This window comes from Lithobates pipiens, unplaced genomic scaffold (assembly GCF_037356315.1).
Source record: "Lithobates pipiens isolate NorthernLeopardFrog02 unplaced genomic scaffold, aLitPip1_a1.2 Scaffold_13, whole genome shotgun sequence".
In the NCBI taxonomy this organism is placed as follows: domain Eukaryota; kingdom Metazoa; phylum Chordata; class Amphibia; order Anura; family Ranidae; genus Lithobates; species Lithobates pipiens.
Genome location: NW_027507718.1, coordinates 98,117,744 through 98,189,832, shown reverse-complemented (window position 1 = coordinate 98,189,832; position 72,089 = coordinate 98,117,744). Strand labels below are relative to the sequence as shown.

Here is a 72,089-nt window from a genome sequence, read left to right as displayed (position 1 = left end):
CAGCTTTGCGTTCACAGGCAGATGAGTGGCTAACACCGCTCAATTTGACAGTTGGTAAAGTGGTGTGTGACAACGGTGCCAATCTGCTTAGCGCATTGAAACAGGGCAAAATCACGCACGTGCCGTGCATGGCACACGTCTTAAACTTGGTCGTGCAGCGATTCCTTGTCAAATACCCTGGGGTCCAGGACATCTTGCGGCAGGCAAGGAAAATCTCGGCCCATTTCAGAAGATCTTACACGGCCATGGCTCGCCTTGCTGACATTCAGCGGCGACACCATCTGCCGGTCAGACGTCTTATTTGCGATTGCCCGACGCGATGGAACTCAACCTTCTATATGCTTGATAGGCTGCTCCAGCAGAAACGTGCAGTTAACGTCTACCTGTATGAACTCTGCGAAAGAAACGGTTCTGGGGAGCTGGGTTTTTTTTCACCGCGCCAGTGGCTGCTCATGCGCGACACATGCAGACTTCTGCGGCCATTTGAGGAGATCACCAAACTGGTCAGTCGCAGCCATGGCGCCATCAGTGACATGGTACCTTATGCCTTCTTTCTGGAGCGTGCATTGCGTCGTGTCATTGATCAGGCTGTGGAGGAGCAGGAGCGGGAAGATGAGGAAGTCGCAATGCTGGATGAATTCCCAGGGGGGGCTACTCTATCTGAGACAAGTCAACAACAGGAGTCTGATGAGGAGTCAGAGGAGGATGGTGCCGGGGCGGATGAGCAGGAGCAAGAAGAGCATGCTTTAAACCTTTCTGGGATCCCTGTTGTGCGAGGATGGGGAGAGGAGAATGAAGAGGACGACATTATCCTGGATGATGAGCAGGAGCCAGGCCACCACACCGCTTCCACTTTAGTGCAAATGGGGGCCTTCATGCTCCAGTGTTTTAATAGGGACCCCCGTATAAAAAGCATGAGGGTCAAGGACCAGTACTGGGTGGCAACGTACTTAGACCCCCGGTACAAACACAAAATGGCGGAAATGTTACCGCCGTCGCAGAGGGCTGTCAGAATGCAGCACTTCCAGGCCTTGCTTCGAGAAATGCTGCATTCTGCTTTTGCGTGCGCTGGCAGAGGAGCAATTCCCACTCCCAGAGAAGGATTTGCGGGTACCAATCCAACAGCGCCTGCAAGAAGAGGCCGGTTTGAAGATGTGTTGGTGACTTCGGATATGAGGTCATTCTTTCAGCCGACCCATCGACAGGTGTCATCCGGATCCAGCATCAGGGAACGCCTAGACCGTCAGGTGTCCGACTACATTGGGTTAACGGCCGATGTGGACGCTCTGAGGAGTGATGAACCCCTAGACTACTGGGTGGGCAGGCTTGACCTCTGGCCAGAGCTTGCCCAATTTGCAATCGAACTGTTGGCTTGCCCCTCATCCAGTGTCCTGTCCGAAAGGACGTTCAGCGCAGCAGGGGGGATTGTGACCGATAAGCGTACTCGCCTAGCTCACCACAGTGTTAACTACCTCACATTTCTAAAAATGAATGAGGCATGGATCTCGGAGGAATTCAACACATGTGATCAGTAGACCATGTATATGTCTATAAACAATTTTTGGAATCAAGCACACAGACCTTCTTAATTCATTTGGCTCACTTCCCTGACCCAAAAAAGCACACCGTACTATATGCCCCTACCCTCCTCTTTGAAGAGGTTGAGCGGTGTCATATTTCTACTGGGGCTGCTTATTATGAGGGGTTCCCACCATCCCTGTGCTGTGCTGACTTCCTCCTGGGTGTTCTTATTATGAGGGGCTCCCACCATCCCTGTGCTGTGCTGACTTCCTCCTGGGGGTTCTTATTATGAGGGGATCACACCATCCCTGTGCTGTGCTGACTTCCTCCTGGGGCTGCTTACGGTGCTGCTGTCAGCGCTGTATGTCACGGAGCTGCTGTCAGCGCTGTATGTCACGGAGCTGCTGTCAGCGCTGTATGTCACGGAGCTGCTGTCAGCGCTGTATGTCACGGAGCTGCTGTCAGCGCTGTATGTCACGGAGCTGCTGTCAGCGCTGTATGTCACGGAGCTGCTGTCAGCGCTGTATGTCACGGAGCTGCTGTCAGCGCTGTATGTCACGGAGCTGCTGTCAGCGCTGTATGTCACGGAGCTGCTGTCAGCGCTGTATGTCACGGAGCTGCTGTCAGCGCTGTATGTCACGGAGCTGCTGTCAGCGCTGTATGTCACGGAGCTGCTGTCAGCGCTGTATGTCACGGAGCTGCTGTCAGCGCTGTATGTCACGGAGCTGCTGTCAGCGCTGTATGTCACGGTGCTGCTGTCAGCGCTGTATGTCACGGAGCTGCTGTCAGCGCTGTATGTCACGGAGCTGCTGTCAGCGCTGTATGTCACGGTGCTGCTGTCAGCGCTGTATGTCACGGAGCTGCTGTCAGCGCTGTATGTCACGGAGCTGCTGTCAGCGCTGTATGTCACGGAGCTGCTGTCAGCGCTGTATGTCACGGAGCTGCTGTCAGCGCTGTATGTCACGGAGCTGCTGTCAGCGCTGTATGTCACGGAGCTGCTGTCAGCGCTGTATGTCACGGAGCTGCTGTCAGCGCTGTATGTCACGGTGCTGCTGTCAGCGCTGTATGTCACGGAGCTGCTGTCAGCGCTGTATGTCACGGAGCTGCTGTCAGTGCTGTATGTCACGGAGCTGCTGTCAGCGCTGTATGTCACGGAGCTGCTGTCAGCGCTGTATGTCACGGTGCTGCTGTCAGCGCTGTATGTCACGGAGCTGCTGTCAGCGCTGTATGTCACGGAGCTGCTGTCAGTGCTGTATGTCACGGAGCTGCTGTCAGCGCTGTATGTCACGGAGCTGCTGTCAGCGCTGTATGTCACGGAGCTGCTGTCAGCGCTGTATGTCACGGTGCTGCTGTCAGCGCTGTATGTCACGGAGCTGCTGTCAGCGCTGTATGTCACGGAGCTGCTGTCAGCGCTGTATGTCACGGAGCTGCTGTCAGCGCTGTATGTCACGGAGCTGCTGTCAGCGCTGTATGTCACGGAGCTGCTGTCAGCGCTGTATGTCACGGTGCTGATGTCAGTGCTCTGTATTACGGTGCTGCTGTCAGTGCTCTGTATCTCCTGCACCCTCTTGTTTGCCTACCCTGGTCCCTGACCTTCCCTCTCCTCCATTGCCTTCATTAGCTCCATAGTCCTGAATTGTCAGAACAATTTCCCAAATAAAAAAAAAATGCTTGTAGTTATCGATCCCAAATTCACCTCATACATGTATTATGCTATTGTCCAGGTGGTGGGACTACGTGCTACCCCCTAATAATTACCCCGTGGCCGCAAATTCGACCTAAAGGTTTGCGAAATTCGCCTCCCATTGAAGTCAATGGAGCCCGCGGCGAACGGTCGTTTTCGCGAACGTTTGTGTCCGTTCGCGTTTCGCGTTCGCGAAACGTCCCGTCGGAAGTTCGTCCATCACTACCCACTAGCCTGTAAACAAATTGTTGTGCTGTTTCTCTTTCTTGCTGGGTAGCATTGCTAAGGTCCTGAAATAACTCATTACCACTTCGTTCTCTCATATGTGACTTCAAAAACCTTTTCAATTCAGCAACAGTAAGATCATCTTTGTCAGTCAACATATCTTTAAAATTACCAGGTTTGATTATTCTCAACACTGTGCGTATAATTTCAGATTCAGGGAATTTTTCTGTTAGACCCTCGTCAATTTGTCTGCACACGCTACTGTAACTCATGTCCGAACCATGATCTGAAATTACACCACCATGCATTTTAAATTCTCTACGTGGCAATAAAGCAACAACATCAGTTAATCTCACCACCTCCGATACCTGTTCAGTCCTTGCAGTCCCACTACTTTTTTTTTTTTCAGCGGTTGCAATGTCCACAGTTGGTGTACTTTCCTTGTTAATTTTTAGTTCATTGATCTTGTCTTGGATAATGAGTAGGTAAGACATACCTTGATCTTCCAACTTTTCCAGCTGATCACTTCTCAAGTAGCCTTTAATAAATTCAACAAGTTCCATTTTGTTGGTACCAGTCACTGATGGAACGTCCACGTCTCTTTCATCTTCCAGCATAATAGCGAGGCTATGCAGCTGTTCTTCATTAAGCAGATGAATTTGTTTCTGGATATCCCACATCAGCGCACGACGAGGAGACGCCATCTCTGTTGCAATCTGAAGACTTGCACTCACAAGGCAGACGACACTCACGACTCTCCTTGTAGCTCTGTAGCAGGCTCACGCTTGTCTCGCACTTCCTTCTCACTGGTAACACAACGAATCCCGGCACACGAGCCCCCAAAATGTTACCGGCCTCAAAATGTGAATTCAGAGAGCCGATGATTGTAGACGCGATGAGATAAGGTGATCAGCTTGGCGTGGACTGCAAAGAATCACACAAACAGCATGAGATATGACCACTGACTTTATGGCTGGAAGTAGTTTAATTTTTACATAACAATACATCTTTTACATTTTTATAGTCACATGTTTATAACCATTAACAATATATATAATACAGATTTTAACTAAAGTATTCTAAAACGTAGTTACAACAATGAACATTACTAAATTTAATAACGTATATATCCCTGTTATTTAGTGTTATAGATAATTATCTTTATCTCTCTGGTACACTTTAAGTGTGCAATAATCATACTAGCAATGCATTGCTTTAATACAAATATTTTCATGGTAGTACTCTTTTTTAACCACTAGATGGTGCACATTGCATGTCTGTATGATGCAATACATAAGCTTTACATACAATAGGTTTTTTTCTATATTAAATAACAGAAAACATGTGCTTCTATAAATCTATGCCATTTCCAATAAATCAGGTTTAAATATACCTATTTAGAAAGGTTTAGTGTTTATCATAGACATTTGTTCTGACTAATGCAGTATTTTCATGTTTTTATGCAGTTTTCACTTGTTTCTGACACATGCTGTTCTAAACTTCTAATTACAGCAAAACTATAGCATAAAATCTGCTGAGACTTTTTCTGCATCTACTCAAGATGTTTAGGAATCTTTCTATCACAGGTTAATACAGATTAGGAACAATTTAGAGTACATACCTGCAAAGAATCACACAAACAGCATGAGATATGACCACTGACTTTATGGCTGGAAGTAGTTTAATTTCCAGTCACATGGTGTGTGGCCTTATATAGACTCTGTTTGTGTACCTTCTCTGCCATCTACTGGTTATTAATAGAATAGAAGGGACATGTTTAGAAATATAAAAAAAAATGAATATGTACTTTGCTTTGGGGTGTCTGTTTTGTGACCATATAAACCCCAGTCCGTCACATTAATTGTGCCAATGAAACCTACACCAAAATCAACACCCACAACACTAGGCAGCCTAGAAGTCCTGCAGTGATTACACATCCCAAAAACACTTAATCGGTGACATTGGCATCAGGGGTTTCTGTCAGAAACCATGAAACAGACTGAGACAGAAGTACAATCAAATCACACTTGTTTATTAATAAAAATGAAAAGGTAAATAGAAAAAGCGTAGTCAAGCATAGCCAGAGTCCAGTAGTCAGATCTGGTAGTTAGCCAGTCCAAAGTTCATTAACCAGATCAGGAAATCAGCCAGGCCAGAAGTCAGGGATCTAAGGAGAGCAACTGCAAGCAGGATAAGAAGCCAGGAGGGATGTCAGCAAGCCAGTCTTGAAATAAACAGCAGGAGATGGTTCCTTGTGATGTGACCAACGCAAAGGCAAAAGTGAGCTGGAAGGCTTTAAATAGGCAGGTCAGACGAGCATCATCGAGAACAGCTGGTAACTGTGGAAAGAGAAGAGAACTGGCAATTAGCCGTCAGTTGACCGGCCAGCCCAGAGGAGGAAGGGCTAAGCCAGCCCTGACAGTACCCCCCCCCCCATGACCCCTCTCCCTCGGAGGGCCACCGGGCTTGAGGGGAAACCGTCTATGGAACTTGCGGAAGAGGACAGGGGCATGGACGTCAGAGGATGAATCCCAGGAGCGTTCCTCCGGACCGTACCCCTTCCAATGCACCAGGTACTGTATGCGCCCACGGAACCTACAGGAGTCAACAATGGATTGCCTCATTGACTCATATGCCTCATGGTTCTCAACCTGAATAGGGTGAGGACGTGGCACCGAGGTGGTAAATCGGTTACAGACCAACAGTTTCAATAAACATGAAACACATTGAGATGCGCATACTAGGAGGAAGGTCCAACGCGTAAGCTACTGGGTTAATCCTGCGAAGGATACGGAAAGGCCCAATAAACCAAGGTGCAAACTTCAGTGAGGGAACACGAAGCTGGAGGTTGCAAGATGACAGCCAGACCCTGTCTCCAACCTGGTAGGAAGGCGCAGCCAGGCGTCTGCGGGTCAGCATGGAGTCTGTATCTATCATTAGCATGATGCAAAGCCTCCTGGACTTGTACCCAAGTGGAACAAAGACCACGGAGATGCTCCTCTAACGCATGAATACTCTGCAGAACAAACAAGTCAGGCAACATGGAAGGTTGGAAATCATAATTCGCCATAAATAGAGACAATCGGGAGGCAGAATTCAAGGCACTGTTGAGAGCAAACTCCGCCCAAGGTAATAGGTCAGACCAGTTGTTATGATGGTCAGAAATATAGCAACGTAGGAATTGCTCCAAGGATTGATTGGCTCGTTCTGCGGCCCCATTAGACTGCGGGTGATACACAGAAGAGAACGCAAGCTGGATTCTCAACTTTGCACAAAAGGCTTACCATAACCGGGAGACAAACTGACTGCTCCTATCCGAGACAATCACCTTGGGTAGCACACGTAAGCGTTCTCCCAAGCAAAAATGGAAGTCAGTTCCTTAGAGGTGGGCAACTTCTTAAAGAGGAGGGTCGTTTAAAAAAAAAAAAAAGTCAGCAGCTGCAAACACTGCAGCTGCTGACTTAATAAGCACACTTACCTGTCCAGGGCGCCCGCGATGTCGGCAGCCCGAGGCCGACCCGTCCCTCAGCTCTCGGGTCCCGGCGCCGCCATTCCTTCTAAGGGAAACAGGCAGTGGAGCCTTACGGCTTCACTGCCCGTTTCCTACTGCGCATGCGCGAGTCGCGCAGCGCTTTGTGAATGGGACGCACTGTGTTCTGGAACACACAGTTCCCAGAACACAGCGCGACCCATTACCCAGAAGACAACGCGACAAGGAGAGAAGACCATAAGATCTCCGCGGAGGAGGAAGAGGAAGATTAGGATTATGTGCCTAGCAACAGGCATTTCTGGTAAGTAAAAAAAAAAATTTTTTTTTTTTTTTTAGATTTTTTGTAATTTTTAATATTTTTTTTTTCAGGGTGGCCCTCCACTTTAAGTGGAATACAAAGACACATCTTTGAGAACCGGTCAACCACCATAAGGATAACAGTGTTGTCTTGGGAGTTGGGCAATTCCACAATGAAATCCATAGACAGGTGAGTCCAGGGCCTCTCTCCATTGGGTATGGATTGTAGGAGGCCCACTGGAAGGTGTCGTGGAGTCTTACTCTGAGCACATACGGGACAGGCAGCTACGAAGGCTGTAACATCAGCCCATAGACTAGGCCACCAGAATTGTTGGGAGATGGCCCAAATGAGTTGATTCTTCCCAGGATGGCCAGCTGCCTTGGAAGAATTGTATGTCTGGAGAACTGCAGTACGGAGACTCTCTGGGACAAAGCAGCGGTCACAAGGTTTATCAGGAGGAGCATGGGCCTGAGCAGCAATAATTTTGACTGGTGCGAACCGTAGCCAAGATACGATCAGGAGGAATCATAGGAACCGGAACTGACTCCGACTTGGAAGTGGAGGAAAATTGTCGTGACAAGGCATCAGCCCTTACATTCTTAGTACTGGGTAAGAATGAGACAATGTAATTAAAGCTCGACAAGAAAAGAGCCCATCGCGCCCTTCTGGGAGAGAGACGCTTAGCCTCAGACAAGAATGTAAGATTCTTATGGTCAGTAAGAATAAGAATGGGCACAGTGGTACCCTCAAGGAGATGTCTCCATTCTTTCAGGGCTAGATGATCGCCAACAGCTCTCTGTCACCAATCTCATAATTGCACTCAGCAGGTGACAATTTCTTGGAAAAGTAGCCACACGAATGCATAGCGCTCTCAGAGTTAGGGCGTTGAGACAGAAGGGCGCCAACTCCAGTCTCAGAAGCATCAACTTCTAGGATAAAAGGCAACATAGGATCAGGATGTGCCAACACAGGATCAGAAACAATGGCAGCCTTGAGAGTTTCAAAGGCCTTAATGGACACCGGAGACCAACTCTGTGGGTTACTGTCCTTTCTGGTCATATCAGTCAGAGGCTTGACCAGTGACGAGAAGTTACGATAAACTTTTGATAGTAGTTGGCAAAGCCCAGGAAACGCTGCAGAGGACGTAAACCCATGGGTCGAGGCCACTGTAGGACTGCCGACAGTTTCTCTGGGTCCATCGAAAAACCAGCAGTGGAAATGACATAGCCCAGGAATGTAACCTGTTCACGATGGAACTCGCACTTCTCCAGTTCACAATAGAGATTGTTCTCTCTTCGTTTCTGAAGTACACGACAGACATCTGTGTAGTGGCTCTCCAGGGACTTGGAAAATATGAGGATATCATCGAGATAAACCACCACACACAATTGCAACAAATCTCGGAGGACATCGTTAATAAATTCCTGGAAAACTGCCGGGGCGTTACAAAGGCCAAAAGGCATTACCAGGTATTCATAATGGCCTGTTCTGGTATTAAATGCAGTTTTCCACTTGTCGCCCTCCTTAACCACTTCAGCCCCGGACCAATTTTCAGCTTAAGGACCAGAGGTCTTTTTACAATTTCGCACTGCACTGCTTTAACTGGTAATTTGCGCGGTCATGCAATGTTGTGCCCAAACGAAATTTGCGTCCCTTTCTTCCGACAAATAGAGCTTTCTTTTGATGGTATTTGATTGCCTCTGCGATTTTTTTTTTTTTGCGATAAAAATGGAAAAAGTCCGAAAATTTTGAGAAAAAAAGATATTTTCTACTTTTTGTTATAAGAAAAATCGAATAAACTCAATTTTAGTCATACATTTAGGGCAAAATTTATTCAGCCACATGTCTTTAGTAAAAAAAATGTCAATAAGCGTATATTTATTGGTTTGCGCAAAAGTTATAGTGTCTACAAACTAGAGTACATTTTCTGGAATTTACACAGCTTTTAATTTACGACTGCCTATCTCATTTCTTGAGGTGCTAAAATGACAGGGCAGTACAAACCCCCCCCCCCAAATGACCCCATTTTGGAAAGTAGACACCCCAAGGAAATTGCTGAGGGGCATGTTGAGCCCATTGAATATTTTTTTTTTTGTCCCAAGTGATTGAATAATGACACAAAAAAAAAGTTTACAAAAAGTTGTCACTAAATGATATATTGCTCACACATGCCATAGTTATATGTGGAATTGCACCCCAAAATATATTCTGCTGCTTCTCCTGAGTACGAGGATACCACATATGTGGGACTTTTTGGGAGTCTAGCTGCGTACGGCACCCCGAAATCACTGCCTTAAACCTTTATTGAGTAATAAATGGTGGGTTCCCTGATGCTATAAAAAACAAACTAACCAGAGTCACCCGTAACACTTATATGGTGATCACTGGTGAAAGGGTTAACTAGGGGCAATCAGGAGGTTCAAATTTTTATTAGGTAGTATATGGGGGTCCCTGGCGCTATATAAAAACCTGACGGGGAACCTAAATAACTAACTGGCTAACCAGCGTCACCAGTGACACTTATACTGTGATCGCTGGTGAAAGGGTTAACTAGGGGCAATCAGGGGGTTAAAACCATTATTGGGTAGTATATGGGGGTACCTAGCGCTATAAAAACCTGGCGGTAACCTAAAAAAAAACTAGCTACCTAGCGCCACTAGCGACACTAATGCAGCGATCAGAAAAATGATCGCTTAGTGACACTGGCAAAAGGGGGTAAAAGGGTTAACTAGGGGAAATCAGGGGGTTAAAACCATTATTGGGTAGTATATCGGGGTACCTAGTGCTATAAAAACCTGGCGGTGAACCTAAAAAAATAACTAGCTACCTAGCGACACTAATGCAGCGATCAGAAAAACGATCGCTTAGTGACACTGGCAAAAGGGGGTGAAAGGGTTAACTATGGGGAATCAGGGGGTTAAAACCATTATTGGGTAGTATATCGGGGTAGCTAGTGCTATAAAAACCTGGCGGTGAACCTAGAAAAATAACTAGCTACCTAGCGCCACTAGCGACACTAATGCAGCGATCAGAAAAATGATCGCTTAGTGACACTGGCAAAAGGGGGTGAAAGGGTTAACTAGGGGCAATCAGGGGGTTAAAACCATTATTGGGTAGTATATCGGGGTACCTAGCGCTATAAAAACCTGGCAGTGAACCTAAAAAAATAACTAGCTACCTAGCGACACTAGCGACACTAATGCAGCGATCAGAAAAATGATCGCTTAGTGACACTGGCAAAAGGGGGTGAAAGGGTTAACTCTAGGGGCAATCAGGGGGTTAAACCTTTATTGGGGGGTGGTAGGGGGCTACCCTGGACCTAACACTAACTGCCCTGACAGTTTTTACTGTTACAACTGACAGTAAATAAATGATCACTGCAATCAGTGACACTGTGACTGGGGGGGGGGGGGGAATCGGGGGGTGATCGGGGGGGTGATAGGGGGGGTTTGTGTGCCTATGTGTGCCTACATGTTAGTGTAGTGTTGGTGCACACTTACTTTCACTTCTCCTCATAGTCCGGTCAAAAAGACCGCCCCGAGGAGAATGACATCACTTCCTCCCTGCCTGTGTTTACTATACACAGTGGGAGAAAGCTTCTCATTGGCCATCCCCTCATCCCGGATCGCTCCTGCAGCGAAACGGACCGCCGCATCCAACGGGAGGGGGTCCGATCGGACCCCCCACCCGCTGGAAGGCGAGCACGTACATGTACGTGCTTGTGCCTGTCGGTGCCATTGCACCGACGTACATTGCCATGCGGCGGTCCTTAAGTGGTTAATGCGCACGAGATTGTATGCCCTTCTCAGGTCAAGCTTTGTGAAAACCGTTGCTCCCTTGAGGCGGTCAAATAACTCTGTAATCAATGGAATCGGGTAGGCATTCTTAATTGTGACACGATTGAGACCCCTACAATCTATATAAGGTCTCAGTTTCCCGCTCTTCTTTTTCACAAAGAAGAAACCAGCACCAGCAGAAGACGAGGACTTGCGGATGAAACCTCGAGAAAGTGCGTCAGCAACATACTCCTCCATGGCCTTATCCTCCAAGACCGACAAAGGGTAAACCCGGCCACGAGGAGGTATGGCACCAGGTTGAAGGTCAATTGCACAATCATGCTCAAAAGGAGACATGCCTGTCAGGTATGTCTGCTTATATAGGGAGTATTCCTCAGGGAGAGTCAATAAGCCATGGGGAGGAGGTGCTGAAACCCTGGAACAAGCGGGATAACGTCACGCGTCAGAGCGTCACCGGTGCAAAGAATTCCCCAACAGCCTCATATGACACGACGGGGTGGGTAAGAACCCCCCCCCCCCCCCCGCAAAAAGGCCATGTGGAGGATGGAAGCAGGAAGTGTAAACCCCCAGTGCCGTCCATCGGCCACAAGCGGGTGGAGCCTACCCCGCCATGGTATATCTACTCTTTTGCAACCGTGGATGTTACTATCTTGGGAAAACTATAAATTAATTCTGGAAACGCACATATCAACATATATTAAACTGTTAGTAAACCCCCCTATCATTTTCAGCCAAGGAAGCTGCCATCTTTGCCTCTGTTTAATCTAAACTGCCATATGATCAGTTATGACACCAGCCATTGGATGCCCGGGAATGAAACTGTTTCATGGATGGATTTACTTCCGCTTTAAGTATACGCAAATGTGATCCCAATGTACCCATTGGTCGACACATGGCCCTATCCCTAAGGTACATTTTCTGGCCTTGGACCGCCTACATCCTAGCCACAGAGGTGGTGACCCTGTCCTGAGCTGCCCTGATTGGCAGCGTCGTTGAAGTCAGGGTTTCAGAACCTCCTCCCCAGGGTTTATTGGCTCTTCCTGAGGAATACTCCCTATATAAGTAGACACACCTGACATTCATGTCTCTTATTGAGCTTTGCTGCCATGATGTGGTTAGCTGCATTGGTGTGTTAAAAGGTAATGTACTCTATGGTGGCGTGATAAGATACCTGATTCCCCTATCTTTTTTCTGTGCAACATTCATCCTGTCTGCTGATATTTAAGCTTAGGAAGTATGTGTTCATACACTCTTCCAATTGCTTTTTTTGTTTTAGATATTGATAACTTTTTGGCTGGTGTAGCCTACAAGGCGTTTCTTGTGGATGTTTGTAGCTTGCGCCTCCTGGGATGCAAGCCCACCCATCTGCTGCTCTGCAGACTGCTTCAGTCACTTTGGGAGTCCCCATTGATTTTATTCCTTGTGTTTCCTTTTTTGCTTATTGTACTCTGGATCATCATCTGAGTATTAAGCCTCATACACACGATCGGATTTTCCGCAGACAAAACCTCTGACTTTTGTCCAAAGGGTGTTGGCCTGGAACTTGTCTTGTACACAAATGGCAAGGAATTGGTGGACAACAAACATGAACGTAGTGATGTAGTACGGTACGTGTTTTTTCAGCTCTTTAGCGCCACTCTTTAGGCTCCTTCTGCTAATTTTGTGTTAGTAGAAGTTTGGTGAGTGTTGATTCGCGCTTTTCAGTTTGTTTCGGAACAGCTGTTTATCAACCAGCCATGTTACTGAATTGTAGGAGATGACGTGTTATTTATTATTGGCCTTGGAGTTATTGCTTTGACCCAAGTCCAGTCCAGGAACAGGAGGAGGAGGATTTCTTGGACCAAAAATTGGTTGCTTTATTAATCGTGACCAATTATGTCATATGCCTTTGCTGCAGGAGCTCCAGGAGAATAATCCAGATGATTTTCAGAATTATCTCCGGATGACACACCCCTGCTTTCACCAACTCTTGACATTGTTGACCCTCTATATTAAGAAGCAGGACACATGATTGAGGCTTTTATTTTCTTTCTTGGTTGAATAATGATTTGATTTGGTATATTTTCTATATTTTTGAATGCATAGAATGCACTTTTTGGTTAAAGGTGTGCTCCACTAAAAAATGAAACTTCCGCTTTAAGGGAAGGTGACCCCCTGACATTTTTTTTGGTGGGGGAATGGGAACCCTCCTTTTAGAGGGGCATCGCGGTGCCGGAAGTAAGTTCACCTCTCCCCCTCCCTCTCGGCAATCAACTGGGACACCTCACAGCTGATTACCTGGCCAGTCACAGTGCGCGGCTTGGCTCGCGCAATCGCAGTTTGTGCCCAGCTGTGAAACCACAGCTGGGCGCCCACAGTGATAATGCCAGTGCCGCAGAGAGGAGGGGGAGATGAGCGGGGCTTCATTCCCCCGCATTGCTGGACCGTGGGATGAGTAAAGCCACGTACACACGTAGCCGTCTGTCCGACGTACTTAGTCTGGCGGACTTCCCGCCAGACTGTCCGTCGGACTTTCCGAACGGGCTACTTGCCCACACACTACACTTTTTCAGCGGACTAATACGGCGTACTAAGTCCGCCGTACTATCCGCCCTACTTTTGAAATGAACGGACTCGCCCACACACGCGGAGGAAAGTCCGCTCATTTCAAGCGCGTCTCCAGGTAGGGGGGGGGTCCCGCGAAGGATACGTTGCTGGCCCCGCCGCCTGGTATGGACTTAAAGGGGAACCCCAACGCCGAAAAAAATCGGAGTGGGGGTCCCCCCAGGTCCACATCAGACCCTTGTCCGAGCACGCTACCCGGCTGGCCAGGAAAGGGGGGGCGAGCGAGCGCCCCCTCCCTCCTGAGCCGTACCAGGAGCCCGGCTTTCTTCCTCGCCGCCGCCCTTCTTCCGACTTCGGGGGTCTTGTCCCCCTCTTCGGTTCAGTCTCCTCCGGGACTGTGACATCGTAAGGGGGCGGGGTAACCATGTGACATCAACCCATGTGACATCAACCGAAGACCCCGCCCCTTGTCCCTATATAAGTCGCCGCGTGCCCGGTCCCCGTCATTGTGAGCGGAGGACTCGGCGAGGCAACATCTGAAGAAGAAGAAGAGAAGGACAGAAGAACGGAAGGCGGCGGCGGCAGCGGCAGAAGACCGGGCCACCGCCTGTAAAAGAGCTAGAAAAAGGCGCGGTGGCCCGGCAGAAGAACCGAAGAGGGGGACAAGACCCCCGAAGTCGGAAGAAGGGCGGCGGCGAGGAAGAAAGCCGGGCTCCTCCGCTAGTAAAAGAGCTACAAGAAGATAGCGGAGGAGTCCGGCGAGAAGACCCCCGAAGATGGAAGACCCCCGGAGCTGTGCAATAAACTATTTTAACCCTTGTGTGTTGTGTTTTTTTTGTACTTTATTTTACAGGTGAATGTGTAGGGGTACATTGTACCCCATACTCATTCACATAGGGTGGAGGGCCGGTATCCGGGGGCCCCCTTATTAAAGGGGGCTCCCGGATTCCGATAAACCGCCCGCAGACCCCGACAACCAACGGCCAGGGTTGTCGGGAAGAGGCCCTTGTCCTCATCAACATGGGGACAAGGTGCTTTGGGGTGGGGGGGGCCGCGCGGCCCCCCCTTCCCCAAGGCACCCCCCATGTTGAGGGCACGCGGCCTGGTACGGCTCAGGAGGGGGGTGCTCGCTCGCCCCCCCTTTCCTGGCCGGCCAGGTAGCGTGCTCGGACAAGGGTCTGATGTGGACCTGGGGGGACCCCCACGCCGATTTTTTTTGGGCGTTGGGGTTCCCCTTTAAGTCCATACCAGGCGGCGGGGCCAGCGACGTATCCTTAGCGGGCCCCGCCTACCTGGAGACCCGCTCGAAATGAGCGGACTTTTCTCCGGGCGGGAAAAGTCTGTTCATTTCAAAAGTACGGCGGACTGGCACACACGCGGCCGGATTGTCCGCCGAAATGCGAGTCCGGCGGGAAGATTGGAGTGTAAAACTACTTTCCGCCGTACTTTCGGGTCAAAAAAGTATGCCGGAGGCTACACACGGGGGGATTGTCCGGCAGACTTCAGTTTGCCGGACTTTTCCACCCGCTTGTTTGATCGTGTGTACGCGGCATAAGTGTCTGATTATTAAAAGTCAGCAGCTGTAATATTTGTAGCTGCTGACTTTTTTTTACTTTTTGTTATTCGGAAGTCCGCTGTAAGTTCTATTGGCAGATAGCATGTCTAATTTTTTTTTTTTTTTTTTTATTAAAACACAATAAAAAAATTGTGGAGAATAATACTTGGCTATGTGTTTTATTTCAAATGACATTTTGGGAGAAGGCAGTTAAATTTAAAAAAATACAATGTAAAATTAACAAGGGACACCAACATAGTTGTATCTTTGATCTTAAAAACGATGGGATAATGGTGTTGTGGTAACTTGCACCAAAAAAAAAAAACAAGCAAAATAATATTATTCTTGATATCACTGGAAAAAAAAAAGCCTTTGAAAATTTGTTTGCAATAACTCCATCACCAGCAAAGCAGCTTCATTATTATCCCATTAACCACTTCCCGATTGGCTCACGACGATGTACGTCAGCAGAATGGCACGGACAGGCATATGGGCATACAGGTACATCCCTTTAAGAATGCCGCCGTGCCATTGTGTGTGCACCGCCGGCAGCGCGCGCATTGGTCGGGACCCCCATAAGTCCGGTCACGGGTCCCGCGGACTCGATCGCCGTGGGGATACCTGCGATCGTCTCACGGGGAGGCTGAATGGGGAGATGCGGAAGTAAACAGCATCTCCCCGTTCTGCCTAGCAACAAGTGACACTGATCTCTGCTCCCTGTGATTGGAGCAGAGATCAGTGTTCACTAACACACAGCCACGCCCCCCCACAGTTAGTAACACTCCCCTAGGACACACTTAACCCCTACACTGCCACCTCCTGGTTAACCCCTTCACTGCCAGTGTCATTTACACTGTCTGATAATGAAGGGGTGAAATCTTCCATACTGTGCTATAGATGGAAGAGATTCTTTGACTATTAGGCGTTGCGGCGATTGTGCAAGTTTTATACTACCCGAGTAGGTGATCAGACTGCTTTTTGCACCGAAGTCTGTGAACAACAAATTTGGGGAATCTCCTCCAAAACGACATGCTCTGAGCATGATGACTACACTCATTTTTGGACATATGAAACCATCTCAAAAGACGCTTCTGGTACAAGATCAGCTATAAGGTAGTTTGACATTATTGGTTTACGGGATCGTTATTATTATAGTTTTCCATACATAATTTCCTTTTCCAAGGCTGTCCTCTCTTTTTAAGGACAACAATGGGAATTTATTGGGAGGGTAAATATATATAAAACTCTCCATAGCTACAATGTGTTACAACAAAATATTTGTAACATTTATTTAAATATAGGCATGTAGAACTTTCATGCATCTATTCCACTCTCATATCTCCTCCCCTACAGCTAACCTATCACTGCGGTCCCGGTTTCCATCCAGAGAAGTGACCCCCTTCGGGCCCATATCTGTGTCCTGGGGTGAAGAACGTATAGGTGGTGCGTGTCTCCTCCCCTCCCCTTTTTCCTTTACTCCCTCCCCTTCTTTTTTTTTTTTTTTTTCTTTCCTCTTCCTCCTTTCTTTCATTGAAGAAATGTTTTTTTTTTACCAAAAATATGTAGAAGAATACGTATCAGCCTAAACTGAGGGAAAAATGTTTTTTTATATATTTTTGGGGGATATTTATTATAGCAAAAAGTAAAACTGAGGGAAAAATGTTTTTTTATATATTTTTGGGGGATATTTATTATAGCAAAAAGTTAAAAATAATGCGTTTTTTTCAAAATTGTCACTTTTTTGTTTATAGTGCAAAAAATAAAAACCGCAGGGGTGATCAAATACCACCAAAAGAAAGCTCTATTTGTGGGGAAAAAAGGACATCAATTTTGTTTGGAGCAACGTCGTACGACCGCGCAATTGTCAGTTAAAGCGACGCAGTGCCGAAACACAAAAAGTGCTCTGGTCTTAAGCCAGCAAAATTGTCCGGTCTGAAAGTGGTTAAAGAAGAAGAGAATGTGCGCTGCATTTCTAGATTTCATAATTTGCTGTGTCACGAATGTTAATTCTCCATTATGAATGCTAGTCTACAAGACCGACTGCTTCTGGCTCGTCCTTACTTCCGACCATGTTTGTTTGTACTTTGGACTTTTGTCTGACGGACTTGTGTACACACACTCGCAAAATCCGACAACAGACATTTGTCCGCAGAAAATTTTAAAGCCTGCCATCCAACATTTGTCAGCGGAAAATCCGACAACAATTGTCCGATGGAGCGTACATACAGTCAAATTTTCTGCCAGCAGCCTGTCATCACACAATTCCCATAGGAAAATCAGATCGTGTGTACAAGGCTTTAGAATGGTCACATATATTATATACCAAATGCATACTCTTATATTGCTTGCTATGTTCACATAGTGCTTTACGGTGTGATTATAATGCGACTATGTTTACATTTCAGACAATGAGAATTAAAATCACCCAGACATAATCTTCCTTGATGAAGGAATACACATTGTTCATGCCGAAACATGTTAGGCTATGTGCAAGAAATCCCTATTGACTGACCACAGTTCGTCTCTGGCAGCACAGGGCATACTTTTTTGGGGTTTGACAAATATGTTTTGATGTACTGGCCTTTTTTCTAATTTTGTACTTTGTGTTTTACATTATTTCCCATAGTAAGCCTATGTCTATATATAAACAAGTTTTTATGTTATGTATTAAAAAAAAGTGGCATTATATTACCTTCTACTATAAAATTATCTTTATGACCATCTCTGCCTAAAAAGTCCAAGGGGGCTGCTCCAATCCTGCACTTCAGTGTAGGTGTACAAACCTTTTGTATATTTAGGATGTTGGCAGTCCAAACACGAATACATTCCATTTCCTCTTTCCTCACTAAACACGGGAAATGATGCCCTGCCTGAGGGCTGACCACATCCACCTTTGCCTGTGGACACATACGCTGCTGGTCCCCTTACAGTCCAAAAGACAAAAAACAATTATCCTGCGTTTGGTTGCTAGCTCTACAGGTGTGCGATGCAGTCAGCCCTTTAGTATGGAATGTCAAAGATCTTGCGGCCCTCCTCAGAACAATGGATGTCCTTTGAACTGAAACATAAAAAGAAGGGAGGACGCACCGACCTTGTGCATTACCAAAAATAATTTTAATAAAGTTAAACAGCAATGTTTATACTCAAATAGATACGTGGTGTACAAGCATAACAATGGAACAGCAACGTTGAGCAGTAAATCATAGGTTGACAGCTAGCTAACGCATTTCAAAGGAAGGACCCTCTTCCTCAGAGCCAAAGCGATTCATCACTTTGGCTCTGAGGAAGAGGGTCCTGCCTCGAAATGCATTAACCACACTGCAACATCTCCGGTTCTAGCTGTCGACCTATGATTTACTGCTCAACATTACTGTTGCGCCTCTATTGACACTCACAGCACAGCTTAGCCCTGCCCCCTGCTCCCTCCTTACAGGATTTGATTGACAGAAGCAGGAGCCAATGGCTCCCTCTGCTTTCCCCATGTCCAGTGAACAGAGAGAGAAGCACTGCTGCTCTAGGGCATGGTGCCGGAGCGAGATCGGGCTCAGGTAAGTATTCAGTGGGGGATGCTGCATGTATCCCCTGTGTTGCTATGGCCATTTGTATAGTGACTTCATTGCAATAATATGGCATTAGATACATTATTTAGGAGCGTTTACAGTGGCTCTTTCCCTTCATTGATATGTAAATAAACCAGTTGTATAGGTTTTGGAGCTGAGCAGAGGAAGTTGGTAGGCAGGAAGTTTGTGGGAGGAGCTTGGGGAGCCTTTGAAAGAAGCAGGTGTTCGGACAACAGATGTGTTTGGAAGGACAATAGAGTAACACATGGCTGCCAGAATCTTAAGAACTTTGGAGAACTTTTGAGTTGGACTCTGAGAAAAGAACCATGAAGGACATTACATCTTAAACCCTAATTTGAGTAACGGTGTAGTTTACTTATTGCTTATATTTTTAGGCATATTTTTGTAAGCTATGCGTTGCGTTGTATTGTGTATTCTACAGTTGTATGTGCAGCTTTCCTGTTTAGTAAAACATTGATACACTACAGAAGTCAAAGCTTTGTTGGTTTTTCCGCAAGAACCTTAATATAATAGCAGCAAAGCAGAACATCCCCTGCTGCTTTTAAGACTGAAAACTGAGCTATCAAAGACTGCTGATCGCTTGGTTCTCAGCCTACAGTGAGCAGAGAGCTGGTGACTGTCAGTCACTGCTCTCAGCTTTGCCCCTACAGCACTCACTGGAGCGCTGGGGTGTGGAGGGGTGGGAGCAGATGGCTCAGGCTCTCAGCGGCTTGCTAAGAGGCTAAACCAGCTCCTGGTACAGGCATCTGAGTATATCCCAACTATAAAGTCAGGATCAATCCAGAGCCTTGAGTGGCTGAATGACTTCAGCCAACAACGTCCTTTAGCGCTCTGTCGGCTGAAAACAGGTCCCAGGAGTGCAGAGTAAAGTGCACTCCTGTGAACCCCAGTAGGAGTACAGCCAAAATAGCTTTATCTATACTTCTCTTTTATGTTAAAAAAAAACTTTTGCCTTTACAACCACTTTAAAATAACCTATTATAACTGTAGCGATACCCCCGAAGGAGCTGCTTACATTTGTTCAGTCTGTTACTCTGCCTCTCAACCCCAAAGAACTGTCTCGGCCCCTCTGGCATACCTAGCAAACAGTATACCGGTACTTGCAAACACAGTTAAACAGACACAAATGTAGTGAACAGGAAGTTTGTGTACTGGGAGACTTTCTACAAAAAAGCAAACAGTGATCTGGTAACTCAATAGTCAAGAATGGCAAACTGTGGTCTTTAATAGTGTTAATCAAACCTAAAATGCAGACTTCAAAATAATCTGACTTAAGAGTAGTCACTGGAATCACTAAATTACTGATACTGAAGGATTAACAGAAAGGGTCCTCGCAATGAGGATAGCTAGGATCTTCGGCTAGCCTGACTTTGGTGCACTTGGTGTACTGTTGAGCAGGATAAAAAAAGGGTACTTGAAAGTATCCTGGTAGGCAAAAATGAGATGTAGGATGCTAGCAGGATCCGGATAGGCAAAGTGGAATTTAATGTCTGTTCCTACAAATGTGGGCACTGGAGAGGCAATCCATTGCAGCTCTCCTTGCAGTTCAGTACAGTCTCTCCCATTGGCTGTTTTAACTGCGCCTTTAATTGTGTTCCTTCTTCCAGGCCAATAGGGGCCAATAGGGGCACAAGAGAGACTGCTGAATGCACAGCTCTGTGTGTGGCGGCTCATATTATATTTTCACCCCAGATGTTTTGGAACTACATTTCCCATGATACCCATGCATTCTGAAGTGTAGGTGAGCATCATGGGAAATGTAGTTTCAAAACATCTGGGGTGCCAAGGTTCGCCATCATTGCTCTAGGGCGTTAGAATTTTTTTTTTATAATGTTTGGAAGTAATCTTCTAGAAAAAAAAAAAACTGTTTTTAACTTGTAAACAACACATCTAAAAAAGAGGCCTGGTCCTTAAGTGGTTAAGCTGCCCCCTAGAGGACATCCTTCCTCCTTGGAGTTGTCAATTGTCAGGGCAGGTGCATGCTTCGGCCAATCATCATACAGCAATGCACTGCGATCTTGCAGTGCATTACTGGGCGTTCCACGGTGCTCAAATTTCCGCCCCATAATATTTGCTGTTCTGCAAATGGGTGAACAGCCGATGTTCAAACATCGAGCTCATCCCTATTGCATTTTAAATCTGTGATGACTAATAGAGTGGCACTTGCCAATGTGTTTGCCATTAAATACTGGGTGGTACTGTAGAAGATATGAGTGCTTGCACTACTGAGCAAGATGACCAAGAGCATGAGGATCAGTGTGCTGGAGAAGAGGCATCTAAATAAACACAGCCTTCTACTTCTCCAGGTTAGTGCAAGCACAGATACCGTAAGATTATAACAGTGTGTTTTGTTTTCTCCTGACCCCTGTACTCTGTATAACTTACCCCTGTCTTCTGCAACCTGTGCTTAACATACTCCTGACCCCTGCACTCTGTGCACTATTTACTCCTGATTCTGCACTCTATGCTATATATACTTCTGATGTCTGCATTACTTACTCCTGACCTCTGCACTCTGTTATGCATTCTTGACCCCTGCACTCTGTGTGTTACTTACTCTTGACCCCTGTACTCTTAAGTGATATGCACTAAAGTTTAGCACTGGGAAACACTTTTTGGAAGATAAAAAATGCATTTTATATACAACTATATAGATCAGACCAAAATGAGGGACAAATGATGGGGCAAGAGGGACAGAGGGAAATTGCTCCAAATCAGGGACAGTCCCTCGAAATCAGGGACAGTTGGGAGCTATGACACATGCACAGCAACAAACATTTTAAAGTTATAAGGGTCGGCCAGCTGACCATGCTGGACTTTTGGGAGATAAGGTCACAGGTCACAGGGTTACAGTCATACCTGGGAACTTAGAGAAAATACCAGAATTTTGCTGGGTCATTGCCGGAATTCTGATTCCAGGGATGTAAACAATGCAGAGTAGGATGCGTGATGTTATTTCTCATGCATATTGCACTCTGTATTCACTGGCTGGCTGGTGGGGGGGAAGAGAGGTTGAGAAAGAAGCGTGAGTTGTGTGGGATCAAAGTGAACTGGGGCGGGGGGGGGGCAGCTGCCCTTAGAATAGCAGGAAGTGTGTATGCTGCTTTCTTGCCAGCAGAAACAGGGACACAGGGAACTGTAGAGGCCAATGGGACAGCCAACTATGTCACCAGATGGGTAAGTGTTTGTTTGCATATGCAGTATATACGTATGTATGTGTATACAGTATGTATTTATGTGTATGCAGTGTGTATGTACTGTATGTGTATGCATTGTTTATGTGTATGTATGTGTATGCAATGTGTATATATGTGTATGTATTACATATGTATTGCATATGCAGTGTGTATGTATGTGTATGATTTGTTTGAAGGTGTATGCAGTGTGTTTGTGTGTGTGCATTCAAATTTTCAGAACGGAAGGCCTAAGGAAGTTTTGCTGTTTTTTTTTGGGTATCCTATACCCCTAACCCACTCTCCATGAGGTATTGAGCAAATAATTTTTTTCAAACTAAAGAGACTAAAGCCTGATGGGTGGGTCAGTGTGTTCTTAAGTGCAGCTACATAGAATGTCAGCTTAAGAGCTTTTTAAAATCCATCAGCTCCTTTGGGAGTGAGTGCTACATCTATTTCTCTTTTTTACAGTCAGTATTTTTTTTACCAAGTTAAAAGCTTTTTTGGCTATACACTACTTCTAATGTGGGTCACAGCGGCACACTCCTTATGCTCTCCTGTAACCGGTCAGCTAATAGTGAGCAATAGCCCGATATAAGTTGACATCACAGAGCCACTCCAGGCTCTGGATTGATCCCAACCATATTGTCAGGATCCACCCAGCTGCCTGATTGACAGCTGGCTTTGGCTCTAAGCTTGTGGCTAGCTGCACCCGCTCCTGCCTGGCGTTGGAGGGGCAGAGGGGAGAGCGGTGACTGACAGTCATTAGTCTCTGCTCTGTGCTGACTGAGAACTGAGTGATCAGTGGTCATGTGAATGCTCAGTTCTTGGTCTTAGAGCCATTATGGGACAGCTCCAGCATCAGACTGATGCTGCAGCATGGAGGTAAGTGTAGAGGTTTGCTTTTTTATAGAGCCCAGACATCTTCTTCAAGTCTCTATTCACCCAGTGTACTTATATTTAAGGTTTAGAAATGATTTGCATGTTATCATTTAATATGAATAAAATTATTATTTCTAATATTGTACAATTTCAGATCAAGTGCGGCAAAGCATTATCAACAATTTCTATCTCAAACCCATTCTGGTTGGCTACCTTCTGGCTTCAAAACTGACCCAGAAAATACATACCGTACATTATTTCATATGCCTATCTGGCCACCAGGCATTGTCCTGGTTTGGATGATTAAGGTGCGAGCACCTCTCCCCTCTTTACATTTTATGTTTACTTACCTGAATATGTATATACAACAATCCCTTTGTGCAACATATGAGGGTTTTTGCCTAGCCACATTCCGCCATACAGCTGGATGCCCTTGTAATGTTATCTCTTACACGGTGCCAGGAACCCAGAGCTGTCTCCGCTATTAAAACTATGACTTTAATGCCACGTAGACACGATCAGAATTCTCGTCGGAAAAAGCTCTGATGGTTTTCCCGACGGAATTCCAACGGAATTCGGTTCAAGCTGTCTTGCCTACACACGGTCACATCAAATTGCGATCATTTATAACGCGGTGACGTACAACACATACGACGTCACTAGAAAAAGGAAGTTCAATAGCCAGTAGCCAATAGCTTCTGTCTCGTAGTTGAATCTGAGCATGCGTGATTTTTGGCGTGTCGGAATTGCATACACACGATCGGAATTACCGATAGAAAGTTTTTCCGTCGGGAAAATTGAGAACATGCTATCAATTTTTGGCTGGCGGAAATTCGGACAGCTAAATTCCGATGGAGCATACACGCGGTCGCATTTTCCGATGAAAAGCTCTCATCGGTCTTTTTCTGGCCGGAATTCCGATTGTGTGTACGCGGCATAACTGTTGTGAGATGCCAAGCCTTTAATATGCAAATCTCTTTGATTTGTATCTGATCATCATACAGTTTAACCATTTAACTGTTTGCTCTATTTGTTGGCTTGAACATAAATAAAATCTTTTGTAAAAGAAAAGGAAATCTCAAATTTTGGGTTCACATCAGACCCCTAACAGAGAGGAAATCTTCCAATGGGGATACTAGGGCCGGTGACACACAGGACAGAAAGTGAAAAGATATCTCCCCAATGTAAGATAAATAAAACTGATGGGGATTATAATCCTCCCTTACTCCATCCAAAATGAAAAAAATAATAAATTGCCTTTGGTTATACTTTAAAATTGCTATAAACAAAGCTGTGTTCTGTCTATTGTAATCCCCCAAAAATATCACTTTACATGTAACAACAGTGATCTTCAACCAAATTAGACTTTGTGTTTGAGCTAATCGGGCATATTTTAATTAGGAGTAGCTCATGTTGAAATGAAATCCTGTAATATTGTGAAGGCAGCTGCTCTAATACCAGCTGTGGAACTTGCTATCTATTTCTTGGCATCCATTCAGTTCTCTAATTATAATAATTAATTTGACAAGATCTTACTCCAGTGACTTTATAATGAGCTACTCTGAACAGGGAGTCCTCCAAGGTTCCCAATATTACTGCTTTCCATCCACAGATGGAGGGTTGTCTCAATAAATTTCCAAATGTGAAAAAGGAATATAGTCAGGAAGAGGTAAAGGTTCTTTGAAGACACTTGTGCCCACACTAGTATACAAATAAACACATGGTGCTTTACTAGGACAAGCCACATGGAGAGTGTCAATGTGCTGAAAACGATGCCTACACTTTTGTTTTTCAAACCCTATACATGAAAATTTTGAAGGCGCTTATTTTTTTGTATGTATATTTTTATCAGTTATCATCAATCTATTTTGTACAGGTATGTTGTGATTGTCTTTTGGTTGAATTTTTTGGCTAATCTGAAACAAATGAACACATATATGGCTAACCTTATAATTGTATGTATGGTCAATTCATGAAGCTGAATTCTAGGTGTGGTTTTTACTGCATAGTTGTATTGTACATTGATCCGGCTTGAAACAGTGTAATTCTGCGTATTCCATACTTGAGGGATCCCTGTAAAAGTGGAGAATCACTGTAGTAGTCAGAGCTACTAGAGTGATCACTGCTGTCTTCCAGTCCTGTGCTGAGAGGATGTCCCACTACACACTAACTGTAGGAGGCACTCTATCTTTGCCACCATTCACAGAACACCTTGTTCAATCAGAGAACACATTGTATTCATTGAAAAAATGGTGGCCAAGCGAGCAACCCATTGTGGTGTGCAGAAAGACAGCCAAGTGGCACAGTACCTTAAAGACTGCATTGATGGCTGTAGCATACCTGCCAACCTTTTGAGACTGGAATGAGGGACACCCATTAGCAAAAGTATGTAGGCATAGGACACACGCCCTGCCATACCCCCTTAAAAAGAGAATTATATATATATATATATATATATATATATAAAAGGATATATTAGAAGTGCTTTTTTCCCCCTTACTATTCCTTTATACTGGCTTCTGAAAATTACAAATACTGTCATTTAGAAATTGGATGAAAGGCTTAGCATTGTGAAACACTTTTTGAAAGGTATATAGTGTATTTTATATACAACTTTATAGGTCAGACCAAAATAAGGGACAATTGAGGAGGAAAGAGGGACAGAGGGACTTTGTTCTGAATCAGGGTCAGTCCCTCGAAATCAGGGACAGTTGGGAGCTATGGCTGTAGTAGCACTGACTGCTACAGTGACTCTCCACTTTCACAGTGGTCCCACAGGTTAAGAATATGTATACATAGATATGGAGCAATGTGACTATGCAATAAAAAAAAAACATATCTGGAGTTCAGCTAGGCTTACATACAATTAGCCAAATCTGGACAGGCTTTGGAATTTATCTTACTGTGGCACGCTCCTTTCTTCCCTTAAAGTTATACTAAACCCACAACTGTAAAATCATATATATATATTATATGGTTTTTGTAAATCTGAAGGAAAAAAAAAAATCAGCAGAAAATCTGATGGTGTGTATGGGGCTTTAGACATCAAAATTTTCATTTAGATTTTTTTGTTTATAGCACAAAAAATAAAAACCGCAGAGGTGATCACAAACCACCAAAAGGAAGCTCTATTTGTGGAGAAAAAAAAGGACATGCATTTTGTTTGGTCACAGCGTCTTTATACGTTGGTACTTTGACGTTGAATAACATTGTTTTGGCAGCAGATAGCTGCCATAACCCTGGTATTTTTAAAAACTCTGCAAAAAATATTAATCTAAACCACTAATTTGCAAAAATGTTACTAAACCACTAAATAAAATGGCTGTGAAAAAAATGCTTAAAACAATGTGATCATTACCAAAGTGAAAATATGCGCATATATAATAACAATGATTATACTGAAGAAATAGTGGACATCAGTGAACCACCATACATAATAATAATAATTAACAATGTAAAGTCCCAATAACGTGTCTCTACAAAGAATGAATTCTGTCTAATTCTGCCGATCCGGAAAGTGGAAAACAAATAGTAATCGTGATATAGCAACGATTAGCAACAAGTCGGAAAAAAGGCTTGCGACTCCCTCCACCATGCACGTAGAACTACACCAGTAGTGAAGATACAAGTCCAAACTGCTTACCAGATCCGTTTTGACCACTTTAATTAAAAAGTAAGTCAAACAACGCTTGTACAGGATAATACCTGCTCATATGGATACCAATGCAGATGATGGTAGATGGTGTGTCTCTCTTCACAGACTCAAGCGGCAAATGTGAAAAAAAAAAAAAATTCACAGCCATTTTATTTAGTGGTTTAGTAACATTTTTGCAAATTAGTGGTTTAGATTAATATTTTTTGCAGAGCGCCCTTAATCATTGTTATCACTCTATAGGTGTTTGTTTCACTTTTCTAGGGAGCTGCTCTTTGTGTATATTTCTTATTTGTTTTAGTTCACATGGCGTGGAATTTGAGCAGTTGAATTGCAACTGCCTTGTTCACATTTTTAAAAACTGTAGGCGGTCAGCTTTCAGATAAAATTGGTCTCTGCAGCGGATTCGCCGCAAAATGACTCTTATCAGCGGTGGGAGAGGTGCCCACCCCATCCCGCCGCGTCCCAGTCATCTCCGCCACTTACCGGAGCCATTGGTAGCAGCGGAGACGATCCAATGCTGTCCCCTCAAAGGCTGGAAGTCGAGTGAGGGAATGATGGCCCCCCACTCCACTCCATACCATTGGATGACGGAAGCAATGTCAAACCTCACTTATGCCCAATGGTCTGAAATGGGATTTTTTTTTTATTATTGAGAAAAAATAAATACATTTTTTGGAGGAGCAGTTGTTCGGGAAGAAGTTGGAGATGGAGTGCTAGGCTGTCGGTGGCCTTGGAGGGAGTCTGGGGGGTGACCTTGGGCCTGGGCTCGGGTGCAGCCGGGACCCTGCTAGAACACACAGAGGTGTCCTGGCCAAGATGAAAGCGGGAGAGAGCACTGGCAGGCAATTCTTCAAGGAGGAACAACAGGTCGCAGCCAGGAGGGCTGGTGAGTGAAACACAGTTGAGAGCACTGGGGAGACATGCCTGAGAGGACTGATAGAGAGCGGTCTGATATGGGTGTAGAACCAGAAGAGAGGACTGGGGAGGCACTCCTGAGAAGACTGAGAGATTGAAGTCTGACATGGGTGCAGAACCAGGTGAGAGAACTGTGGAAACATGGGCAGTGGAAAGAGGCAGCTGCAGCCAGGAGTATTAGCAGGTCCTGAAGATGTGGTACTGGGCTCAGTAGCCACGAGGACAGCTAGCACTAAAGAACTACCTTATTTTTGTTGCTACACTAAAAGGGGCCCGTGGTCCCTGCCTGAAAAGGGCATCTACCTTGGGTCTGGTTGAGCCAGTGTCAGGCTTACCAAATCAGCGCTAGCTGGAGAGCAGAAGAGAGGAAGCGATGTACAGGAGGAGTATGGAGTGAGACTCAGAAGAAGGGAAGTGCTGTACAGGAGGAGTATGGAGTGAGACTCAGAAAAGAGGAAGTGCTGTAGAGGAGGAGTATGGAGTGAGACTCAGAAGAGAGGAAGTGCTGTACAGGAGGAGTATGGAGTGAGACTCAGAAGAGAGGAAGTGCTGTACAGGAGGAGTATGGAGTGAGACTCAGAAAAGAGGAAGTGCTGTAGAGGAGGAGTATGGAGTGAGACTCAGAAGAGAGGAAGTGCTGTACACGAGGAGTATGGAGTGAGACTCAGAAAAATGGAAGTGATGTACAGGAGGAGAAATGGAGTGATGTTTATAACGGATGTATATATAGTCCCAAATGTCAATGTTCTGATCACTTGGGCATCCCAGAAGTCCCCTATCCAAGTTTAATACCCCTCAATAAAATAAACAAACAAAAACAAAGTGCAAGGACTGCTTTATTGTCTCTGATGAGTGTAAAAGTGTGTGCCTGGCTAGGCAGGGTGACAGGTGGACTACTATACTCAGCAGCCCCCATGAGGGTACCGCTACAGTTGCATTTGGAACCCTTGGAACCCTTACCCAGTAAGTATATGAAGGATGTTACACATCCCTTCACAGCACCATTGGTTGGTCAATCATGTGGTGGTGGCTGGGAAGGATTCAATATGGAGCTCACCGCTGGAGTTGGTGGTGCCACCACAAGCCTTGCCCTATGGTGACAGCACAGTTACCTGTAGCCCCTCCTCCTAACTGGCCTCATCCTCTGACTACTTGAAACAAGTAGACCCCCTTCAAAAACCACCTCAGAACATATGCAACATATCAGGCTAAATGCTGCTGTGCTTTGTTGCAGCTTGTATGCCTGAGTGACAGGAGCCACTCTGGGACAAAGATAGCTTATCCAATGCCATCTTCAGCTAGGCAAGGTCATGTATGACAATGTCACTAACTTACTGCCCACTTTTCACATTGGAAAAAAATCAGTTAACCTGGATCATGTCTTCGATCTTGTGGTATAGAGGTTCGTCATGAATCAGAACTTCAGGTCTTCCACGAGGTCCTTCGTCAGGTTCAGAAGGGATTGTGGTCACTTTAGATGGTCATACCCAGCCAGTGTTCTCCTGTAAGAATTGCAGTGCTAACATCAGCTGCCCGCCAAAATGACCATAATGGTAGACTGTGAAACAGTGAGTATTTGTGATATAATCCCTCTCATGTTCCTTCTGGAAGAAGAACTCTATGGTCTGTTTAAGACCAGACATTGAAGGTACAGCTGAAGTAGGAAGAGGAGGACTGGCTTCTGCCTCAGGGCCAGTAGAATTCTTTGCCTACTGCCTTCATTCTTGTTATCCTGGCTAAGGAGGAGGAGGAGGAGGGTTGGGGTGTTGCAGGTGAGGAGGAGTAAGAAAAAAGGCCAGCTTCAAGGGGACTTTTCACCCACCTCAAACCCCAACAGTTGGTATGGGTGAGGTGAGATTGTTGGGGACAATGGTTTCCTCAGTTGTGAGCAATAGGGTTTTTTTTTTTTTTTTGCAAATATAACTTTATTCAACTCCAAACGGGGGAATGCAGGTCCCGCGGTACATATTTAAACAAAGTAAATCAGAGCAGAAGGCAGCAGGAAAGACTTAACATGAGTATACAAAGCACCAGATTCAGTCTTGCAATACCACGAAAATTCTGCGGTACATACAACAATATAAGACCGAGATCCGTGGTCATCTCCACACTCTGCCCTGCCAGCATCCGCCTGCAGCCCAAAGGGGGCCATCATTCCCAGTTTTCACTCTTTTCTAAGGGTAAGGGGGGGAGGTGGGGGGGGGAAAGAAAAGAGGGGGAGCAGATGGGGGGGAGAGAGAAAGAACAGAGAAAGGAGGAAGAGACATGGCAGGACGCCATGGCGAACCACATTACTATAGCGCCAACAGTCGACGGCCCTCCAACGAGAACCTAAAAACACTCCAAGCGTCCCACGTCTGTTTGAAGGTTTCTTGTTTGTTCTGAGATGTCAGAATCAGGTCTTCCATCTTCCTGATATCCTCAACTCTGCTAACCCAGTGTGTAACCGTAGGAGGAGTGCGCTGTTTCCAGTAGAGAGGAATGCATGACTTTGCCGCATTTACCAAATGCCGCAGAAGTGATTTTTTATATCGTTTTATTGGGATCCGTGAGTGGTGTAGAAGGAAAAAGGCGGGTCCCTCCGGTATAGGATAGTCCGTGAATGTTTGTGTTATACGGCGGACCTCTGTCCAGAAGTCCGTCAGACCGGGGCAAGACCAGAAAACGCGGAGCAGCGTGCCCTCCTCCTCTCCACACCGCCAGCATCTATCGGAAACGGATTGGAAGCACTTATGTAGTTTCGTCGGAGTCATATACCACCTAGTTAGGAGCTTGAAATTCGACTCTTGTATCTAGGGATGAGCCGAACACCCCCCCGGTTCGGTTCGCACCAGAACTTGCGAACGACCCCCGCGTTCGGTACGAACGTTAGAACCCCATTGAAGTCTATGGGACTCGAACGTTCGAATTGGAAAGTGCTAATTTTAACGGCTAATATGCAAGATAGTGTCCTAAAAAGGGTTTGGGGACCTGCCTCCTGCCTCAGGGGACATGGGTCACTGCAAAAAAAAGTTTTAAAAACTGCCGTTTTGGCGGGAGCACTGATTTTAATGACGATTAAAGTGAAAAAAAGAAAGTGAAATATTCCTTTAAATATGGTGCCTGGGGGGTGTCTGTAGTATGCCTGTGAAGTGCCACGTGTTTCCCGTATTTAGAACAGTTCCTGCACAAAATGACATTAAACGGAAATAACACCATTTAAAACTACTTGCGGTTTTAATGTTATATCTGGTTCCTGCAATATGGTTGAAAATCATTGAGAAACATGGCATGGGTAGCCCTCCCTGCCCATTACCAGCCTATTTGGGTCTTGTACGCATATTAAGGGGAACCCCGTACCCATATTAAAAAAAGGAAATGCGTGTGGCCCCCAGGCCCTATATACTCAGAACAGCAGTATACAGGCGGTGCAAACAAGACAGGGACTGTGTAGGTTTGTTGTGTTAAGTTGAATCTGTTTGTCATTTTCAACCGGTACATTTTTAAAGTGTAGCTCCAGTCAAAAAAACTATCTTTAAGCTTTTTGGAAAACATAGGGAAGGGTTATCACCCCTGTATAATTTGTTTTGTCGTCCATCTTTTTTCATCTCACTTGCTGCTGTCTCCTTGCGTTTGCAAGTAGGAGATGTTTGTAAGTTGGATGTTTGAAAGTAGGGGCCTGCCCTATATTATAGCGGTATGTACTGGGTACAGAGCACGCAGACAGCACGCACTATCTCCTAACACTACTGACTGCAAGCTCTATTATTAACCACTTGTTAGCCCAATGTTTGCATAAAGTGAAAGATGAAGTTATGCTGAGTAAATAGATATCAAACATGTCACTCGTCAAAATTGCACATGCCCGTGGAATGGCGCCAAACGTCGCTACTTAAAAAATCCCCATAGGCGATGCTTTAATTTTTTTTTTACTGGTTACATGTTTTGAGTTGCAGAGGAGGTCTAGGACTAGAATTATTGCTCTCGCTCTAACATTCTCGGCGATACCTCACATGTGTGGCACATGCGAGCACATGGGGACATGGGCGCTTTAATTTTTATTTTATTTTTTTATTGTTCATTTTACTTTATTTATGTTAGTTTGACATTTTTTTCCCCAAAAATATATTTTTGATCACTTTTATTCCTATTACAAGAAATGTAAACATCCCTTGTAATAGGAATATGGGGTGACAGGTCCTCTTTACAGTGAAATCTGGGGGGTCAATATGACCCCACATCTCACCTCTAGGCTGGGAAGCCTGAAATAAAAAATAAAAAAAAGATTCTGGCTTTGATCGTACTGGCGAGTTGGTAGAAGCACCGGAGGGCGGTGAGGGGTGGGGGGCGTCTATGGCTGGGTATTTCAGGGTATCACCGAGTATGGCTGGGTATCTCTGAGTATGGCTGGGTATGGCAATTTATGGCAGGGTATTACAGAGTATTGGCGGGGTATTGGCGGGGTACTACAGAGTAATAGCAGGGTACTGCAGAGTATTGGGGGGTACTACAGAGTAATGGCAGGGTACTGCAGAGTATTGGGGGTACTGCAGAGTAATGGCGGGTACTGCAGAGTAATGGCGGGTACTGCAGAGTATTGGGGGGTACTGCAGGTTAATGGGGGTTACTGCAGAGTAATGGGGGGTACTGCAGAGTAATGGCAGGGTACTGCAGAGTAATTGGGGGTACTGCAGAGTAATGGCAGGGTACTGCAGAGTATTGGGGGTACTGCAGAGTATTGGGGGGTACTGCAGGTTAATGGGGGTTACTGCAGAGTAATGGCGGGTACTGCAGAGTAATGGCGGGTACTGCAGAGTATTGGGGGGTACTGCAGAGTAATGGCGGGTACTGCAGAGTATTGGGGGGTACTGCAGAGTAATGGGGGTTACTGCAGAGTAATGGGGGGTACTGCAGAGTAATGGCAGGGTACTGCACTGCAGAGTAATGGCAGGGTACTGCACTGCAGAGTAATGGCGGGGTACTGCAGAGTAATGGCAGGGTACTGCAGAGTATGCACTGGTATTGCAGAGTATTGGCAGGGAATTGAGGGGTTAAATTCGGTGAGCAGCGATGTGGGCACTGCAGATGCAGCCCACATCGCTGCTGACACCGATCTCTTTCCCCTCCGCTGTACCGATCGGTACAGAGAGGGGAGGGAGGAACAGGCGTCATAACATGACGCCGGTTTGTTTCCAAGTGATCACTCCGTCATTTGACGGAGCAATCACGTGGTAAACGGTCGCTATGAGCGGCCGTTTACCGTGATCCGTGATGCGACCCGGCGGTCACGGATGCTCTCGAGTGCGCACACCTCGGGGCACGCGAGAGCAGAATTCTGGGAGGCCGTTAATTAACGGCCTCTCAGAGTTAAACCACCCCCCTGAAGCCGTTAATCGGCAATGGGCAGTTGTTAAGTGGTTAAAGCTAGATCACTAGCTATATAGGTGAGGTGAATATAGTGGTGTATACTGCAGTCAGGGCACAGACAACAACCACTACACAGCAGCAAGATAGGAAATCAGCCAAAAACGATTGGTGTGTACTGTGTTGAAGGTACACAGAACACCCACTGCTTCAGATGCTAAGTAACACACTACACGAAGCCGCCTCAAAGGCGGCCTTATATAGTGTGGGGCGTGCACTACACAGCCTGAGCTATGATTGGCCACAGGCAGGATGCCTGTGGCCAATCATGGCTCTCCTCGCTGCCGGCGCTGTGATTGGCCAAGCATGCGGGGTCACAGTGCATGCTTGGCCAATCATGGGGCAGCAATGCACTGCGCCACCGCAGTGCATTGTGGTCCGCGCGCGCGTCACTCGAATTTTGACGCGAACGGCCCAAACGTTCGGAATTCGCCGAACGCCCGAACAGCCAATGTTCGAGTCGAACGTACGTTCGACTCGAACACGAAGCTCATCCCTACCTGTATCTTAGTACACAACGAAGTTGTGAGAGCCAGGGTAATGATGCGCTGACTCTGTGTTGGGGAAAACGAACAGCCAAGATCCCTCTCCCACTTGGACACACAGGTCAAGTGAGGGTGGTCCAGCTGCCCATTCAGGAGAGCGTAAGTCCGAGAGAGGATGTGGGCCAAAGGGCCCTCACCCCTACACAGAGTCTCAAACTCCGTCAGGGGACCTGCAAAGGCTTGAGGGTCGGGGGTGGAGTGCAAAAAGTGATGTAAACGCACCGCTTTCCAGAAGGGTAGGTAAAACAAACCTGCCTGGTCGGTCAGGTCGACGATAGAAGGCCACTTCCCGTCGATAACAAATCTAGACGCATGGTCCACGTGTAGTTCACTAAGTAGTTTGTAGTCTCCTGGATAGATCCCTGGATCAAAGTGTGGGTGGCCTAGGACAGGGTACAAGGGGGAGGACAACGACGTGATTTTGTTCTGGGAAGCCGTCAGGAATCCGACTCTTAGAGACGCCCCTATAGTAGGATGCGATTTCAGTTCTGCCGGCCATGCCCGGAAGCACCACATGGCGCTTCTCAGCGGGATGAGGGATTGAGATTGCTCAACTTGCACCCAGAGTTTTGTAGAGCTATTGCGATTCCAGTCCAAAATCCTTCCAAGATGTGAGGCCATATAATAGCGCCCTCTGTTTAGAGAGGGTCAACTGTGACCACCGAAGTCTGGGCTTCTTGTGCGCCCATACGAATTGCGTGAGCACGGATTGTGCCTGTTTAAAGAATGGAGGCGGGATCTTGATGGGTAGAGCCTGAAAAAGGTAGTTAAATTTAGGGAGTATGTTCATTTTTATCAGATTACATCTCCCGAACCAGGAGTGAAGACCACTTTGAAGCAAAGTGCGTGTTCTAGTGAGCAGGGGAGGGAAGTTCAGCCTGAACGTGTTCGCAACGTCCGGTGGAATGTAAGTGCCCAGATATTTAAGCGCGGTGTTCGTCCATCTAAAGCGGAAATTGGATTGTAAGTCCAGAAGCAGCCTCGGGGGGACAGCCACCCCCATGGACTCTGATTTTGAGAAATTGATCTTCAAGTGCGACAGCTTCCCATACGTCTGGAATTCCCAAAGGAGGTTCGGCAGGGAGGTTCTGGGATTCGTCAGGGAAAACAACATATCATCTGCGTAGGCAGACATCTTGCACGCAGTCGCACCCATGTGCATGCCCGTTATGTCTGGGTTCCGCCGAACCGAGGTCAGAAAGGGTTCCAGGGACAATGCAAATAAGAGGGGCGATAAGGGGCAGCCCTGTCTAGTCCCATTACCAATATCGATGGGGGAGGAGAGCACCCCATTCGCCTTAATTTGCGCAGAGGGTTGCGAGTATATTTTGCTAATCCAAGTGAGCATCCGATCACCTAGCCCTACATGGCGGAGGACTGAGAACATAAAAGGCCAATGGACCCTATCAAAGGCCTTCTCCGCGTCCGTGTTCACAAAGACACACAGAGTATTCGACGCCAGAGCTTTGTGTACTAAAGCTAAGACCTTGATAGTGTTGTCCCTAGCCTCCCTGGAGGGAATATAACCCACTTGATCAACATGGATGAGGGATTGCAAGTGGTGAGCTAGTCGCGTGGCCAGAATTTTAGAGAACAATTTTAAATCAAAATTAAGCAGGGAAATAGGCCTGTAGCTTCCGCATAGTCCCGGGTCCTTGTCCTCTTTGGGAATCAGAGAGATATGTGCTCTAAGGGTGTCCAAAGCGAATTCTCTACCGGAGCTCAAAGCATTGAACCAGTCCACCAAGCGTGGGCCAAGAATGGGGAGAAAGGTCTTGTAGTAATGCGCGGTGTACCCATCCGGGCCCGGCGCCTTGCCCAGCTTCAGAGAGCCCACAGCCATCTGGACCTCCTCCAGGGTAATTGGTTCCTCCAGCAACTCCCGGGCTTCCAGCGATAGGGAGGGCAGACCAGATCCGGCTACATAACTGTCTATCTCTGCTTGCCCAGCCCCCGAGTTCGGAAGGTTATAGAGCTCAGAGTAGAATTTCCCAAAGGCCTCGGATATCCGCGTCGGCGTCGAAACCAGCTGGCCGTCGGCATCTGTTACCTGCGGGATGTAAGCGGCCGATCTCAGTTCCTTGACTGACTTGGTCAGGAGTTTCCCACACTTGTCCCCCGATTCGTATGTCAATTTACGGCAGAACTGGAGTGCAGCCTTCGCTTTATAGTGGAGTAGATCAGTAATCTGGGAACGAAGCGTCCCCAATTCAATCTCTAGAGGCCGTAAAGGAGCATGTTTATGTTGTGCTTCAACTCGGGCCAGATCCCGAAACAATCCGATCAGCTGTTCGTTCCGCGAGCGTTTGATACGCGCCCCATGTTTGATGAACACCCCGCGAAGGACTGCTTTGTGAGCTTCCCAAACTATACCCGGGTCAGAGCCTTCCGTTTCATTTTGCAATAGGGTTTTTTTATGGTTAAATGACTGCTCAAAAATGGGATTCAGGTCATCAAAGACAAGGACTTCAATTAGGTAGTTAGCCTAATAAATCCCAGATACAAATGTAAAATTGCCAGTCTATTTCCACCATTCCAGAAGGAGCAAAACATGTGGCACTTTAAGGAGGTGCTAGGTAAGAGCCACTTTGATCAGTGCAGTGGTGGCTGTGGTTGCCTGAGGTTTTTTAGACCACAGTGGCCAGGCTCAGCTGCAGGCAGTACATGAACCTTAAAATTGCTAAATACATAAGATCCAAGACTAATGCAGATACCCTCAGAAGGACCCCATTGACTATAGGGTGTCCAAGCTGGACCACTGGCAGGAGCTTGCAAAATATTGCTGGAGCTTCTGACTTGCTGTCCAAGAGGGCCATCAGCGTTGAATGAGCTTTTTTTATGGAGAGGAGAATCTGCCTATCCCCTGATAATGTGGACTAGCTAACTTACATTAAAATGAACCAGTCTTAGATTAGATTACCAATGACTACAGAACTGCTGCTGCTGATGCTACAGGCGAAACCGTTATTTGAAATGGAAATGCCAAGCTCCCCATGCTCTTTTTTGACAATAGCGTGTCTATTAGCCTTGAAATGGCAGCATTTTGTATCAAGATTCCCCCCCCCCCATACCCCCACCTTGGACAAATGGCTAAATAATTTTTACCCAAAATACAAACACATCAGGCTACCTGCATTTTTTTTTTGCATGGTTACTTCCCAATAGCTATGAAAAGGTTGTTTTAAGAAAGAAAATCAGAATGCAAGATTTACATGTTAGTCAACATTATTTTTTATTAATCATATTTTTCATGAAAATTATCCTCCGACCTCCACACAAAATCCATGTTCACAGCACAAAAAAACATAAATACAGTTGTACCGTTATCCATCACATTAATGTATATAACTAAAAATGCAATGCATTTAACATCAAGAGCTTGGGTGAGAGCACAGACCTTCCCATATCAAAGAATAGACAAAGTACAATGCCCTTTGTATCTGCCAGTAATTATTTCTAAATTCAAGACAGAGCTTTATTTATTGAATTCTATTAATGTGATTTATTGGCATAAAAATTATCCTGACTAATCACTATAGCAACCATCTCTATAGAAAAGAGACCTCTCACTGTTAAATTTAAAATTACTAACAGGGCCCTTTAGATAAACGTACTGAACAATACATTACTGTCTTTATGTGTATGCATGTTATTGCTCCAGAATTTGCCATGGAATTGTTCAGATTGTAAGCTTGAAGATGATAAAAGGTAGCATAATATGACAAAAAAATTGCTAGATCTAAATGGTTTGCAGGCATATTGAAAATGCAGAGTTTCTAGTTCTTGACATAAAAGATAATAAAGTTTAAATAGTGAGGCATAGCAAAGAGCCTAATTAAAACATTGATTATACCCAAGGTCCAAAGATCATACCTGACCTTACATGCAAAGCCTTCATATACATTGGAAATGCTCAAGAGACACATTCCTCGTGAATCACTGGCCTCAAACAAGGCCATTTAAATCACAATTAAAGTTATTGTAAACCCTCCCCTTTAAAACAAACCATTCAGTTTAAAATAGAAATGAAAGGAAAAACATTTATGTATACATATAAAAAGAAAACATTACAAATACTTTTTTCCTCTTTTCCTAAACGCTTCATGCCCGCGCTATAGCCGAATGACAGCTACAGAGCGGACCTTAATTGCTGGGAGGCCATCAATAGACGTCCACCCATGCATGAGCTGCCTGCGGGGCACACAAGGCGCACTTTCTGATAACTGAGTCAATGAGACTCGGCTGACCACAGATCGGAGTAAGGGGCCGATCCCGGTCCCTTACCACATGATCAGCTGTCAGCCAATGACAGCTGATCACGTGATGTAAACAAAAGATCGGTAATCGGCTTGTGTCAGAGGTCCCGAAGAGGCTGAGACATCACCCGAGTATCTGTGCCCACCAGTGCGGCCTGCCAGTGGCCATCAGTGCCATCTGCCAGTGCATAGCAATTCCCCAATCAATGCCCACCAGTGACACCTACCAGTGCCCACCTGTGCTACCTATCAATGCCCACCTGTGCAACCTATCAATGCCCATCAGTGCTGCCCATCAGTGCCACCTATCAGTACTGCCCACCAGTGCTGCCAATCAGTGCCCATCAGTGCCTCATCATCAGTGCCACCTATCAGTGCTGCCTCTCAGTGTCACCTAGCAGTGCCCATCAGTGCCACCTAACATTGCCCTTCAGTACCGCCCATCGGTGCCACCCATCAGTGCCACCTATGAGTGCCCACCAGTGCCACCTCATCAGTGTCCACCAGTGCCACCTATCAGTGTCTATCAGTGCTGCCTTGTCAGTGCAGCCTATAAGTACCCATCAGTGCAGCCTCATCAGCACACATTAATGAAGGAGAAAAATTATCTGTTTGCAAATTGTTATGACAAATTATAAAACTGTTTTGTTTTTTCAAAATTTCCAGTCATTTTTCTTTTTTTTTTGCAAAAAATAAAAAACCTAGCAGTGATTAAATACCACCAAAAGAAAGCTCTATGTGTGTGAATAAAAATGATAAAAATGTAATTTGGGTACAGTGTTGCATGAACGCGCAATTGTCATTCAAAGTGCGACAGCGATGAAAGCTGAAAATTGGCCTGGGCAGAAAGGGGGTTTAAGTGCCCAGTAAGCAAGTGGTTAAAGTGATTACATACCGTCTGTTCTCGGCTGTATAAGAGCTGGGGGAGGAGAAACAGCAGTTCACTGAACTTCCCAGTGAAAAGGTGTGCAGGGCGGTGGGCATGTCAGGGCAAGTCTGATCATTGGAGGAAAGCACACTGAGTTCCCTGCACAGCTATAAAACTAACCACAGTGTGTTCTCCTGCTTAGGGTGCTCAGTTTTTAATGGGAAAGCAGAAGGATTAGCAGGAACACTAGGGATTTCACGAAAATGAAGCAATACAATGAGAACGGGATGTTTTTCATACAAGTACATTGTACAGCAGGCACATATCAGGATTAAGAAACATTGGGTTTACATATTCTTTACGGATGAACTTTGGCAACCCCTCAACTTATTTTTACCCAAACTCCAAACCACCACTCTTTTATTACTCCACTGAGCTGTGGGCTGGGTCATTTACATCCCATCGCTAAACAAAGAGGCAGACTGTGGAGCCGGAATGACCCAACCATTTTAGAAAAAAAAGACACACATGCAGCAGATAAGATCAAAGAGTGAATTTGGAAGTCCTGGTCTGTATACTAGTCCATGTTAGGGACTTAGTAAATACTGATGTTGCTGGATCAGCATTACAGCCAGGCAACCAGCATTTTCAGAAGAACTCTTAATAAAGGTTAGGTTCAGCATACCTCCCAACTGTCCCAGATTGCCTGTGAAAGTCCCGGGCACCTTCATTCTGGGACAATACAATGACCTGGAATTGCCTCCTGCCTGGACCAATGTGATGCTCCCTAAAAATGCCGCTGCTGTCCCTCACGGCCTGGTGTACTGCGAGACCCGTGGTGCTTTATTATCAACCCCTGGCACTACCTGGCTCACTGCTCAAACAACTGGTTGCTAGACATGGCCTGCCTGACGTGTAGCAACCAGTGATGTCATGACGAGTAGAAGAGCAGGCCCCAGCATTCAGAGTGAGCCAGAAGAGAATTTAACTTCCTCCTCCTCGTGCCTAAGCTCCGCCCCAACTCCGTGTCCTGCACTACCACCCCCTCCCATCATACTGCCCTCCATTACCCCCCATCATACTGTCTTCCACTACCCCCCCCATCATGCTACCCTCCACTACGCCCTCCCATCATACTGTCCTCCACTACTACCCCCCATCATACTGCCCTCCACTACCCCCCCTCCCATTATACTGCCCTCCACTACCCCCCCTCCCATTATACTGCCCTCCACTACCCCCCCTCCCATCATACTGCCCTCCACTACCCCCCCCCCCCCCCCGCACTGTCTTCATAGCTCATTCTGTATATAGCTCATCCTGCATCATGTACATAGCTCATCCCAGAACCCTGCACTCTACACAGCTCATGCCAGAACCCTTCACTCTGTACATAGCTCATCCCAAAACCATGCACTTTGTACATAGCTCACCCCAGAACCTTGCACTCTGTACATAGCTCACCCCAGAACCTTGCACTCTGTACATAGCTCACCCCAGAACCTTGCACTCTGTACACAGCTCATTTCAGAACCCTGCACTCTGTAAAAAGCTCACTTCAGATCCCTGCCCTCTGTACATAGCTCATCCCAGAACCCTTGCACTCTGTACATAGCTCATCCCATAACCCTGCACTGTGTACATAACTCATTCCAAAACCCTGCACCATGTACATAGGTCATCCCAGAACCTTTCACTCTATACATAGCTCATCACAGAACCCTGCATTGTGTACTTATCTCATCCCAGAACCCTGAACTCTGTACATAGCTCATCCCAAAACCCTGCACCATGTAAATAGCTCATCCCAGAATCCTGCACCCTATACATAGCTCATCCCCGAAACCTGTACTCTGAACATAGCTCATCCCAGAACCCTGCACTCTATACATAGCTCATCCCAGAACCCTGCACAATGTACATAGCTCATCCCAGAACCATGCACTGTGTACTTATCTCATCCCAGAACCCTGCACTCTGTACATAGCTCATCACAGAACCCTGCACTGTGTACTTAGCTCATCCCAGAACCCTACATAGCTCATCCCAGAACCCTGCACTCTGTACATAGCTCATCCCAGAACCCTGCACTCTGTACATAGCCCATCCCAGAACCCTTACACTCTGTGCATAGCTCATCCCAGAACCCTTCACTCTGTACATAGCTCATCCCAGAACCCTGCCCTCTGTACATAGCTCATCCCAGAACCCTGCCCTCTGTACATAGCTCATCCTAGAACCCTGAACTCTGTACATAGCTTATTCCAGAACCCTGAACTCTGTACATAGCTCATCCCAAAACCCTGCACCATGTACATAGGTCATCCCAGAACCTTGCACTCTATACATAGCTCATCACAGAACCCTGCATTGTGTACTTATCTCATCCCAGAACCCTGAACTCTGTACATAGCTCATCCCAAAACCCTGCACCATGTAACTAGCTCATCCCAGAATCCTGCACCCTATACATAGCTCATCCCCGAACCCTGTACTATGAACATAGCTCATCCCAGAAACCTGCACTCTATACATAGCTCATCCCAGAACCCTGCACAATGTACATAGCTCATCCCAGAACCATGCACTGTGTACTTATCTCATCCCAGAACCCTGCACTCTGTACATAGCTCATCACAGAACCCTGCACTGTGTACTTAGCTCATCCCAGAACCCTACATAGCTCATCCCAGAACCCTGCACTCTGTACATAGCTCATCCCATAACCCTGCACTGTGTACATAACTCATTCCAAAACCCTGCACCATGTACATAGGTCATCCCAGAACCTTGCACTCTATACATAGCTCATCACAGAACCCTGCATTGTGTACTTATCTCATCCCAGAACCCTGAACTCTGTACATAGCTCATCCCAAAACCCTGCACCATGTAAATAGCTCATCCCAGAATCCTGCACCCTATACATAGCTCATCCCCGAACTCGGTACTCTGAACATAGCTCATCCCAGAACCCTGCACTCTATACATAGCTCCTCCCAGAACCCTGCACAATGTACATAGCTCATCCCAGAACCATGCACTGTGTACTTATCTCATCCCAGAACCCTGCACTGTGTATGCAGCTCATGCCAGAACTCTGCACACTGTAAATAGCTCATCCCAGAATCCTGCGCCCTATACATAGCTCATCCCAGAACCCTGCACTCTGTACATAGGTCATCCCAGAACCCTGCACTCTGTACAAAGCTCATCCCAGAACCCTACACTATGTACATAGGTCATCCCAGAATCCTGTATCCTATACATAGTTCATCCCAGAACCCTGCACTCTGTACATAGCTCATCCCAGAACCCTGAACTCTGTACATAGCTCATCCCAGAACCCTGAACTCTGTACATAGCTTATTCCAGAACCCTGAACTCTGTACATAGCTCATCCCAAAACCCTGCACCATGTACATAGGTCATCCCAGAATCTTGCACTCTATACATAGCTTATCACAGAACCCTGCATTGTGTACTTATCTCATCCCAGAACCCTGAACTCTGTACATAGCTCATCCCAAAACCCTGCACCATGTAAATAGCTCATCCCAGAATCCTGCACCCTATACATAGCTCATCCCCGAACCCTGTACTCTGAACATAGCTCATCCCAGAACCCTGCACTCTATACATAGCTCATCCCAGAACCCTGCACAATGTACATAGCTCATCCCAGAACCATGCACTGTGTACTTATCTCATCCCAGAACCCTGCACTCTGTACATAGCTCATCACAGAACCCTGCACTGTGTACTTAGCTCATCCCAGAACCCTACATAGCTCATCCCAGAACCCTGCACTCTGTACATAGCTCATCCCAGAACCCTGCACTCTGTACATAGCCCATCCCAGAACCCTTACACTCTGTGCATAGCTCATCCCAGAACCCTTCACTCTGTACATAGCTCATCCCAGAACCCTGCCCTCTGTACATAGCTCATCCCAGAACCCTGAACTCTGTACATAGCTTATTCCAGAACCCTGAACTCTGTACATAGCTCATCCCAAAACCCTGCACCATGTACATAGGTCATCCCAGAACCTTGCACTCTATACATAGCTCATCACAGAACCCTGCATTGTGTACTTATCTCATCCCAGAACCCTGAACTCTGTACATAGCTCATCCCAAAACCCTGCACCATGTAAATAGCTCATCCCAGAATCCTGCACCCTATACATAGCTCATCCCCGAACCCTGTACTCTGAACATAGCTCATCCCAGAACCCTGCACTCTATACATAGCTCATCCCAGAACCCTGCACAATGTACATAGCTCATCCCAGAACCATGCACTGTGTACTTATCTCATCCCAGAACCCTGCACTCTGTACATAGCTCATCACAGAACCCTGCACTGTGTACTTAGCTCATCCCAGAACCCTACATAGCTCATCCCAGAACCCTGCACTCTGTACATAGCTCATCCCAGAACCCTGCACTCTGTACATAGCCCATCCCAGAACCCTTACACTCTGTGCATAGCTCATCCCAGAACCCTTCACTCTGTACATAGCTCATCCCAGAACCCTGCCCTCTGTACATAGCTCATCCCAGAACCCTTGCACTCTGTACATAGCTCATCCCATAACCCTGCACTGTGTACATAACTCATTCCAAAACCCTGCACCATGTACATAGGTCATCCCAGAACCTTGCACTCTATACATAGCTCATCACAGAACCCTGCATTGTGTACTTATCTCATCCCAGAACCCTGAACTCTGTACATAGCTCATCCCAAAACCCTGCACCATGTAAATAGCTCGTCCCAGAATCCTGCACCCTATACATAGCTCATCCCCGAACTCTGTACTCTGAACATAGCTCATCCCAGAACCCTGCACTCTATACATAGCTCCTCCCAGAACCCTGCACAATGTACATAGCTCATCCCAGAACCATGCACTGTGTACTTATCTCATCCCAGAACCCTGCACTGTGTATGCAGCTCATCCCAGAACTCTGCACACTGTAAATAGCTCATCCCAGAATCCTGCGCCCTATACATAGCTCATCCCAGAACCCTGCACTCTGTACATAGGTCATCCCAGAACCCTGCACTCTGTACAAAGCTCATCCCAGAACCCTACACCATGTACATAGGTCATCCCAGAATCCTGTATCCTATACATAGTTCATCCCAGAACCCTGCACTCTGTACATAGCTCATCCCAGAACCCTGAACTCTGTACATAGCTTATTCCAGAACCCTGAACTCTGTACATAGCTCATCCCAAAACCCTGCACCATGTACATAGCTCATCCCAAAACCCTGCACCATGTAAATAGCTCATCCCAGAATCCTGCACCCTATACATAGCTCATCCCCGAACTCTGTACTCTGAACATAGCTCATCCCAGAACCCTGCACTCTATACATAGCTCCTCCCAGAACCCTGCACAATGTACATAGCTCATCCCAGAACCATGCACTGTGTACTTATCTCATCCCAGAACCCTGCACTGTGTATGCAGCTCATCCCAGAACTCTGCACACTGTAAATAGCTCATCCCAGAATCCTGCGCCCTATACATAGCTCATCCCAGAACCCTGCACTCTGTACAAAGCTCATCCCAGAACCCTACACCATGTACATAGGTCATCCCAGAATCCTGTATCCTATACATAGTTCATCCCAGAACCCTGCACTCTGTACATAGCTCATCCCAGAATCCTGAACTCTGTACATAGCTCATCCCAGAACCCTGCACTCTATACATAGCTCATCCCAGAACCCTGCACAATGTACATAGCTCATCCCAGAACCATGCACTGTGTACTTATCTCATCCCAGAACCCTGCACTCTGTACATAGCTCATCACAGAACCCTGCACTGTGTACTTAGCTCATCCCAGAACCCTACATAGCTCATCCCAGAACCCTGCACTCTGTACATAGCTCATCCCAGAACCCTGCACTCTGTACATAGCCCATCCCAGAACCCTGCACTCTATACATAGCTCCTCCCAGAACCCTTCACTCTGTACATAGCTCATCCCAGAACCCTGCCCTCTGTACATAGCTCATCCCAGAACCCTTGCACTCTATACATAGCTCATCACAGAACCCTGCATTGTGTACTTATCTCATCCCAGAACCCTGAACTCTGTACATAGCTCATCCCAAAACCCTGCACCATGTAAATAGCTCATCCCAGAATCCTGCACCCTATACATAGCTCATCCCCGAACTCTGTACTCTGAACATAGCTCATCCCAGAACCCTGCACTCTATACATAGCTCCTCCCAGAACCCTGCACAATGTACATAGCTCATCCCAGAACCATGCACTGTGTACTTATCTCATCCCAGAACCCTGCACTGTGTATGCAGCTCATCCCAGAACTCTGCACACTGTAAATAGCTCATCCCAGAACCCTGCACTCTGTACAAAGCTCATCCCAGAATCCTACACCATGTACATAGGTCATCCCAGAATCCTGTATCCTATACATAGTTCATCCCAGAACCCTGCACTCTGTACATAGCTCATCCCAGAATCCTGAACTCTGTACATAGCTCATCCCAGAATCCTGAACTCTGTACATAGCTCATCCCAGAACCCTGAACTCTGTACATAGGTCATCCCAGAACCCTGCACTCTGTACAAAGCTCATCCCAGAACCCTACACCATGTACATAGGTCATCCCAGAATCCTGTATCCTATACATAGTTCATCCCAGAACCCTGCACTCTGTACATAGGTCATCCCAGAACCCTGCACTCTGTACAAAGCTCATCCCAGAACCCTACACCATGTACATAGGTCATCCCAGAATCCTGTACTCTGTACATAGCTTATTCCAGAACCCTGAACTCTGTACATAGCTCATCCCAGAACCCTGAACTCTGTACATAGCTCATCCCAGATCCCTGAACTCTGTACATAGCTTATTCCAGAACCCTGAACTCTGTACATAGCTCATCCCAAAACCCTGCACCATGTACATAGGTCATCCCAGAACCTTGCACTCTATACATAGCTCATCACAGAACCCTGCATTGTGTACTTATCTCATCCCAGAACCCTGAACTCTGTACATAGCTCATCCCAAAACCCTGCACCATGTAAATAGCTCATCCCAGAATCCTGCACCCTATACATAGCTCATCCCAGAACCCTGCACTCTGTACAAAGCTCATCCCAGAACCCTACACCATGTACATAGGTCATCCCAGAATCCTGTATCCTATACATAGTTCATCCCAGAACCCTGCACTCTGTACATAGCTCATCCCAGAACCCTGCACTCTGTACAAAGCTCATCCCAGAACCCTACACCATGTAAATAGGTCATCCCAGAATCCTGTATCCTATACATAGTTCATCCCAGAATCCTGCACCCTATACATAGCTCATCCCAGAACCCTGCACTCTGTACAAAGCTCATCCCAGGACCCTACACCATGTACATAGGTCATCCCAGAACCCTGCACTCTATACATAGCTCATCCCAGAACCCTGCACAATGTACATAGCTCATCCCAGAACCATGCACTGTGTACTTATCTCATCCCAGAACCCTGCACTCTGTACATAGCTCATCACAGAACCCTGCACTGTGTACTTAGCTCATCCCAGAACCCTACATAGCTCATCCCAGAACCCTGCACTCTGTACATAGCTCATCCCAGAACCCTGCACTCTGTACATAGCCCATCCCAGAACCCTTACACTCTGTGCATAGCTCATCCCAGAACCCTTCACTCTGTACATAGCTCATCCCAGAACCCTGTGCTCTGTATATAGCTCATCCCAGAACACTGAACTCTATTCATAGCTCATCCCAGAACCCTACACTCTGTTCATAGCTCATCCCAGAACCCTACACTCTGTGCATAGCTCACCCCAGAACCCTGCACTCTGTACATAATACACTCCAAACCCTGCATGATTTTATTCTTTTTTTAAATGAATGTGCTGGGGTTTGTATGTATCCATGATACTCTTGTTTGCGGAACAATAAGAAAAGCATATTTTATAGGTACAAGGAAGCACGGGTTTTGTTTAATAACACCCATTAAGCTCCTCCCACTGTCAGAAGTTTGACCATACCCCAATGCAAGGTTACTTCCTTCCTCAAGTGTCCCTCATTGTGAAGTTCAAAAGTTGAGAGGTATGGGTTCACTTTTATATAAATTTGACCATGCAGACAAGCAACCCCAGTAGTTTAAAGCGGTAGTAAACCCGCACATTTTTTTTTTTTTTTTAAACCTGCAAAGCAAAAGGCATAATGAGCTAGTATGCACCGCATACTAGCTCATTATGAAATACTTACCTTAGAACGAGGCCCCGACATCTGGCCCGATCCACGCCGAGGGAGCTGACATGCTCCCTCGGCGTTTCTTCCGGGTATGGCGGCTCCGGCGCTGTGAGTGGCCAGAGCCGCGATATCGTCACTCCCGCGCATGCGCGCGGGAGATTTCAGTCCGGCCGCTCGGCCGCTGCCGGATTTTGACGGCGAGAAACCCCTTGTGCGCATGCGCCGCTGCAGTCAGCGGCGCATACCGAGGGGAATATCTCCTAAACCGTACAGGTTTAGGAGATATTTTTTTTACCTACAGGTAAGCCTTATTATAGGCTTTCCTGTAGGTAAAAGTTAAAAATGTGGGTATACAACCACTTTAAAGCACACTGGGGGTTATTTACTAAAGGCAAATCCACTTTGCACTACAAGTGCACTGCAAGTATTGTAAAATATTGTTTACTGCAGATGCCATACCTGACCTGTAGGTCTTTTCTGTCATCCATGAAACCTGGCTGAAATACTCCCAATGTTTACATTTCTATATCCTGGCTTTTTTCCAGGACATAAGCTACAACAAAATGGTCACTCAGCCTTCTTCTTTGAGGCAACTAAAGTAATAATCTCTTTAAATGTCCTCAAAGAAGGAGGTTTGGTGTCCATTTTGCTGTAGCCCAGAGTATGCAATGGAAAAGGGTCACAGCAATGTGTTACAAGAGTGTCTTTGGACTCATTTGTGTGGCATGTGGGAGTTAAGGGCCATACTCCTTGCTTGTGTTAGGTGGTTGGCAAAAAGTTTTTACGGAAAATAAAAAAGCTAAACTAACTCCAAATATCCTGGGTGTTTCCCTGAACTCTGCTACACATAGCGGTCCTGATGTCCCATGCTGCCAGTGTTGCCCTGGAGTGAGTACCCATCATAATGCTTGCAATAGCCAGTGCTCATTGGTTAGTGCAACCACGTGAACATTTGGAACATCCAAAGTAAAGATGAGCTCCAGCGTGTTCACACAGCCCACGTGCAGAGCCCGCCAGGAAGTCGGCACTGCGCTGCACTAATTACAGGCAGTGAGACATTGCTCCGATGCGTGGCTGCAGAGATTGGGAAATGTCTCACTGCCTGTGATTAGCGCAGCGCCGACTTCCTGGTGGGCTCTGCATGTGGGCTGTGCGTACATGCTGGAGCTCATCCTTAATGCAAAGATTTTCTGACACTGGTCAGTGTAGTGATGACAATGGATGTTTGCCATTGCTAGTAATTTGATGGGTACTCATTCTGGGACTATAAACCCTTTTCTCCCGGCAGGAGAAAAGCAGTTTCAGAAACGTGCCTAAGCTGCTGCAAAAGTATTTAGGCACATCAAGTGCTTGAGTGTTTATTTCATTGGCCAGAATATTCATTTATTCTGACCACTAAAATGAAAGAACGCTCAAGCGCTAAACGCTTTTAGGCATGTTTTGCCGATTGTTTCTGCCGAAAGCATAAAAGATAAACATCAAATGTACGTAAAACAGGCGTTTTTGAGTTCAAGTGTGCATGAGGCCTTCTAGTGTATGGACTACTACACTTGCAGCATGGGTCACTATAGCCTCTATGTGCAGTTGGGCTGTAGGGGTGGACAGAAGAATTGTGTTAGTTCACCTTTTTCATTTGGGTGATAGGTGAACTTACCCTATAAAGTGGGAGTAAACTTCCATGTATGATTTTTTACCTATAGCTAGGGTTGCCATCTCATCCCTTTAAACCCGATCACATATTAATTACACAGGTTCTGAGGCTGATTTAATGCAGATAAGGCACTAAGTGAGTTTAATGATAATTGTGGTGATTCATAAGGCCACACATGTAGATTGCCACCATCCCTTGATAATATACGAATAACCTCAAAAGGTGGGATATTATGGGCAATAAAAAATATACATAAGAAATGTATACGTATAAAAATTTTAATTTATTAAGAAAAATATTAAAAGGATATTTTTCTTAATAAATTAAAATTTTTAGACGTATACATTTCTTATGTATATTTTTTATTGCCCATAAAATCAGACCTTTGAGGTTATTCATCTAAGTGAGTTTAATTACCACCTTAATCAGCTTCAGAACCTGAGTAATTAATATGTGTTCGGGTTTAAAGGGATGAGGTGGCAACCCCACCCTACCTATAATACGGTAAATATCCCTTAAACGCTCACCGTATGGTAAAAATCTCCTAAATGAGCGCATGTGCTCTGAAGGAATAGCATACCCGCGCTGTTCCTTCAGAGCCATGCTGTAAACAACGCATGTGCACGGGAGTGACAGCATCGCCGGCTCGGCTATGCATATCGTCAAAGTTCGCAAACCTGGAAAGAAGACCAGGTGAAGATGGAAGCCCTTTCAGCGGTCACAGCGCGCTGCTGGAGGGCTTCATTTTCAAGTAAGTCTGTCAGATTGTGCTGGTATGCAATGCATACTAACACATTATGACTTAAAGTGCCCAAGCCCCCAATTTTGTTTGGATGCGGTTAACTACCGCTTTAAGAAAATTCGTTCAAAATTTCTTTCACTGATATGTAAAAAAACAAAAAAAAACAAACAAAAAAAAACGAAGAGTCAAAAAATATATACTCTTACAATCCTAAAATGTGTTTGAGAAAACAGTAGAAAAAGGAAATGATTTGTTACTCCACAGATAAAAATAACATGGAAATAAAGTACAGAAAAATGGACGTGTTTGCTGTTGCAAAGGGAATTGTAAGGCAGAACCAGTGAGAGAGCAGTTTGTGTGGGTGTGCGCAGCAGAGGGGAGGATATAGTGCATACAATGGAGGAGGGATTCAGCTGCGTGACCCTGAACTAGGAAACACTATCTGACCAGGCAGGCTGGGAGAGGAGACTGGATCATATCACCATGAGAGTAACCACCAGTCTAATGAAGCTTGGCAGGCTCAGCCTCTCCGCTGTGAGTACACAGAGCACCTGGCACTACTGCCTGCAGCACACTATTTTAGCATGATAGTTCTGTCCTATTACTTTGTAAGATTTGTAGCACCCAGAAAACCTAAAGCGTCTGTCTTCAACAGCTATACGTGTGTGTAAAAGTTCTTGTATCTGTGCAAAACCAGCAGTATTTTTCACTGTGAATATAAAGGTACACGTATAACCTGCTGATGAATCGTGTGTGTATATATATATTTATTAATAATAATAATAATAATATTTTTTTTTTCTTAAAAATGCATCTGTATATGAGACACTATGACCCCCTGCCAAGAACCTTTCTTATTGGTGTGTTACACTGTCGGTTGAGCTGCACCAATCTGCATAGATTAAAGCAAAGGTGCAAAGAAAACCATTGTTTTCTACATATCCTGTCCACACCATAATGCTGCGTTGAAGTGTGCCGCATAAAAAATTCAGTAGGTCTTCATTTGTAGACAGTACAACACACCTTACCGCATGTCGCCGCATCGCATCACATCACATTGTGGTACACAGAATTGAATGAAATGTCATTTTGTGGTATTTCAATAAAGTTAAATAAAAAAGGAAAAATTGCACCGCCTCTACAAATCACACACAAACACATGGTTGCTTAACGTGTATTAAAAAAAAAAGAAGACCTTTGCACTGCTATGACGTGAACAAAAAAATCTAAAAAAACAATAGTAACTGCCACCACCATCACTCTCGTGTGAATGTAAAACAAATAAAAAAAACATTAATAGTGCAGCACTAATTCATATACCTATAAAATCCACTTGTGTGGTAAGTTTTTACTTGTATACACAGACCAAAACTATATAGCGCAATTTTAATACATTTTGTGAAATGTGCATTAAGAAACCATCCCACATGCAAGAAAAGGTAGGTTTGTGGGCCAATTAATACAAGGTGAGCGTATGGCTGGTGTTTGTAGATGGAGGAAGATGTACCATTTATGATTGTAGATGCAGAATTTGAGGAAGTTTAAGAAGCTCACAGAGAGACTTTCTTGCACGTGGAACCAAAATATATTTAATTGGGAGAGAGAGAGAGAGAGAGAGGGGGAGGGAGAGAGGGAAGATTTTTTGGAAGTAAAGGTAAAGCCTAACTCTAAACCGATTCCCACCCACATACTAAAGCACACACGTTACGATTGTTGGCAGAGGATTGACTGTTGTCCTAAAATCTTACCATTAGTACGCTCCTTTTGACAATTGTTGTCCAATTTTCCACCAACAAATGTTGGATGACCAGCTAGTACATTTTTGGCAGACAACGGTTTGACGTCAGATTTTCGTATGGTCTGTACACAAGTTCGTCACACAAAAGTTAAAAGTAGAAACACGCGTGCTCGAAATCAATGCTCGCCAAACATGAAATTAGCAGAAGGGGCCCAAAGGGTGGCGCTCAAGAGCTGAAATTTCTCATAGTACGTCACTACATTCGTGTTTGTGGCACGACAGTTTGTGTACCATTAGTATGCAAGACAAGATCCTGGCACACGCCCTTTTGACAAAAATGAGACGCTCGGTTGGCCAACAATCATACCGTGTGTATGAGGCTTTAGCTTAATCTATCTAACCCTGTAAAGAAAAGATTGCTGTACTTTCCTACAGTATTCTGAAGCCGGTCCTTTTTCCCCAGCGGCGCCCTCTGCGTGCAGGAGAAAGCCAATAACGGCTGGGAAGTGACAACAGCCACAGACTTACTATGAGACTTTCATTGTTGGCTGCTTCTCCTACACACTGAAGCAGCTGCTGACCATTCAGCCTAGGACTGGAGCAGAGTGACTGCAGAATAGGCAAGTATAGCAATCTTTTCTTTACAGTGTTAAAGTGGCATTAAACCTTTGTCTGTTTTGTGGTGGTATGTTGTGTCTTGTTTTTTATTTTAGTTAAGAAAAAAAAAAATTTGGTTTTGCACAGAGCAGCCCTGATCCTCCTTTTTGGTGATACCCCGCTGGTGCTCCATGCCCCCCCCCCCCCCCACCTCTTTAGGCAGTGCCTGGCTTGCATGCTCGATCCAAGGTACCCAGTCTGTGACTATTGACACAGACTGAGCGACTTGGACTTGGCTCCATCCTCTAGTAACAGCATTTGATTGACTGCAGCAGGAGCCAATGGCTGATTCTGTTGTCAATCTGCGACATGAGGAGGGAGACAGCGTGAGAGCCGCTGATCTTGTGCACATTGCTGGATCATATTGGCCTCAGGTAAGAATGAAGGGGGCAGGGGGGGCGGGCTCCTGCAGCACAGAAGGCTTTTTACCTTTTAATGCATAGCATGCATTAAAGTGGTTGTAAACCTAGTTAAACTACTTTTCCTACAGGTAAGCCTATAATAAGGCTTACCGATAGGTAAAGGAAATTTCTCCTAAACCTACAGAAGATATTTACTATATATGCTTGCACCAACGTCACCGGCAGCTCCCGCGCGCATGTGCAGGAGTGATGTCATGCAACTCCAGCCAGTCACAGAGCCAGAGTCCACGGCCACAGAAGGAAGAGGGGTGAAGATGGATGAGGGGACATCGCGTGCTGCGTTTGCAGGCAAGTGTAACATAATGGGCTAGTATGCGATGCATACTAGCCCATTATGCTCTTAAAGAGGAAGTAAATCCCATCAGGGTTCACCCTAACACTAAAATCTGTAAATCCACAGGCATCCACAATCTAAAATGAACCTATCTATCCCTATAAAGAAAAAAAAACGCTATACATGTATCCTGAAGCCGCTCTGGTCCCATGCTGAGCTGTCAGCGCCAGCTTCTCTGTGGAGGCAGGTGCAGAAGAGGCAGCCAACAATGGAGGTCCCATAGTAACACTTGTTGGCTGTCTCTTCTGCACGCAGCATCCGCCGCTGGAGACCGGAGAAGCTTTAAAAAAGGTATGTATAGCGATTTCTTCTTTACAGGGCTATATAGGTTAGTCTTAGATTGTGGATACCAGTAGATTTACAGATTTTAGTGTTAGGGTGGACTTCTACTTGCAGGTTAAAAAACCTTTGTGGCTTTAGAACCACTTTAAATGGATTAGGTTTAGAATGTGGGTGGGAGTAGGTTTAGAGTTAGGTGTTGCCTTTACTTCCACGTTCTTAAAGTGTATGTCAAGCCAAAAATCATTTTGCTGGTTTTGGATAGAGGGTGGCAAGAAACTGTTGGGTTTTGCTGCTCTCCAGGGCTCTATTAGGGAGGTTTACCCTCACATTTTCTGAAGGACAATGGTTTTACTAGACAGGAGGAAAACCTTGTAAAGCCTTGTACACACTGTCGGAGAATCCGTCGGAATGTGTCCTATTGGACCGTGTCGTCGGATAATGTCTGATTCCGTCCGAATCTCCGTTGGACCCAATTTTCCAACATGTTGGAAATATTTCCCGACCAACTGGGCCGGTCGGACCTAATCCGATCATGTGTAGAGAATTTTGATCGGACCAAGTGCCACGCATGCTCAGATCAAATTCCTACATCAAAGCTATTGGCTACTAGCCTGAATGTAGTCCTATCGTAACGAAATTACGTCATCACGTTCTGAAAGATCGGATTTTTCGCCAACTTTGTCCGACCGTGTGTATGCAACAGTTTCGGACAAGATCCGACGGACAAAATCCGACGGGCAGAATCCGACGGATTTGGTTGTGGAAATCTCCGACTGTGTGTACAGGGGCTTACAGATGGAAACAATACAATTTCCAGGGGTTCTAGCCCTCCACTGTTCAAATAAAAATGCTTTTTTTTTTGTAGCACAATCTTTTAGATGTCTTCTGCCTGGTTCCCTGCTGTGCTCTATGGTTCTACCCCACTGCAGGACAAAATAGTGACCTAGGGGCCAGCAGAAGGAACCACAAAATGAAGCAACTAGACAGGCATTTAACAAAGTTGAATGACAAAGCATCCTCAGCATGGCTAGATCTTCGTGGTATCATGGTAAGTATCTTTTTCTTGTAAAATAGCAGCAGGGTCCCCTTCACACAGGCTTTTTGAACAGGTCCAAAACAACAAGTTCCTTGAGCCCTAAAAACGGAGTCATATGTAAAGATGTAATAAATCAACAAGGTTAAATGAACTGGAGCCCAGTGCAGCCACCAACCACTGAAAAATAGATGAACCAAAAACTACAAATGGTTAGTCCATGGGTTAGTTCAGAAAGTACACGTAAAAACATGAGTTAAATCAAAAAAAGTGTTTTATTGTATTGTGAGCTGGATACACAAAACCTGCAGGAGACTATAAAAGCTTCAAATGCTGCAATGCACAGTCATGCAGATGTGTGATCAAGATATTAATATTAAAAGCAAATGATACCACTGGTGATATCCAGGTGGAGAGCGGTTAATGTCACCCAAAGGCTTGCTGTTCAAACATGGTAAGGGGTGCCTTGAGCCATGTTAAAATGGATGGAGACCCGGTGGGGAGGATAGCAGTCCCTGCAGACTCGTGGTCAGACTGTACCTGCGTCCAGTGGAACTGGACCGCAGGATGCAGAGGAACACTGTGCCAACTGCTGAAGAGTCTAAAGGTGGTGGCCAGGAAAAACCAAACTGGGCTGCAGGCAATGAAGTGTAACAGCTGCCATGAGATGGTGCAGACCGGTAGAGCCAAGCGGAACCGGGCATGCTGGGTGACGTCGGCCCCATGCCGGAGGCAGGGAACCAGGAAGCCCGTGATGCACAGTGGAACACAAGCTTCTGGGTTGCCGTGACTACATGTTTTGTGTGCTTTTATCAAAGTCCATGTACTTTGAGGACTAACCCATAGAGCGCTGCTTTGTAGTGTGTTGGTGTTTTTTTTTTTTTGTTTTTTTTTTCTTAAACGGGTCCACCTGTCTGTACTTCAGGAAAACTTCATCGGAAGCTCCATGTTGCTCTATTGGCAGGCTGATGTAAATTGACTTGTGTCCAGTTAGGGTGAATTCATACAAAAGCGGAGAGCTGCCGAAGCGCTTACCTCTCCGACAGGTATCTGTTCCCAATGCAATAGGGGGCAGTGCAGTGCACCATGGTGTCACCCAGCTCCTGTGGTGTGTGGGTTGTTGTTTTTGTTTTGTGTTTTGTTTTTTTTCCTTCTTTTTGTACAAATTTTATTTAAAGTGTACAAAAGTACACTTCATGAAGCTGTACAGCAGCTGCTGTAAAGTCCCATGTCAGTTCTGTACTGTGTACTGTGCACTGTGATATAATGTAGCATGCTGCAGCACAGCTCCGGACTGTGTTGCAGTGTGAATAGAACATTTCTACAATAGGTTAGTTGTCAAAGCTGCTCTCTCACCACATATGAAACTTAACGTGTCCTGTAGCAGATGGTGGCTGGAACTATAGCATGCAAAAGAATAAATTATTGTTATGGCCAATGAAATTCCCAAGCACTTGACATGCCTAAAGGTGTCTACAAAAATGCAGCTTTAAGCCCTGTACACAAGGGCCAAATGGCGGGCGACATTGGGGGGGGGGGGGTTCAATAATAAAAAAAAAACATCTGACATTTGGCCCATGTGTATGGCAGCCCATCTGACAGAGGCTGGCTTCTGGTGGATGAGCGTGCTGGAAAACCAGCAGCTGACCGGCTCCCCTGATCAGCACTCTCCACCAAAGGCAGACCGCTGACCAGAGTTTTCTGGCAGAAACCCATAGTGTGTATCAGGCTTTAGGCTCGTTTTTGACATTGCTTTTCTCCTGCCAGGAGATGTGAGTTCAGGCGTATTGGGCAAACGGTGTGCACGAGGCCTAAGTCTCAAGTAGCCATGTGATTTCTAAAATATATATTAGCCTATTTATAAAAGAACTGAAAATCATTTTCTGGGATGATAATGGCATATTCGATTTAGAACACTGGACCTTCTTGAAGATTTTTGCTTAGGCCACTGTTATTTTATTTATTTTTTTACTTTTTAAAAATTCTATATGTATTTTTGTATTATAAATACAATTGTTTTACATATAAAGATTACAGGGTGCACAAATGCCCAAGAGGGAATGCAGCAATGGTTATCTACTTCAGGCCTGGTTCACACCTATGCAGGTTGCAGTTGATGCTTTTTCTGCTTGTTGTGCATTTTTTCACATGTGTTAATGCATTTTTGATGTGTTTTTGGGAGATGTCTGTTGCAGGAGAAACCAGCAGAAACGCATCAAAAGTGCAAGCACTATTTATTTTTATTTTTTTCATTTATTTTTTTTTCATTTTGTTTTATTCAGCTCGGTGCAACTTATACCATCCAAGTGAAAGATATAACGCCAACATGTCAGGAAAAAAAAATATGTAAAAAACTAAATCACTCTTTCTTATTTATTTATTTTTTCATAGTTCACCATCCAAATAACACCATTCTTACAGTAAAGCATGGAGGTGGTAATATCCTGTTATGGGGTTGTTTCTCTGCAGAAAAATAGATGGGGCAAAACGCTGTTAAATTCTTGGTGAAAATCTGCTGTCCTCTGCCAGAAAGTAGTCAATGGGAAGAAGGTTTACCTTCCAACATAACAAAGCACACAACAAAAAATGACCGCACAGTGGTTGAAGGAGAAAAAGGTGAATGTCCTTGCATGGCCGAGTCAGAGCCCAGGCTTAAACCCCATTTAAAATCTGTGGCATGACTTGAAGACTGCAGTCCACAAAGGGGTCACCATCAAATTTAACTAAACTTCAGCAGTTCTGAAAAGTAGAATGTGCAAAGGTAGTAGAGACCTATCCCAACTGAGGCTGTAATTAAAGCAAAAGGTGGTTCAAAAATTTACTGACATGAGAGGGTGATCCTTTTTCCAACTCAGTGATTCTTTCTTTCTTTTTTTTTTCTTTTTTTTTTTTTTTACATGTTGGTGTTATATCTTTCACTCAGATGTTATAAGAGTAAATACAGCTGGATAAAACAATAACTGTGTCTGTCTTCATTTCAGGCTGCAAAGCAAGAAAAGTGATTATTTTATGGGGAGGTGATTCTTTTCTATACCAACTGTATGTAGTATAACATGCTATGTTCAAATTGTAGTTCTTCTTTTAAAATCCACATATTTCACTTAATCACATAAACTAAAAATGTATGCTATCTAAATGTTTTTCAGAACTTTCTAGTAAATATTTCTCATGGGAACGGGAGATTGCCCAGAGCAGTCTTGGGAAGAAAAGGATATGGAACGGACTCAGACTCACCCAGGCCAATCAGCCGCTACCCTGTGCCTTACAAAAAAGACTTGCCATATGATATAGTAGAACTAATGGAAGAAGTTGAGAAAAAGGTCTGTTTGTTTTTTTTTATTATGTGTTTACCAGAGTTGGCAGATTATAAAAGCACATTTATTCAAATCAATTTCAGAAAAATCTTGATGTGTTTGCAACCTTAAAAATGTAATCTTAAAGGGGTTGTAAAGGTAAATTTTTTTTATTTTCTACATAGGTTCCTTTAAGCTAGTGCATTGTTGGTTCACTTATCTTTTCCTTCGATTTCCCTTCTAAATGTTTTTTTTTCTTTGTTTTCTTTTGTCTGAATTTCTCACTTCCTGTTCCTCCCCAGTAAGCTGTTCAGTAAGCTGTTCTGGCTGACTAACCACCAGCTCGGATGATGGTGAGAAGTTTACTGAGGAGAAACAGGAAGTGAGATATTCAGACAAAGCAAAAAAACATTTAGAAGGGAAATCAAAGGAAAAGGTAAGTGAACCAACAATGCACTAGCTTAAAGGAACCTATGTAGAAAATAAAAAATTTACCTTTACAGCCCCTTTAATAAACTGTCTCTTTAACCACCTTGACCTTTGGAAGATTTAACCCCCCCCCTTCATACCCAGGTGCGATACTTTATCTGACAATTGCATAGTCATGCAACACTGTAACAAAACAAAATTTTATATAATTTTTTTTCTTTTTTCACACAAATGGAGCTTTCTTTTGGTGGTATTTGGTAACCTCCTGGGTTTTTATTTTTTATAGAAATGTAAAAAGACTGAACATTTTGAGAACACAAATCTTTTTTTATTTTCTGCTATAAAACACATCCCGTTTAAAAAAAAAAAAAAATGTATGTGGTTCTGCGCAGTTGGGCCACACTGTAACAGTAAAGCTACAGTGCGCGGTCTGCAAGAGGCTAAGCAATACAGCACTGCGTTATTTTAACTGACAATTTTGCAGTCGTGACACTGTACACAAATTTACATTTACAGTTGTGCTCATAAGTTTACATACCCTGGCAGAATTTATTTCTTGGCCATTTTTCAGAGCATATGAATGATAACACAAAAACATTTCTTTCACTCATGGTTAGTGTTTGGCTGAAGCCATTTATTATCAATCTGTTTTTTTACTCTTTTTAAATCATAGTCGCAACAGAAACTAATCAGTTTGGTGTGTATTGCTAGAGTTATTTCCATTTATTTATTTATTTATTTTTTTTTATGGGAGGGTGCATGTGATCAGCAAATGGCCAATTAGCACTGTCCAGACAGTGTGATGGGTCCTGCAGTCTCTTAGGACAGTCAGAGGTGAATGAAAACTCTATGGGTAATGCAGCAATGTGCCTGTATTTTCCATAGTTAGTCTGTAAACCTGCTGCTCCCTCCTCTTGATTGACAGCAGTTTCCTTAGCCAGAGGATCCCCAGAAGTGGGAAGGAGAAATGAATCTCCTTTTTATTGTTCCCCTAGAGCGGTCTTTCTCAATCAGGGTTCAGTTACCATTTGAAGCCAGTTCTCACAGAAGTTACTAGGCTTCAGAATCACAGCATCCTTGTGTTTGTATGATTTATATATAATTAATGCATGGGCCAAAAAAAAAAAAAATCGCACTATGCTTTGATAATTTTGATACCATTAAAAATTATTTTCTTTTTTCAGGGTGGATTTTTACCGAATGTTTTCAAAGCATTGGCTCACCGTCCAAGTGAATTCAGAACGTTTTTTGCCTATTATGATGTCCTTATGAACAAGGAAACTGGTAAATATAAATGCATTGGGTAAATGTATGGGGTCTTAGAATGTCATAGTAAGCCCCGGTTCACACTACAACACTGTGTGGGGAAACTCACGATCTGTGTGGGTTTCCCACACCACATTCTAATCGCACTAGCCTTGCAATCTGCAGCAAGTGCCAGTGCAATGTTAACTACATCCCAAATGTAGATCGCAAAGGCAGTGCATTTGCCTACACCAGATCGCATGGCACAAAACGACCATGCGATCTGGTTGCAGTGCATTTCTAAAATTGGTGTATATGCTACTTTTAGTGTTGTGGTGCAACTTTGTGTGTGGGGGGGGGGGGGTGAAATAATACCGCACAGAACCATGTGTGACTTGCACAGGAACCCACAGCACATTTCTGTGTGAACCGGTCCTTAAGCCTGGGTTCACACTATTGCGAACACAGACATCGAATGTGATTCGCACTGCTGTGCGGATCACATGCGATGTCTATGCAATACGAATTCAGCCATACAGTCACACTTTTTTTTTTTTTTTTTTTTTTTCCATTGTGACAATGAGTGGGGGATCTTCTCCCCTGACCTGTTGTCTCAATTTTAAAACAGCATAACTGTGCAGGCTTTTGCCCACACAGCCGCGTCATTCGTTTAAACAGTTCTGTAAATGAATGAACTGCAAGGGCACTGGTGATCATAGTCTATTGATCTTCCTGCCATCCAGTAACTGAGTCTGCAGTATCCAGGCATTGCACCGGCTGGCGCAATGGTTTACAGGCTGCAGAGGTGTGTATTTGTTTTTCTTCCTTTTTTTTTTTTTCTGCATTTATTATTTTCCTGTAAAACGTGAGCATTTTAAACAGTTGTCACCTGAACTAGTGTGCTCATTGGAAGATTTTTCCAACACCTCTTGTTTTGATGACCAATAAAAATTTTGGATTTTCTCTTACTTCTGGTGACAGTTTGTCATCAAGATAAATGGAGAGTAAGGCCCCATGTACACGGGACGCTGTTAAACGTATGTTCAGAGGCAGTTGGATACTTTTTTTTTTTTTTCAACTGCCCCTGAACTCCTTCAATGTTATCCTATGTGACCATGTACACAGTCTCATTTATTGCCATTTGTATGCAGTTGCGTTTAACAGCGTTTCTTTGGAAGCAAAAAAATGAGTTCAGACTCCAAAGATTTCCACGTTTCAGATGCCAAACACGGTACCGGCATTTAGACACGTTTTAGACCTGAAAAGACAAAAATATGATGGGGGGAAAACAATGAAAAAATAAAGGAAAAACAAAAATACATCTATATATAAATATATGCACATACCTGATCGTCACCAACAGATGTTCCTCTGGTGGCACACTCTTCTTCATGTTGGTGTCCATGCATGTCAGTCTGGGTCATAATTTTTCAAGTAGAAGGTCAAATGTGGCAATGGACATGCTTGTGAAATAAAAAAAAATTGTCTGGGTAGGTACGCAGCTGTACGTACATGTTTACAAAATATCCTGCCGACATTCGCTGTTCAATCAAAGGATGGGTCCAATAGCGACAAACTCTGAGGCCGCGTACACACGCGGGGACTGTTCGCTCAACTTTGTCCGCTGAACAGTGTTTCGGCGGACAGTCCGCTCGTGTGTGGGCTTTCAGCGGACAGTTTCAGCGGACAGTCTGATGAACAAAGTTTTTCGGAAATTCCGAAAAACTGTCCGCTGAAACTTGGTTTGAGCGGACAGTCCGCCCGTGTGTAGGCTTGTTCGTCAAACTAAGTCTCGCGCATGCTCAGAAAGAATTTACACGCCGAAGGTTGCATTGCAGTGTATAGGACGTCGTTTTCTAGTCCCGTCGTACGTGCCGTTCACGTCATCGCGCACGGTTTCAGCGGACTGTTCGTTCGTCGTGTGTGGGCAAGTCCGTCCATGTTAATTTTGAGCGGACTGTCCGCTGAAACTGTTTGACGAACAAAGTTGAGCGAACAGTCCCCGCGTGTGTACGCGGCCTGACTCTGGACCTCTTGCGCAATTTTCTACGTCACCTCATCAAGAGCAATGTTGGGAGCATTTCCTCACATATGCTCATTATGGGATCCATTTCCAAAAAAAGCACAGAAATAGAGGCAAATACTCACTCTGGTCAAAATGGCTGAAATAGTTAACTTACAATGTTTTTTGAGCTTGGGGAGGATCTTAAATGAGGTAATCTTAATAAACGCTTCTAGACACATGCGGCATGCAAACGCGGCTAAACAGGCATTTTAAATGCCAGTTTTAAGGTGCCAAAAAAATTAGTTCAGAGGAATTTGCCTCAGCGTCCTGTGTACATGGGGTCTAAATCTTGCCAGAATAAGACAGCAATAAAAAACAGGAATATCTATCTCTGGCATATAATTGTGAAGTGGAAGGAAAATGATAAACGATTTTCAACATTTTATTTTTAAAATTTTTATGAATCCATATCTAAAGTGTGGCGTGCATTTGTATTCAGCCCCCTTTACTCTGATACCCCTAACTAACATCTAATGGAACCAATCGCCTTCGGAAGTTACCTAATTAGTAAATAAAGGTTTGTTAGAGAGCCTTATTGAACAAACGGCATCATGAAGGCCAAGGAACACACCAGACAGGTCAGGGCTAAAGTTTTGGAGAAGTTTAAAGTGGGGTTGGGTTTTATATTAAAAAAAAAAAAAACCCAAGCTTTGAACATCTCAGAGCAATGTTCAATCCATCGTTTGAAAATGGAAAGCGTGTGACACAACTGCAAACCAACCAAGACATAGCTGTCCATCTAAACTGACAGGCCAGACAAGGAAAGCATTAATGAGAGAAGCGGTCAAGAGGCCCATGGTAACTCTGGAGGAGCTGCAGAGATCCTCAGGACAACAATTAGTCGCGCACTCTACAAATCTGGCCTTTATGGAAAGTGGCAAGAAGAAAGCCATTGTTGAAAGAAAGTCATAAGAGGCACCATTTGCAGTTTGGGAAAAGCCGTGTGGGGGACATGGTAAACATGTGGAAGAAGGTGCCTTTGGTCAGATGAGACCAAAATTTAACTTCTTGGCCTCAAAGCAAAATACTATGTATGGCAGAAAACCAACAGTGCATATCACCCTGAACACACCATCCCCACTGTGAAACATGGTGGTGGCAGCATCATATTGTGGGGATGCTTTTCTTCAGCAGGGACAGTGAACCTGGTCAGAGTTAATGAGAAGATGGATGGAACCAAATACAGGACAATCTTAGAAGAAAACCTGTTAGTCTGCAAAAGACTTGAGACTGGGGCATAGGTTCACCTTCCAGCAGGACGATGACCCTAAACATACAACCAGAGCTACATTGGAATGGTTTTAGATCAAAGCATATTCATGTGTTAGAATGGTCCAGACCTAAATCCAATTGAGAATTTGTGGCAAGTCTTAAATTGCTGTTTCTAGAAGCTCCATCCAGAGTTTGAGCTATATGGCAAAAAAGAATGGGCAAAAATCCCACTCTCCTAGATGTGCAAAGCTAGTAGGGACCTACCCAGAAAGACTTGCAGCTGTAATTGCAGCAAAAGGTGGTTCTACAAAGTATTGACTCAGGGGGACTGAATACAAATGCATACCACACTTTTCAGATATTAATTTGTAAAACATTTTGAAAACCATTTATCATTTTCCTTCCACTTCACACTTATGTGCCACTTTTGTTTGGTCTATTACCATATAATCCCAATAAAATACAGTTTTATGTGTAACATGACAAAATTTTAGAAATTTTTTTCAGTCTGGGTTTACGCCATTGAGAATTTGATGCAGAGTTTCTTTTTACTGATTCTCTATGGAGCCATTACACATCTCCGCTGCGGCTTTGGTGCGAATTGCACAGGAGCCCTGTGCATCTTTTGGTGCGAATTCAGACGAAAATTCAGGGTGAAATCGGACCTGAAACTGTGAACTAAGATGCACCGGACCACTGCTGGGAGCTGCATGCGGCAATGGTGTGAACCCAGCCTCAAGGGTTATGATTACTTTTTCAAGGCACTGTACACTGTTCAAAAAAAATTAAAGGGACACTTTGAAAACACATCAGATCTCAATGGGGAAAAATATCATGCTCAATATTTATACTAAACTAGACACAGTAATGCGTTAGGAACAAAAGGATGCCACATCCTTTGATGGAAATGAAAATGATCAACCTACAGAGGGCTGAATTCAGATACCCCGAAAATCAAAGTGGAAAAAAAATGATGCAGCAGGCTGGTCCATTTTTGCTGACATTTTATTGCAGTAACTCAAAATGGTACTCTGTATAGCCCCCACGTGCTTGTATGCATGCCTGACAATGTCGGAGAATTCTCCTATTGAAACAACAGATGGTGTCCTAGGATATTTCCTCCCAAATCTGGAACAGGGCATCACTGAGCTCTTGAACAGACGGAAGTACAACATGGCAGCGTTGGATAGACTAACACATAACGTCCCAGAGGCGTTCTATTGGATATAGGTCAGGCAAATGTGGGGGCTAGTCAATGGTATCAATTCCTTCATCCTCCAGGAACTGACTGCATATTCTCGCTACTTGAGGCTGGGCATTGTCGTGCACCAGGAGGAACCCAGGACCCACTGCACCAGCGTAGGGTCAGACAATGGGTCCAAGGATTTCATATTGATACATAATGGCAGTCAGGGTGCTATTATCTAGCCTGTAGAGGTCTGTGCATCCCTCTGTGGATATGCCTACCCTAACCATCACTGACCCACTAGGGATGAACCGAACACCCCCTGGTTGGGTTCGCACCAGAATATGCAAACAGACAAATTGGTGTGAACACTGTTAGTCTATGGGACACAAACATGAAAAACCAAGTGTTTAAAGGCTTGTATGCGAGTTATTGCCATAAAGTGTATGGGGACTCGGGTACTGCCCCAGGGGACATGTATCAATGCCCTTAGTCTGCCTGTAAAGTAGCGCATCGTTCCCATGTTTATAACAGTACTGCAGCAAAATTACATTTCTAAAGGGGGAAAAAAGACCTTTAAAATTGCTTGCGGCTGTAATGTATTGCCAGATCCCGGTAATGTGCATAAAAAAAATCATTGAAACAAACGGCGCGACCTCCCCTGTCCATATCGGGCCCTTTTTGGAATATTATTATTAGTGTTTTTTTATTTACAGTATTTTTTATTGTTTATAAATGTTTACAATCACTTTAAATAAAGCAAGGATATATACATGACAATAATTATTTCTGTTGCAGGAAACCTAACCAAAGCTGACAGAGAGCTTATAGTTGTGGCTACAAGTGCAAGTAATAAGTGCCCTTATTGTGTAACTGCTCACAGCGCATTGCACAGAATATACTCAAAGAATAGAATGCTGGCTGACCAGGTAATTCAAAAAAATTTACTTTTACAAATTTTACACTTGCCTAAGTTAGATAAATCCTGAAGTGACTCTAAAGCCTTAAGGTTTTTTTACCTTATGCATTAAAGTAAAAATATCTTCTGTGCTGCACAAGCCCCCCAGCCCCTCCATAGCTGCCTAAGCCTGATCCTCGCCTCTCTCTTCCCTCCTTACTGGGCAGATTGATAGCAGTGGAAGCCATTGGTTCCTGCTGCTGTCAATCAAATGCTGTGAGGAGGGAGGTGTAGCAGAGCCACCTGGTCTGTGTCAATGGACCCAGACAGGTTGGCTCGAGAGCGAGCCTGCACGAGCACCCCCATAGAAAGCAGCTTTCTTTGGGGGCACTCATCAAAGTGGCAGGGGACCTCAGAAGAGGAGGATCTGGGGTGTTCTGTTCAAAATCATTGCATATTTAATAAAAAAAAATTAAGGCTTAATGCCCCATACACAAGGTCGGACATTCCCACCACAAAATCCGTCTGATTTTTATTTATTTTTTTACAAAGGATTTTGGCCGAAACTTGTCTTGCATACACACGGTCGCACAAAGTTGTCGGAAAATCAAATCGTTCGGAACAAGGTGACGTACAAAACGTGCGATGGGACTATGTAGAGGCCAGTAGCCAATAGCTTTCGTCTCCAACTTTTTTTTTTTTTTGAGCGTGCGTGGTACTTTGTGCGTCGAAATTCTCTACACACGATTGGAAAAAGTCCGATCGGATTTTGTCGGAAAATTTTTGATCCAGCTGTCAAACATTTTCCGTCGGAAATTCCGACAGAAAAAGTCCGATAAAGCCCACACATGATCGGATTTTCCGACAACATAATCTGATCGGACTATTTCCGTCGGAATTTCCGACCGTGTGTATGGGGCATAAGTCCCAAGATCTCAACACAGGACTGTGTGCTTTCAGTGCTGACAGCTTCATTGCTTAACCACTTAACGACCAGCGCCGATGTACGTCCTATTTTTGAAGAGGGATATCTCGGTAACTGCAGCAGCTGCTGCCACAACCGAGATATCCATCTCTTCAGGCGCCGGTCGTCTGTACGATAACAGTGGTCCTTTTTTTTTTTTTTTTTTTTTTTTTTTTTTTGCATTTTAGTCCAAATATGAGATCTGAGGACTTTTTGATCCCAGATCTCATATTTAAGAGGCCCTGTCATGATTTTTTCTATTACAAGGGAATAAATAGGAATAGGAATAAAAGTGATCCTTTGTTTTTAAAAAATAAAGTGTAAAAAATAAAAATCTATTTAAAATAAATAAGAAGAAAAAAGAAAAAAAAAAACATCCCGTCACGACGAGCTTGCGCACAGAAGCGAGCGCATACGTGAGTAGCGCCCGCATATGAAAACGGTGGTCAAACCACACATGTGAGGTATCGCCGCGATCGGTAGAGTGAGAGCAATAATTCTAGCCCTAGACCCCCTCTGTAACGCAAAAAATGCAACCTGTAGAATTTTTTAAATGTCGCTTATGGAGATTTTTGAGGCTAAAAGTTTGACGCCATTCCACGACCGGGCGCAATTTTGAAGCATGACATGTTTGGTATCAATTTACTCGGCGTACGATTATCTTTCACAATATAAAAAAAATTGGGCTAATTTTACTGTTGTCTTTTTTTTATTCAAAAAAGTGCATTTTTTCCAAAAAAAGTGCGCATGTAAGACCGCTGCGCAAATACGGTGTGAAAAAAAGTATTTCAATGACCGCCATTTTATTCTCTAGGGTGTTAGAAAAAAAACAATATAAAATGTTTGGGGGTTCTAAGTAATTTTCTAGCAAAAAAAAAACTGTTTTAAACATGTAAACACCAAATCTGAAAAAGAGGCCTGGTCCTTAAGTGGTTAATATGTATGGGTTTTCAGGGGTTAAATAAGAAATCTTGTTAGGAGATTAAGGAGTTTATGTAGAAGAAAAATTGCTGTGCATACAGTATATCTCAAAATATCAAACGTGTTAAACTTGCATGCTCTGTGCAATGATTTTGCACAAATCAACCCTGATCTTTCTCTTCTCAGCTCCTGGCCCTATCTCCCCACCCCCCCCTTGCCACTTGCGATGGGGTCCTTGTGAGTGCTTGCTCTCGAGCCTGTTCAGAGTGTCCATGAGAGGCCCATCCCCTGTGACAGCAGCAGGAGCCAATGACTCCTGCTGCTATATCTGAGCCAATCAGAAGCAAGCAATCCGAGAGAGCCTCAGCTCTCATGTACATTTCTGGATTGAGATCAGGCTCGGGTAAGTATTTAGGGTAAATAAGAAAACTGTGCTAATGGGAAATCAAAACCAAAACCAAAACAAACATCAAGCAGCAATTCTCCTGTATGACATGACATATTTAGAGTAGAGAAATATTACATAAAATAGGATGGCGCTAATGATCATACAGTAAATAACTTCAAAAGTTGAAGAGTTCATTAAATTGAAAACCCAATCAGTCCATATAAAAATCCAGCAGTGATTTAAGATCGTGAGTCTTGATTTATACCTAATGAAAAATCCACCATCAACCACCTCAAGTGAACCATGCCACGACCAACAGTAGAATTGGCTGCTTACCAGCACCAGTTGATTACACCCCCCCATTACAAGGGATCAAACAACGCCTATGGCTTATCACCCAGCCTGGGCCTTTCTCCTAGTAATGCCGTTCTCCTGTACCCGGGACATCACTGGGCATAGTCTCCAGTTTGGGCACACCATCTACAACTACTGTCCGGGAGTAAAACTCTCTTTTCTCTTGATCTACCAAACGTTTCACTGTTGTTGAGTCTTGAATAGAGCCAGAGCCTGGGCATTCTTCAAGATGACTGTACAGATAGATATAGATATATCGGTATTTCAGAAAAATATGTATTATGGGCCATATGTGATTTCATGTTTTTGGTTGTGTGTGGTGTTGTGTGTGGTTTTTTTTTTTTTCTCCCCCAACCTGCTAGTTTTTACCAATTATTTTCCTCCATCCACACAATCAATGTGGATGGGGGAATCTCACCTGCTGAGCTATTGTTTTTGGACAGCAGGGAGACTCTCCCCACACCAGTAGAATACAATGATCAGTGTTGCTGGCTATAGCCAGCGGCCATGACCGTTTAGGATAAAACACACAGGCTGATTGTACAAAAATAAATTGATCGACTATCGACAAGCTAGCCCACTCATGGATGAAAATCCAGCCGGTCCCTGCTGAACCAGCCAAATTTCGATTTGTGTATGGCCAGCTCAAATCCGATAATCCTATTACAAAAAAATATGGTATTTATTGGTGGCGCTTTGCAGATGCTCAAGACATCCGCCCAGCATCCTTAATGTCAAAGTTAAGACCTGGGGAGTTTCATAACAATGTGATGTTTAGGGCTTAAGTTAAAAAGTTATTTTGGGTTAAGGCTTAAGTGTAAAAAATGAAACCTTAGGGTCAGGATTATTTAGCGTTGCATTTCAGGAGTTGGATTAAAGGCTTAAAGTGATTTTAAAGTGTCGTGTTGTGTGTTTTTGTTATTTTCATAGGGGGGGGGGAGGAAATGGGTTATACTTTTATACTTGCCTGGCCTGTGTAGTGGTTTTGCATGGAGCAGCCCTGATCCTCCTCTTCTTGGGTCCCTCTTTGGTGCTCTAGGCTCCTCCCTCCTGTTGAGTGCCCACACAGCAAGCAGCTTGCTATTGGGTCGCCTGAGCCGAGCCACAGCTCCCGGTGTCCATTCAGACTCTGAGTTACGGACTGGCCCCATCTCTCTCTTAAGGCGGCTGCTGCACAGAGAAGGGTTTTTTGTTTTGTTTTGTTTTTTTATCTTATGCATAAAATGCATTAAGATAAACAAAAATCTACCTTTTACAACCACTTTATATTAAAGTGGAACTATAGCTATTTAAACAATTGTCAGCAGGAAGGTTTTATTGCAACAGGAACACACTATGGGGTTGCTTTACTAATACTGGAGAGTGCAAAATCTGACTCTGTATAGAAACCAATGGGCTTCCAGTTTTCTTTGTCAAAGCTTAATTGAACAAGCTGAAGTTAGAAGCTGATTGGCTGCCATGCACAGCTGCACCAAGTTTTGCACTCTCCAGTTTTAGTAAATCCACCCAATGCAATAAAGGTTTCATACCGTCCTGTTTAGTTCTGTGTGTATGTGCAGGCATGCGCAATCCATGTATATTCCTGAAATGTCCAGGGCCATGCACATACTTGGGAGTTGCATCATCCTGTGCCAGTCAATCAAGATAGCCAAAGCTACCACACATGGGGAAAAAAAAACATGTAGATGATATCGGCACTAGCAAAATGTCTCACAATCATTTTATCACTGATACGAAGGTGAGTATCGTTCCACTTTAAGTTTTCAATTTCAGGGTTCGGTAAGCTTTAGGGTTTGGTTTAGGGGAGATGAAAAGCTAGGTTCATTTTAAAGGCAAGGCTAAAAATTACCAAAATCTGTGTATATAATATACTGACCTCTCCCAACTGATGCATTCCACAGGTACGAGCAGGCTCCTCTTCCTCGCAGAACAGGTGCACTTTTTCCAGTGTATGCAATTATTTTCTTTATTATCTATATGTTTTTTATTTTTAGGTGGTTGTTAATCCGGAGCTAGCAGATTTAGGTAACAGAGAGCGTGCCATGATAGAATTTGCTTTGGCAATTGCAAAACCAGAAAACATAACTGAAACACACTTCCAGAAGCTAGAGGAACATGGATTTGACCGTGAAGATGCCTGGGATATTGCAATGGTTACAGCCTTTTTTGCTATGGCGAATCGTATTGCTCACTTAACTGACTTACGACCCAATGAGGAGTTTTATGCCTTGGGCAGAGTTCCAAAAGTCAAGAATGAAGAAAAATAGTTTTGTTTTAGATCATGCACACAGATAACAACAATCCACTCTAAGCTGTCAAAAAAATAAAATCGCACATATACTTTTGTATTATGGTGCTAAACACTAATTTTGTATTGATGATCTAATGTATGCAACTATGCTTTTACTACCTTTCTCTTGTCAAGATTATTGGTATGGGATTATGTGCGCAGTCAAAATAATGTAGAACTACTCTTATAATCTTGGCTACAGATGAAATTTTACAGATTCTTGTACCTACACATTAATAACTCTAGAAACTAGTGAGCTGATTGTCATTTATATGTCACAGCATGTTATCAGATGTGCAGTATGTGAAACCTGTATTGTTAAGTAATAAAAAAATAAAAAATAAAAAAAAAAAAGACGGTCACTTTTCCCATGCTGAATGAGCACTATGCGTTAGTTTACAACATTTACATACAGCAGGCAGCTCTTCATAATTTGATAATATCTTTGTTAAAGTGAACTTTCTGAAAATACTAGCTACTTTCCTGTTATGCTTACCTATCGCTCTCAGGCAGAGCCCAGGAGGAAATATGCAGGTCAGAAAAGTGAGAAGTACTTATCGGCATATTTTGTTCTGTTGAGTCAAAAAGTGTTGACAGCTGGGCAACTAGCATTTTTAGAGGCCAGCAATAGCACTCATCCCAGTACAGGTTTACTTTAAACTGATCACTTTGAAAAGTAACAATATTGCCAAATGAATACACTTATCTTTATACAATTCAGAAGACTTGTTCGTAAAACCAAGCAAGATGGAACACACGTTTGGTGGGTTGAATAGAAAAAGAAAGAAAAAAGGTGCAGATCACTGCATTAACGTAACGATGTGTGATACGGGATCTCTCCCGCTGTGTTATTGTATTCTGACAGGGGAACTCCTGCCATATCAGCCATTGGCAGGGTGGCCAGGCAGAAGTGGGGGGAGATGGCAAGCTGTCTGCCCACACTGTTTAGCAGCCAGAACAGAATGGGACAAATGCACTTTCTGTGCTGAAGGTCTCTGGGACCTGGCAGACACCAGTGGAACATTTGGGCATGAACAGGGGAATTCTGTGCATGCACAGACATTGCTATAAGAAAAAGGAGTACAGTTGGGACTTTATATGAGGTGGTGACCTGGTAAGGGCAATTGCCTCCATCCCTATCTATATGTCAAAAAGGGGGGAAAGGGGTTTGGGACTTTAAATGAAGCACGTAGGTATAAATCAGTTTATTGTATAAATTAACATACAAACGCAAAATTGTGAGTAAGTGTATATCCAGTACCATTATAATAACTGGTACAATTTATAAAAATGCATACCTATACATACAATGTAGATGGGTTACCACATGATTATAAACTATTAATATCAAAAACTATACATACTGACGGATATCAATTGAATCATAGGGCATATAATAGCTCTATGCATTTAATGGAGTGATTCACGCTTCAGGAGCATGGGTGTGATTTCAATAAAATATAATAGTTGCTGTATGGTCTGATCCTATCCAAGGGAAAAAGAATAAAATAAAACAAAGTATTAAGAACCCACTCTCTACCATACTTACAAGGTTGACTATATAATAAGTGTGACACTGTAGATCAGGGACCCCCAAAGGGGGGGCATCTCAAACGGGAGCTGAGGTGGTGTGACTCTTGCTGTCCAGCAAGAAAATCATTCAGGGGAGACAGATTTCAAGAAGTTGAAGTAGTCAGAGTGACCATAAGTGCTGAGACCATCAATGAAGGACTTCTGAAAAAAATATATATGTGTGTGTGTGTGTATATATAAAACTTTTTTTTTATATAGTTATAGTATGACATGAGCAAGGTGTCTTGTGCTTGGTAAAGAAGAGGGGGATTGAAGTACTAAAAAGTATTGGTGGTAGCCAAGGTGTAAGAAGTGAAAATTGATGAGGATATAAATGCATCACCAGAAGAGGCTGAATAGAAAGGTGTAAGAAGTGAAGAGGATATAAAGGAATCACCAAGACAGGTTGAATAAAAAGGTGCTCCTCCCCCTGGCTGACGCAGTCCCGTATGACGTAACATGTACAGGGGAGGAGCTATCTTGCGGACATCACCCGCTGTCATCGTACCTTACATGCTGCAAATACTGCTAACATCGGACATCCACGCTGGATGTCATTGATTGAATTTTTTAACTTGTTATTGCTGTATGGAGCCTGGCAATACAGCTTTTAAATAAATTACTTCTTTTTTTTTTTTATGGGGAGAACTTAGATTGTGTTCCTTTCTTTTATACCATTTTCATCTGGTCTATTGGGGTGCTGGTTACCTTTTTATCCTGTTGTGAATACAAAGCTCGTTTGACCTTCTGTTAGCTCTGAGGTCCATCAGATCTGGTAAGCGCCCAATTTTTATCAGCTGGTGGAGGTAGTGTCGCACAGAAATCTGATATTCTGTCAGACGCGAGTAGAGGAGAGCCTCTGACGGGGGGGGGTCTGTGCTGATTTATAATCAGAGCAGCCCCCCCCCCCCACGGATGCCTACACTGGACCATCAGGGATGCCACCAGGACCACCAGGGATGCAAATCGGTGCCCACAATGGATGCTAATCAGTGCCCACAATGGATGCTAATCAGTGCCCACTGATTGGATGAATGGGTATCACTGGCATCCATTAGTACCATCTATTAGTTTAAATTTGTGCCACCTATCAGTGCCCATCTGTGCTGCCTATCAGTGCTGCATATTGGTGCCCATCAGTGCCACCTCATCTGTGCCACCTTATCAGTGCAGCCCCATCAGTGAAGGAGAAAACTTACTTATTTACAAAGTTTTGTAACAGAAACAAAAAAAAAAACTTTGTAAAAAAAAAAACTTTTCGGTCTTCTTTTTAAATACCACCAAAAGAAAGCTCTATTTGTGGGAACAAAATGTTAAAAATGTTGTCTGGGTACAGTGTAGCATGACCGCGCAATTGTCATTCAAAGTGCGATAGCGCTGAAAATTGGTCTGGGCAGGAAGGTGTATAAGTGCCCTGTATTGAAGCGGTTAATGAATACTGTTTTTAGATTTTATTAACTTTTATGTTTTTAACGATGACCTTATATTGATTTTATGATATGTAATGCTATATTTTGTGATAGTGATAGATTATATGATTTCACATTTTAAAAGAAGCTGCTTCCCACCATGAACTAATTTATGTATTAGGGAGTAATTATTAATTTGGCCACATGTTGGAGACATGGTGATGAAGTGCATTATTTAGTGAAATACATATTATTTATATATTTTACATTTTTGATTCTTATTATCAGTTTGGATATTTATTTGGGTTAAAGATAAACATGTGCGCTGCCA

The 72,089-nt window shown here is 44.5% G+C and overlaps 1 protein-coding gene across 1 annotated transcript; it reads left to right on the top strand.

Annotated features, from left to right (window-relative positions):
- The first annotated feature begins 49,449 nt into the window (after positions 1 to 49,449).
- LOC143974179 (uncharacterized) lies at positions 49,450 to 68,854 on the top strand. Its single transcript, XM_077475312.1, has 5 exons — positions 49,450 to 49,600; positions 56,679 to 56,852; positions 58,439 to 58,538; positions 63,761 to 63,891; positions 68,482 to 68,854. Exons 1-5 carry the CDS (start codon positions 49,550 to 49,552, stop codon positions 68,752 to 68,754), a joined length of 729 nt encoding a protein of 242 aa, XP_077331438.1. The 5' UTR covers positions 49,450 to 49,549; the 3' UTR covers positions 68,755 to 68,854.
- Positions 68,855 to 72,089: the final 3,235 nt, after the last annotated feature.

Bases quoted from the DNA above. Each gene is read 5' to 3' on its own strand.
- LOC143974179 (XM_077475312.1), top strand. From the start codon at position 49,550: ATGAGAGTAACCACCAGTCTAATGAAGCTTGGCAGGCTCAGCCTCTCC. The intron at 49,601-56,678 runs GTGAGTACACAG...AATGTTTTTCAG, and splicing joins GCAGGCTCAGCCTCTCCGCT to AACTTTCTAGTAAATATTTC. The intron at 56,853-58,438 runs GTCTGTTTGTTT...TTCTTTTTTCAG, and splicing joins TGGAAGAAGTTGAGAAAAAG to GGTGGATTTTTACCGAATGT.